Here is a 72089-nt window from a genome sequence, read left to right on the forward strand (position 1 = left end):
GTCCACTTCGTATTTGCTGCCTCCAAACTCTCTGGAACGAACCAAAGACCTCTGCAAGTCATCTCTCTTGCATCCTTGGTGTTTTCTTGACGGATCTTCGTCGAAACTCTTCTTTTTGCATCAAAAGGTATGTCTACTCTCTCTTCTTCTCCTCCATCTTTGTTTTTCTTTCCTTTTTGAGTTGAGACAGTAGAAGAGATGCTGCATTCTCTGTTGCAAACATCTCGAACATGTTCTCATGATCATCCTAAGGATTTGAGGCTAGAACAATGATCTTAACCATGATCATTGCAAGCTTTTGAAGGAATCATGATCAAACCATGATCTAATCTTTGTTAAACTTCTAATCTGAATTCTGATCTCTTTGGATCTTCTATGTTGATCATGTTAGTAGTTAATTCTTGTGTTTTCTTTCCATGATCCATAATCTATAGATTTCTAGTTGTTCTCTTCTACCATACTATGTGTTCTTCATGATGCATGGTAGTTACATATATGGTAGGTTTTATTTCCTTATTTAGATTTATGCTTCTAAGCCTTATTCCATGAAGATCTAAGTATGTTTTCATGATACCATTACCTGAAGCAAAGATCTATCCTCCTATTGTTCTTGTCTTTGTTTTCTATTTCAAATTCATCAAGATCCATGGTTGATTTAATTATGGTAACTTTTTGTTTCCTAATTTGGATCTTGATATCTTGATTGGATTAGTGTTTTGAAGTCCCCTATATGTTAGAATACTACTGATGTAGTCTACCCCTTGATTAGTACCCTTTTGAACCACCAAATTCGGATTTCATATCTTAAAACTCTGTTTTTTTTAGGCTCTCTGTCTGCATTGGTCGATTGATTGGTCGTTGGACCGATCGACCAATCCACTCGACCAATGAGTACAAGCAACTCGAGAATTGGTCTATGTTGGATGTTTTGGTATCTTTTCTGTTAGGGATCTTTCCTAATATGTTGTATATACTTGTTTAGGACCTTCTTCTCAAGTTTGCCGAGATCTTACTTGATTTCTTAGGATTCCTTTGCGAGTTATAAAAGGTAAGGATGGTTATTTCCTTAATTACATAGATAGCATGAATCTAGTTTCTATATTTGAATATCATAGATATGATTCCTAAATTAGATTCTTACAATGATATACTACTGTTGCATAACTTTGATTACAGTAGCATTACTTATTCATATTAAATTGATTCATGTATGATTTACTTACCAATGTTATAAAAGTGATTGTAATTATTGATTTCTTTCCATATATGAAGTTACCATATATGTGATGATATGAATTGATGCATGTGTATGCTTAAGTATGGTTTGGAAAGGAGAGGTGTCCTTTTGACACTTCTGTCCTTGGACTACTACGGGAATATTATGGGATGTTTCCGGAGATGCCCTCTGGACACCTTCCTAAACTGTTGGATGACATATCTAGGATTGTCTAGTAGTGTTTGGCTAGGATGTCCTGTTATGTCAGACCCTAATCGGAGGGGTATTGAGACCGAATGACCCGTGGTAGCAATGGGGATTCATGGGCGCTCAAGACCGGTAACCAACCCGTGAGAGGACAGGAATCGCATTGTGGGGGCCATTTATTGGTAGGGTTGCATATGGTTAGACTTGGGCTCACGGGCGCTTAAGACCGGTAACCAACCCGTGAGAGGACGTGAGAGCTTCCCGTTTACCATATGTGGATGATCAATAGGGTTGGTGAGTCCGTAGTCAGGGACTATGAGGACTCTAGTGTGAAGGATACCGGAAAGGATCGTCGGGGACGAGGAATGGACGTATCTGGATCGACTTGATGTAACTAAGTAGAAGACTTGCATTTGGCTAGGTTTTACCACGACATGCGCCAGTACTTATACCAAATGGTTGTGAGAGAGTGTGTTGACTTAACCCCCCGCCAACGTTTGTCCCGAGGGATGAAGGACCCATTACCAATCGGCTGCTCAAGACCGGTGAAATGATCCGTGAGAGAATCCAAGATATCTTAAATGGTTGAGGATGTGAGTGGACTTTCCTAAAGAAGTACGGTGCTATGACTTAAAGCATGTACGCCAATAGAGACCAGCATACATAGAGTTAGATTCATTCATTCATTGCTTGTCTCATATCATATTGCATTTATGTTTGTTCGGAATCCTGCCATTTATGTTATTATGGATTTTTAATCGCCTTACTTGAGTTTCTTTGAAACTCATTCCTTTATTGTACAATGTTGTTAGACTATCCTGCAGTCGAGAGTACTATGACGGTCCCTATGAAGAAGCGCAAGGCGAAGAGGCATATCTCCGGGAAGGTGATTGCGGTTACCACAATTACTCGAAGATCCCGCGCAGTGGTTATGCTCCGTACGATGCTTAGTCCGACCATTGAGTGGAAGCGTCCTTGTGCCATTTATGAGATTTACACTTACAAGGATGTTGTCTATAAAGTGGAGAACAATTTAGTTACCCAATGTACTTGCTACTGGGATTAGGTTTTGTCTAGTTTATTCTTTAGAGCTACTTTTCCGCTGGTTGTAAAGTGGGATTTTTGCCTCACTTTACTTATCTGTTTGATACTCTGATTATATCTATTATTCTGATTCATTTATGATTCATTCTTTCTTTATTGGATCTATGATTTATCTTCTGCACTCTTGTTATGATTGTTCATGATTATGTTATTGTTTATGTGGGAGGTTGATCACTCGATACCTGATCTTCGGGCTGTGGATCACACTCTCGGGTATGCCAGATAGGGTACCGGCTGGGAGGGCGTGACAAGCTAGCTAGACTTTATGTGGACAATGTAGTTCGTCTACACGGAGTGCCAGAGAGTATTGTTTCGGACCGTGATCCTAGGTTCACCTCAAGGTTTTGGAATGGACTGCAGAAAGCCTTGGGAACCCAATTGAATCTGAGTACAGCTCATCACCCACAGTCTGATGGACAATCTGAGCGGACAATTCATATTCTTGAAGACATGCTTAGGTCTTGTGTGGTTGACATGGGTGGAAATTGGGATGAACACCTAGCCTTAGTCGAGTTTGCCTATAACAACAGTTATCAAGCAACAATAGGCATGGCTCCGTTTAAGGCTTTGTATGGTAACACTTGTAGAACGCCCTTGTATTGGACTGAGACTGGTGAAAGAAAAGTCTTAGGTCCAGAGATGATTGAAGCTACCAGTGATATGGTTGACATGATTCGGGAAAGGATCAAGTATGCTCAATCTAGACAGAAGTCGTATGCCGACAAGAGAAGAACCGACTTAGAATTTCCAATTGGAGAGAAAGTTTTCCTTAAAGTATCACCAATGAAAGGGGTGACGAGATTCAATGTGAAAGGAAAGCTTAGTCCCCGCTTCATTGGACCTTTTGAGATTTTGGAAAGGGTTGGACCTGTAGCATACCGCTTGGCCTTGCCTCCGTCACTTGCTGGAGTTCACAATGTGTTCCATGTTTCAATGCTTCGAAAATACCTAGAAAACCCGGAGCACAACTACAGCAAGCACTCGAAGGACTTAGTGCCGATCTTTCTTACGATGAAGGACCAGCCGAGATCCTAGATAGAAAGGACAAGAAGTTGCGGAATCGCACCATTCCTCTGGTGAAGATTCGATGGAAAAACCATACCCCTGAAGAAGCTTCATGGGAGAAGGAAGAAGACATGAAGGAGAAGTTTCCTCATATTTTTGGAAGCACAGGTACGCTTTCAATTTCGAGGACGAAATTCTTTTAAGGGGTGGAGAATGTAATATCCAGCCCTATTCTAACCTTGACCCTGACCCGAAGCGGTGGAAGAAGAGATTTGTGGACCATTCTGATTGATGATCATGATTCGGAGACCGAACCCATGGACATTGACAATGATACCCCTTGCTTAAATGCATTGTCAGTGTTTAAGGAAAGTCTGCGCATCGGAGAAGATTAATATAGTTGATGTACCAAATGACCTCCTGTGCACAATCCGAAGATATTCCCCGAAACTAGACCTCTTGATTGAATTGTGGAAGAAAACCTCACTCAATTTGACCTTGTGTAGCCTTTCAAATTCCTACTTGAAGTTGCTGTTCTAAACCGGAGTTTTCTGCTGAAAATATTTTTGGTCGATCCTTTTGGTCGATACCATCGACCAAGGACCATCGACCAAAATATCCCAGTCTGCCAAGTTAATGATTCCATGGAATATTCCTTTTCTATTTAATATGACCTCGAGCCTTGAGCCTTTTGCAATCATTTTTCTCACCTGGGAACGTGGGGAGAGCTTCCCAAAGCAGCCCCTTGGTTAGTGTGAAGGATATCTCATCAAAGACACTTAGTTTATCATTGATTCTTGTCTTCATTTTCCACACTAAGGTATGACTCCTCATTCCACTCTCCACCCTACCATTTTCTACTCTTTTCTATTGTCACCTTGCTGATGACATTTGGAATGGTGCTGCAACCTTGCAACCACCACTCCAAGTGCCTACTCATGCTCAATCCATGATTCCCTTAGCTATTCATTGATACTATGCTTATATCTCATGCCTAGCATATGTATTCCATGATTTACCTATTAACATCATACCATTTGATATCAAACTGAACTATAGAGTGTATTACGTTCATGTTTAACATTGCCATATGATTCCAATCGAATTTCTATTAGTTCCTCTAACTATTGCATGCTATTCCTCATCAATTCCAACTTATGCCATGATGTTTATCACTTGAACTTGATAGCTCAAATTGGGGCTTTTTAATTAGACCATTGGATTGGGTTAATTCCTTGATTTATAGTGTCCTATTACTGTTGTTAAGTATGCCTCCAAGTTTCATATTGATCCGAACACCGGAAGACTCATTTTGGACCAAAATCCCCAAAATCCACTATTCTGCCCCGAGGACAATTTTGGTCGATCCTTTTGGTCGATACCATCGACCAAGACCATCGACCAAAGTTGTTGCTGACAGCAACCTTGGTCGATTTTGACCCAAATGACATCCGACCTTCCCGACTTCTTTTCTAACTTATTATTGATGTTTGTTTAGGGCCTTAACAATTCTATTGGACTATTCTTGGTATTCTCAATTCATCATCAATTCATCCAAGGTAAGGATGGTTATATCCATAAACATATAAGTCATCAAATATTGAACTGTGCTTTATTTAAAGAATGAAATTCCAAAATTTCCTTTCAATCATTATGAGACTGTTACATATGTGTTAGAACAGTAGCATTTAAATCTTTATACTCTTGTTGTGTTACTTTATCATTTTGATTTGCTTATGTTTATAATGATTCATTTCAATATCATGATTTGATTACTATTATGAATATGCATTGGATGCATGAGAAATGATGAGATGGGATGTGTGATTGCTTACGTATGACTTGGGATTTGGGGGTGTCCTACTGACACTTCTGTCCTTGGGCATCGGAAGGGAATAGTATGGGATGTTCTCCGATGGTGCCTATCGACACTCTCCTGAGTTATTGGATGACATACATAGGATTGTCTAGTTGTGTGGCTAGGTTCATCATTGTCATGTCAGACCCGAATCGGAAGGGCATTGAGATAGAAACAACCTGTGGTAGTGTATGGTTGGATGGGCGCTCTAGGCCGGTAGCCAATCCGGTAGGGGACATAAACCATGCTACGGATACTTGAAAGGGGCCATTTATTGGTAGAGTTGCATATGGATAGCCTTGGACTCACAGGCGCTCAAGACCGGTAACCAATCCTTGAGAGGACGTGAGAGCTTCCCGTTTACTATATGTGGATGACCAATAGGGTTGATGAGTCCGAAATCCGGGATTTCGCTGACTCTAGTGTGAAGGATACCGGAAAGGATCGCCGGGGGCGAGGAATGGACGTATCTGAATCTGACTTGACCGACTGAGTAGATGACTTGCATCGGGCTAGGCTTTACTGTGACATGCGCCAGTACTTGACCAAATGGTGAAGTGAGAGAGTGGTGATCGATCCCCTTACCACGGCTTTTTGATGACTTTACCGATCTTCCCCGGGCATTCCCAAGATATGGAAATGGGAGAGTGACTGACGACCCAGAGAAGTACGGTGCTATGACTTAAAGCATGTCTACCCTAGAGACCAGCATTCATAGAGTTAGGCTCATATCTGCATCATATGTTCCATATCACATTGCATTATTATATGTTCTGAATGTGTATGATTTCTAATTATGGAATAACTTCCTTGCTGAGTTCTTCAAACTCATTCCTTTTTGTGCAAATGTTTTAGATTACATTCCAGGTACCGAAGATTACGATGGCACCTCCTATGAGGCGGACTATGATTCCACATACTACCCTCCGGGTAGTGGCGTCGGTGAGGATCCGTATATTGGAGCCGAGGAGGATTACTATCCGCACCAGGGTTAGCCCCACAGTTGTGCGGGAGCGGCAGCGTTGGGTTTACTTCATCCGTAGTGTTGAGGAGACCACCATTAGTATAGAAGAAACCCTAGCATAGTGCCCCATTCCCCTGGTGTATTTGTGGAACCTTGGATCCTGTAATTAACTTGTCTTTGAATTATTCTAGTGACACTTGGATATGTAACTAACTTGATTTACTTCTTTTCCGCTGCTCTGAGAGAGTGGCTACCAACTCTTCTCACCCTTTATGATTTTGATCACACTTTATTATTATCTATATTCCGCACTCTGATTTAATTAATCTTATCTTATTCATGATACTTAGTATTAGCTGTTTTTACCATTTATTATTACTGTTCATGATTGTGTTACCGTGTATGTGGGAGGCATGGACCTCAGATCATTAATCCTTGGACTGTGGATCACATCCCGGGTATTCCAAATGGGCTACCGGCTGGGTGGATGTGACAGATTGGTATCAGAGCCCAGGATCAAGTGGAACCCCGACCACAGAAACGGTGACGGAACATTCCGAGTCACAGATCCGAAAGTGACTCAAGTACTCCTATAAGTGAATAATAGATAACCTGGACTAGAAACCAAATTATTTAAACATAATTTGACTCATGAATAAGACACAATATTATAGACAAAACAACTGAACTTCATTGATTTCATAGGGAAATTTTTACAAATCTAAAAAAGAGAAATACATCCATGATGACATAAAAGAAAATTCCTAGTGCTGTCTATGTAGGTGAACGACTCCTGGGATCTGTCTGATCCCTCCTAGATTTGAACTCCTCCTCCAGTCGTGCAAACCTCTCACTGAGGGTGCTCATGTGTAACTCCATCCTCTCCTTACGAGCCTCGATCCTCTCAAGAATAGAGTAAATCGATGACTGATGAGAAGCCACATGTAGAGCCTCAGAAGTCGTGCGTGATGGGCCTCCGACCTCAATAAATTGTGGAGCGGGAACCTCCTCATGCCCCAGAGCCTCCTCATGACCCTGATCATCATCCTCATTATGCTCATCATCGTCACCACCATCATCATCATCAGTACTATCATCCTCCGAGTCGTCATCTCCGATGCATCATCGATATCATCATCATCCTCTGATTTGACTGCTTCCAGGAGCCTCATCTTCCTGATCAACCATGTACCAATGGGCTCACCTAAATCTCAACCCTGAATCGTAGGTGTATGCTCCAAGTCCACACCAAAGTACTCAAAGATACGAGTCAAGAGTCGACCGAAAGCCAAGTTCCTATCCCCAGGAAACTCGATCCGATCAATCATGACATTTTGCATGATGTATGCTCCTGTATATATTTTGTTTGGGACACATTGAGAAATTAACACTTGTCGTTGTGCAAGTGGGAGCAGTTGGAATTTATTAAATATAATTAATAATTAAATGCCCAAGGGAAAATCTGGAAACTCACTATTAGGGCGGTTACAAAATAGGGTTATATATTTTGTTAACCACTGCATAAGTGAGTGAGATTACATTAAGTAAGTTTTCCAGAAATGGTGGCTCTCATCTCTCTCTCCCTCTGTCCTAGAAACGCAGGAAAAATAAACTCATTGGTGGTTTCCTTCCTTTGCTTTAGATCACTCTTCCATCCTTTTTTCCACACGGCATTTGGGTCGTTGAAATTATTCCCTATCCTAGTGATTGTGGAATCACCCCGGTAGAGCTTTGGTGGTAGAACGAGAACGTTGATCTAGATTTACTTCCGCTGCGAATACTTCATAACAAGGGAAAGAGAATCCAGGTAAGAATCTTTCCCCTATCAATTAAATTGAATTGATATATATGGAGTATTACCAACACTGTGAAAGAGAGATTAATACTTGTCCTTGTGCAAGTGGGAGATGTTGGGATTTTATATTTATTAATTTAATTATATGCACAAGGGCAATATTGGAAATTCACTTTGGTAACCATCGCATAATTGAGTGTGATTGCATTATGTAAGTTTTCCAGAAAATAGACGGCTCCCATTTCTCTCTCCCTCTCTCTCCTAGAAACGCAGGAAATGAGTTCCTTGCTTTAGATCTCCTGACCATTCTTTCCACACGGCATTTGGGTTGTGGAATTTGTTCCCTTTTCTAGTGATTGTGGAATCACCCCAGTGGAGCTTTGGTGGAAGAACGAGGATGTGGATCCAATTTACTTCCACTGCAAATACTCCATAATTTATAAAAGCGAATCTAGGTAAAGATTTTTTCCATCAATTAATCGAATTGAGATATATGAAGTATTTTCAACACTATTTTATGAAAGTCTTTTGTCATAGTTGAAGAAATTGTCCTAGTGCTTGATCCACTAGTCTATAAAACAATTACCTTCCAAAGGAAATGAGAGGCTACCTAAGAACCGAACGAATCTACACAAGAGAATGCACAGTTAATGAAAATATGTTCTACAAGCTCCATTTTATATCCACACCTTTTGTAGCTCCAATCGAATTGGATATGGGAATGAACAACAAAACCTACTACAATTCCATTTGAGAGAAATATTTTCAAGGAAATAATTTAATCTTAGGTTAGATTGTTTTGCATTCCAAATTTTTTTTCCAATGCTTATCTTTGGTCTAGCTAGTTCCTTGGATCATGCATGCCAGCATGTCTCGAATTCTTGCCTATTATTCAAAATATAGTATATAGATTTGACTAAAACTCCTAATTTATTTATTTATTTATTTTTTGGTTAAAAACTCCTGATTTATTTCTACCACATACAAACCGATCATTTTGATTTACCATACTAATTAAGCAAGATTTGCTTAACTCTTATTACCAAAAAAAAAGATTTGCTTTACTCTTTCCTTGTCAATAGGCAATAGAATCTTCTAGCAATTTTCAATTAATAGGACCTATTAGACTCGAAGCATTCTCAAAATATAATTTGGTCGTTTTGGAATTAAGATTTTTAAAGTTAGGGATGTAGGGATCCAATTTTCATCCCAAATGCAGATGCTCTCTCCATCGCCAACTATCCATATCATTTCTTTCTTGCGCGCATTCCTTCCTTTTAAAAGACTAAGCCACCCCTAAGAAGGATTGTTTCCTTTTCTTGGCCTGTAACAAATTTGAATTATGAAAATATACACTATTCATAACCTTGCCCCTAGATTCTTGATTGATCAGAATCCGTCAGGCATTTCTTACTACCATGTCAAGACTTTTAAGTGTGGGTCCCCAAATCCTAATCTTCCTTTTTGTTCGAACTTTTACATTTTCCTTCACGAAATTCAATGCTATTTGTGTTTATCTATTGATTTATCCCAAAAGAAATTTGAAATGTCTTTCTTAAATCCTCATCCACAAGTTTAGGGTTTTAAATTGATCATGCATTGTTAATTATAGGAAGAGTGCCAACTGTTGACCAAAAAAAAAGAAGAGTGCCAACTTAATAAGCCGAATAATACAATTTATTCTCCTAATCTGTGGTTTCGATTTTTTACTTTAAGCATGTTTAGGGTTAATTTTTCTTCATACAAAAGGATTGAAGCACATTCTTTTTAAGTAGGAGAGTTTTATATGTAGGTAGGGGTGTCAATTTTCAACCCGAACCGTTCAAACCGGACCGAACCGGCATGTTATAGCCCGAACCGGCCCGAACCAATCTTTAATGGGCCGTAATTGGGCTGAGGGTCCTCGCCCGAACTTGTTTTCAGCTGGCCCGGCCCAGCCCATGTGCAGCCCGTCAGCCCATTAGGCTTTTACATAAATAAAATTAAAATATTAAATGTAATTAAATTATTTTTTTTGTATTGTTTAAATGTAATTAATGATCCATGAATTTCAGTGTTTGAGACGTTGAGACTCGAGTTTGAGTAGTTGAGAGTTGAGTGTTAACATGTTTAACAGTTTAAGTTTTAAGTTTTAACTTTTTAATTTTCAAATTTCATTTAGTTTTATTATTTTAAAATATAAAAGTCTTAATTGATAACTCTTGACTCTTAAGTCTTAATCTTAATCGTTAACTTTTTAATTTTCAAATTTCATTTAGTTTTATTATTTTAAAATTTAAAAGTATTAATTGATAGTTCTTAACTCTTAAGGCTTAATCTTAATCTTAATCTTAATCGTTAACTTTTTTATTTTCAAATTTCATTTAGTTTTATTATTTTAAAATTTAAAAGTCTTAACTGATAACTCTTAACTCTTAAGTCTTTACCAAAAAAAAAAAAATTCTTAAATGGTTTGCCATCACTTATCATTGGATCTACTTGGAGTCTTCATCCTCTATCTTTTGTAGTTTTGTGTGTGAGAAATTAAGATTTGGAGTTGAGGAAAAAATAAAAATAAATTTCAATATTGATTTTTAATTTATTCCAAATCATTAGCCAAACCGAATCCAAACTATTAGGTCAAACCGTTAGTCAACCCGAACCCAAACCGCACCAAACCGAAACCGCACCGAAACCGTTATCTTTTAAATGGGCTGGTTTGGGCTGGGGGTTTTTCAGCCCGAAACCGTTAGGCCCGGTCCGAAACCGGTCCAAACCGCACCGTTGACACCCCTATATGTAGGGGATGAGGGTATTACATATGCCATCCGCAAGGATCAAACCCATAACCTCTTTACTAAGAAATATAAGTCTTTACCACTATACCAACCCTACATTGACTGATCTAAGCATACTCATGGGCGTCACATCTCTTTGTAGCTTAGATTGCGACCTTTTGTTTGACATCACAGATAATAAAGCTCCAACTTTTCTATTATTCTTCGATACTTCCTTCTAAAAATGATTTTGCACATTCCTCTTCAATTCTTCTTCTACCAATTGGTTGAGATTCTCAACTTGAGATGAGTTCTTTATTTGTTCACCAATTTTTTGAACCTTTAAAATCCAAAACCCTCATTTTCCTTTTAATAATTAATCTCTCTTGGGTGTATATGTTGCATTTAGATCTCAATAAACTATTGAGCAATGAATGCGTTTGTTTAATACACAATTGTCTTTTGGCTCTTTTTATAATTAGTTTCTCCTTGAATTAATTTCTTTAATAGTATACAAAAACCCATGTATATTGGCTTCTCTGTCATCTCTGCGATTCTACTGCTACATACTTGAGTTTCCTTAATATTTGTTCGACATAATCATTTGAATTTTTTACCTAATTCTTTTATTAGCCAATGAATAATTCTCAAATCTGAATTTGAATCCAAATTTTGATTTATCCACTTTTTTTGACCACTTTTTTGATTAAATTGATAACTTAATTCATCGAATGTTGAATAATTCTCCATCCAAATAAACCCTGAATCCAAAATAAATAACTATACCTATGAAGCTTAACCCAAGATTGTATCCTTCACATTACTAAAAAGTTTCTTACTTGATAATCCAAAATCTATAGGAAGGCCCAAATATTTAAAACTTCCTTCCCCACCGGTAACTTTAGAGTGCAAAAACACCTCTTTTACCGTGAATCCTTATGTTGATGCCTTGAGTATCTCCTCTATCAATTGTCTTATCAATAATTTTAAACAACACCTGGACACAAAGAATAAGTAAAGTAGGCGACAAGGGGTTACCTTGTCGGGTCCCACGAGAAGGGATGATGGTTCTACTTCTACCCCCATTAAATAAAATGTTATATGAGATTATTCTAATGCAGCTCTTCACCATTTTGACCCATCGAGTCTCAAACCAAGCTTGAACGTAAGTTTCAAAAAAATTCAATTAATTCGATCATATGCTTTTCATATATCGAGTTTAATTGCCATAAAATGGTCATGGCTTTTCTTTTTTCCTTCCTTTTCCTAATAAAATGAAATAATTCATGGACAAAAACAATATTATCCAAAATAAACCTACCCAAAATGAACACGGATTAGAGTGATTATTGATATGGTCCATGAGTTTCGTGACCCTTTGAGAAAGCATCCTTGAGAAAATATTGGCCAAAACCGAGCGCAAGCTTATTGGTCAAAAGTTATGTTAAGAAGATTTTGTGTAGTTGTATTACTTCTTCATATGTATATATATATAATACAATCAAGCAAACAAAAAAATAAATGTGGCATACTGTACGTAAGGCAATAAATTATTTGCAACGGTCATATTATCCAAGATCTCCAACGATCATATTATCTCAAACAGTCATATTCTCCAAAGATTTCCAACAGTCATATTATCTTCAACGGTCATATTCTCCAAAGATCTCCAACGATCATATTATGGCTAATACTCCCCCTCAAGTTAAAGAGTGAATATCAAGAACTCCCAACTTGTCCTTGAGGAATAGAAAATAATCTTTGTCAAGGGATTTGATGAAAATATCAACAATTTAGGTAGAACTAGAAGTATGGATGGTACGGATGAGGCCAGAGCATATCTTAACCCGGATGACATGATAATCAATTTCAATATGTTTAGTGCGCTCGTGAAACACAAGATTAGCGGCAATGTGGATGGTCACTTGATTGTTACAAAAAAGAGGGATTGGTTGCTTCAAATGAACACCAAAATCTTGAAGGAGTGAAGTTAACAAAATTAGCTCGTATGTGGCCATTGCCATGGCTTGATATTTTGCCTCGGCAGAGGATCGAGAAACTGTATATTGTTTATTGGTCTTCCAAGAGATAGGGCTAGAACCAAGAAAAACACAATAACCGGTGGTGGAGCGGCGAGTCATGGGACAATTGGCCCAATCAGAGTCACAAAAAGCACGAAGTGATAAGGTGCTATTAGCTGGAAGTAAAATACCCTAGCCAAGTGAGCTATGAAGATATCGGAGAAGGTGAGTTGCAACGTCCATATGTGGTTTGCGAGGTTGGTGCATAAACTAGCTAAGATGTTGACAATGTGCACAATATCCAGACAAGTGATGGTGAGATAAATCAATCGTCCAATCAAATGACGATAAGATACAGGTTCAGAAAGGATATCACCATCGGAGTCTGTAAGCTTGATATTTTGTTCCATTGGAAATGAAGTTGGGTGAGCACCGGTGAGGCCGACATCCGATAATATATCCAAAGTGTATTTTCGTTGATTGAGGAAAATACCTTTTTGAGAGCGAGCCAATTCAAGACCAAGAAAATATTTCATGGGCCCAAGATCTTTGATACGAAATTGTTGGTGAAGGAAACCCTTTATGGTGGAAATCGCCAAAGCATCAGAACTAACAATAAGGATGTCATCCACATATACTAAGACAAAGATGGTTGAATTCCCATGCCCCTTAGAGAAAAGGGAATAATCTGCAGTCGATTGAATGGAGCCCATACTCATTAAGGCAGTAGAAAATTTGGCGAACCAATTACGAGAAGCCTGCTTTAAACCATAGAGAGATTTGTGGAGGCGAGAAAAAACATTCTCCCCCTTACGATGATAATCAGGAGATAGAATCATATATACTTCTTCGTCAAGATGCCATGTAAGAAGGCATTATTAACGTCAAGTTGGTGAAGAGACCAATTTTTAATTGAGGTAAGAGCAAGCAAGACTCGTATAGTAACTAGATTGGCCACAGGAGCAAAAGTCTCATGAAAATCAACACCTTCAGTTTGGGTGTACCCCTTGGCCACCCAACGTGCATTGTACCGTTCAATAGAACCATCAAAGTGTTGTTTAATTTTGTAGACCCATTTACAACCAATGGCTTTCTTTTGAGGTGGCAAAAGAACAAGTGACCAAGTGTTATTGGTTTCAAGAGCCTCAATCTATGACTGCATGACATCTTTCCAGTCAGGTGACAAAATTGCTTTGGAAAAGCTAGTGGGCTCTTCAGAAGAGGAAAGAGACTTGATAAACTTAAGATGAGAAGGTGAGACATTTTTATAAGATATAGAAGAATCAAGAGGAAGAAGTTTATCGGCATCCGAAGAAGATGATGTGGTGTGACTAGTTGAGCATATGTAGTCATTCAAATGGGAGGGGGGGATGATGCGACCGGGTGGAATGACGTGGCAACAACACAACTGGAGGTGGGGAAGGGTTGTGTGGTGGGGTTGGCTGGTCCAGTGGTGGAGATGGGAAAACTGGGTTGGTTGGGATGGAGGAGGATTCAAAATCAAGAAGTGGAACAGGGAGGGTAGGGTTAATAGATGAAAGGGAAGTCTTTAGGTGGTAAGGAAAAATATGTTCAATAAAAACAACATCTCAACTTGTGTAAACCTTGTGAGAAGTGAGATCAACAATTTTATAACTTTTTGAGCAAAAAAGTACCCAATGAAAATTCCTGGAGAAGCACGGGGTCAAATTTGTGCTTAATGGTGGAATGGTTGTGTCCATAGCACAAACAACCAAAAGTACAAAGATGAGCATATGTGGGGGTTTTATTAAAAAGAAGTTCAAAAGGAGTTTTCTATTTTAATAGTTTGCTAGGCAACCTATTAATATGTGTAAGGCCGTAAGAATGCAATCACCCCAAAAATCTAGTGGAAGTTTAGCCCTGAAATAAAAGGGTCGACCAACATTGAGTAGGTGCCGGTGTTTGCGTTCAACAACACCATTTTGTTGTGGGGTGTCAACACAATTATGTTTATGGATAACTCCATGGTTGGAAAAAAATGAGGTGGTTGAGTGAATAAAATATTCACGTGCATTATCAGTGCGATTTTTTTTTATTTGAAAATTGAATTGAGTTTTGACCATTGCAAAAAAATCATGCAAATAAGACCAAGCGTCAGATTTGAAGTTCATTAGAAAAACACAAGTATAACGAGAATAGTCATCCACAATAGTCAAAAAATATTTAGCACCTCATATAGAAGGAATATAATAAGGACCTCAAACATCGCAATGTATTAAATCAAAAGAAGATGAAGTGGATATGGAGCTAGATGGGAACGGTAGTCGGGTTTGTTTTGCCAAAGGGCTAGAAACTAAAATGCAAGAATTAAAACGTGATAAAGAATTAGTAATGTTGCGAGATGGGTGGCCTAAGCATCAATGCCACACATCAAAGGAATGGAAATGAGTGGATGAGGTTGCAATAATGGAGGGAAGCAACTCCAAATAATATAAGCCATTATGCTCTTTATCGAATCATCATCTTCGTTGGTAAATCCTGAAAGACACAATGATGAGGAAAAAATGTTACTGAACAATTAAGAGCTTTAAGGGGCGTTTGGTTCCGCAATTCTGTGGAATCGGGGTTCAGAATCATGTTTCTAGGGAATCATGAGTCTGTGGAATTAGGTTCTGTAAAATCATATTCCTAAAAAGAACTGTTTGGTTACCCTGATTCTGGCAATTGAATCTATCAGAATCAGCATTTGGTTACCCTAATTCTGAAAGTGAATCTTTCTGAAAACCTGTTTGGTTACCCGATTCTGAAAGTGAATCTGCTTTGTTATTTTATTTGATTAACCAAAGAGCATAACAATAATTTACAAAATTCAATACATCAACCATGAAATTATTGAGACACATTTATTGGTCAAGATTAAATATCACTAATTAAACATGAAATTATTACAACCTAGTTATAGCCTTATAGGTTCCAACTTCCAACTCAGTACAATTGTTAACAAGTTCATCCTAAGCTTTTTGAACCCATCGTTGTTAGTAAGTTTTGGTGAAAGTGATGTCACTAGGGTTTTAAGGTATTTGATCCTCTGGCATTAAAATGGTTTTTTTCTTGGGTTTTAATTATCAATCACTTATAAATAATCTATAATAATTCTTATTCTAGGTAAGCTTCTTGAAGGGCTTCCAGAGCAAGAGAAGGGAAATCAACCACATCACTCAATTTGGGACAATCACAAGTGTAAGAAGCTCACACACCCATGAAGAGGTTAGCTTTATCTGGACAATAAACAATCTATACCAAATATTTAAATGTTCAATAATTTCAAGTTTTCAATTTAAAATTGTACATGATTCAGAGAGTGAAGGTATCCATCTATCCAGGAGTGCTATCTTTCTGAACCAATGCAGTTCTCCTTAAAATCATTGAGGAAGCAATATTTGGAAGTACCTTACAATTTATCAACATAATCCACAAACTTAAGCAAGTAATTCAATCCAATCCATCAATCTCATTAACTTATAATAACCTAATCCATCAACCTTATTAACTTATAATAACCTAATCCATCAACTTAAGCAAGTAATTCCTTCCAACTTGCACTAACAATTTGTCTGATTGTGTGTGTGAGCGCTGCTAAAAGGGGGAAAAATCATTTAAGACAATGATAAGCCAGAGAGATTGCCTCCTCCAACCAGACATAGGTTACACCATTCCTAAGGCACAAAGAAACAACCCAAATAGTGAGAACCACCCACACACAGAGACTATACTTAATAAAATTCTCATTCTCCCTCTCTCTCTCTCTCTCTCTCTCTCTCTCTCTCTCTCTCTCTTATCTCCATTTGTATCTGAGCATAGTTGACTCCATTGAATGCAATTAGCATTAAAAAGCTATCTCAGTCAGAATGAGGGTTACTTTAAAAACTACAATAAACTGGAAAGCCTCAATCACCAGTCAAATAAAAAGTTGTGAATGGTGAGGTCATTTACATTGAATTCTTCATCCATACATTTAGTACTTATCTTCCCTTCCCACTCAATTCTTGGGATATGGAAGCCTATTAAATCATGTCTGGTCCCCCACGACCCAATACAGTAGAAAAAGGAGATTAAACTTTGTAATCACTATTGACCATTCATTTCAGATATTGCATACTTTGTGTGAAACCTAGCCTTAATCTTGACCCGGAAACCCTATTGTTTGTAGGTCCGATGACCCGGAGTAAAGGAAGAAGTCAACTGTGGGCCATCTCAGTGGAAGATATGAAGTTTGACCCTGAACCCATGGATATTGATGTTGGTGTTCCAATTATGGAAACTTGCTCTGAACTAGAAAGGAAAGTGCACCTAACTCAAGATGAGATTAGTTGAAAGACTTGGAGTATTATCTGACTTGGTTTGAAGGCATTTCTACACCCTACGTATGTCACATCCACCCAGCCGGTACCCTATCTGGCATACCCGGGATGTGATCCACAGCCCCGAAGATCCTTAGTTCAGGGACCACATTATCCACATCGACAATAACATAATTATGAACAATCAATATTAAACTAGCAATTGATAATAATAGAATTCAGAAAAGAGATACCAAGGATAATCAGAGTACGGAAGTAAATATCATATCAGATAAATTAAGAAGGCAGTGGGCAGAATCCACTCCTTCAGATAAGCGGAAGTGAGGTCAAAATTTATATAAGTACAAGTCTCAAGTTACGAAAATAAGTCAAAGTTATTACAATTCTTCCAAGTTTAATTGTCACAAAAAAAAAAGGGGCAGCTACATATAAGTCTCCTCCACAATAAATAAATCTTCTTCAAAAGTGAAGACCATGGAGATCCAACATGGCTGTTCCCATACTACTCATGGCTAACCCTAATACGCCGGAGGATCTGCTTCGGTACCATCACCGAAGTCTTCATTGTAGCTAGCCTCCGGATAGTAGTATGAGGCATCCGGGTCCGCCTCAGGGAACGTACCATGAGAGTAATCACCTGCAGAGTAGCCTAGCAAAATATTGCAACAGAAAAGGAATGAGTTCAAAAGAACTCAGCAAGGTAGTTATTCCACAACACATAAGCCACAAGATAATCATAAAATGATGCGAATGATATGAGACATATAATGCAATATGATTCTACTCTAAGTATGCTGGTCATCTATGGTAGACATGCTTTAAGTCATAGCACCATACTTCTTTAGGTAGTCTCAGCCACTCATCACCGGGGGAATTGGGTCCTGCATCCCTCTCAGACAAATCCATGGTTGGGGGTTTCGGTCACCGCTCTCTCACATCACCATTTGGTCTAAGTATTGGCGCATGTCAAGGTAAAGCCTAGCCCAATGCAAGTCAACTACTTAATCATATCATGTCAGTTCCAGATACGCCCACTCCTCCCCTCTCGGGATCCTTTCCGGTATCCTTTGTGAAACCCAGCCCTGACCCTAATCCGGAAACTCTGTTTATTGTAGGTCCAGTGACCCGAAGTAAGGCAAGAAGTCATCTTTGGGCCATTTCTGTTGAAGACTTGATGGCTGGATTGGAATCCATGAGTGTTGATGCTAGTGTCCCAATGGTGGAAACTGCACCCGGATGAAGATTGGATTAGTTGATGGTCTTGGAGTGGTCTCTATATTGATTCAAAGGCATTTCTAACTCCTAGGTATGTCACTCTAGAGGTGTGCAAAACCCCTTGATGTTTGGACTTGATCTGAGCCTTCAATTCCCTGTTTTGAAGTTGTTCTCTTGATTGGTCGACGCATTGGTCGATTGATCCAATCGACCAATCAATCGACCAATTGATTCTGTTTTTGAAATTTGAATCCTGTCTCTTCTATTTAAGTCTAATCTCGGGAATACTCCGCCTCCTCTGCCTCCTAAGCCTCTGGAACGAGTTAGAACCCTAATCTAACCCATTCCCTTGCATTCTTTGGTGATCTCTTACAAAGACTTGAAGAATTCTTCATCTTTCTACGGCAAAGGTATGATCTCACTCACTCTCTCTTCTATCTCTGATTTTCTTTCTTTTATTCTGTTTTTTTCATTGAGATCAGAAAGATGATGAAGCATTCTTGTAATCATCAATTCTCTGATCTCACCATATTCTTTAAGACTCATGATCATCATCATGTTCTTAAACCCTACCTATTGAATTCTTGAAAACCTAACCCTAATCCTTTGAAAACCCTAACCTGTGTGATTTTCTGGAGAACTTTTGGTAACCTACCTTGTGAAAGGGAAATCCTTTTTGGGTGACCTTGTGTTAACCTAAAACTTAATCATCTATATTTTCCTGTTTTGATTTGTCTTTGTTCATTCAGATCTCACAATTATTTGTCCAGGGAGCAAAAGGGTGAAACCCTAATTCTCTTGGATTAAACCCAGGAATCCCCTAGTTGATCATGTTAACCCAATTATTATGTTTTCTTTACTAGATCTGAATTCTTTCATATCCTAGTTCATTATCTTTAAATTTTCTATTTTTCCCTCCTAACCTATGTTCAACCTAATTAGGTTAACCTTGTGATTTCTAGGTTGTAACTTGAGAACTTGTTTTGAGTTATGATTTGATATCCTCTATACCCTAGAATACTACCATGATAATTCCCCTCTTAATTGTACCCTTTTGAACCATCGAATTCGGTTTTGGATTCTCAAAATTCGGATTCTTGCAGGCCACTGTCTGCATTGGTCGACTCATTGGTTGACTAGTCCAACAGACCAATCAATCGACCAATGAGTACAACAACCTCAATCTTGGTCTGTTTCGATTGATTTATGATCTTTTCCTTTATGCATCTTTCCTAACATGTTGTGTGCACTTGTTTAGGACTGTCTTCTCAGGTTTAGTCAAGATCATACTTGATTCTTTAAGATTCCATTCAAGTTAGAAGGTAAGGACAGTTGATTCCTTAACTACATAGATTGCTTGTTCTCTGGTTTCTACTTTGTGAAACTATGAGATTACTTACTGTTATTATAATTTAATTCTGATCTCCTACTGTGGGAACAGTAGCACTTGTTTATATCATTTTTTCATTATTTATGTTATATGAATTACTTATTACTGCTTAATCCGATGTTGCTTTTACATTCTCTTTTATATGATGAACTACTGGTTGTGTATGTCATGACTGATCTGAGAATGTGTTTGCTTAAGTTTGGTTTGGGATTGGGAAGTGTCCTTTTGACACTTCTGTCCTTGGACATTATCGGAAATAGTATGGGATGTTTCCGGGGTTGCCCATCGACGCTTTCCCGAATCAATGATTGTCATACCTAGGGTTGTCTAGTGGTGTTTGGCTAGGATACACCGCTGTTATATCAGACCCGATTCGGAAGGGTATTGAGATCGAACGACCCGTGGTAGCAATGGGGATTCATGGACGCTTAAGACCGGTGAAATGATCCGTGAGAGGACGGGAATCACATTGTGGGGGCCATTTATTGGAGGGTTGCATATGGCTAGACTTGGGCTCATGGGCGCTCAAGACCGGTGAAATGATCCGTGAGGGGACATGAGAGCTTCCCGTTTACCATATGTGGATAACCAATAGGGTTGATGAGTCCTGTGAGTAATATTCGTGACTCTAGTGGAAAGGATACCAGAAAGGATCACCCGGGGCGCGGAATGGAAGTATCTGGACCTGAGTTGATATAATTGAGTAGATGACTTGCATTGGGCTAGGCTTTTCCTTGACATGCGCCAGTACTTATGCCAAATGGTTGTGAGAGAGTGTGTTGACTTAACCCCCTGCCATGGTTTGTCCTGAGGGATAAAGGACCCATTACCAACCGGCTGCCCAAGATACCTTAAATGGGTGAGGGAACCCAAGATATCTTTTATGGTTGAGGCTGTGAGCGGACCTTCCCAAAGAAGTACGGTGCTATGACTTAAAGCATGTCTGCCATAGAGACCAGCATACATAGAGTTAGATGCATACATACATTACTTGTTTCATACTGCATTGCATCATGTTATGTTTTGCCACATGTTATCTATGATGTTATGGATTAACTACCTTACTGAGTTTCTTCGAAACTCATTCCTGTTGTATATTTCTGTTTGTTAGATTATCCTGCAGGTACATAATATTATGACGAGCAGGACAACGAAGCACAAGCTGATGAAGCGTATTACACGCAAAGTGCTGGCAACGATCAAGATTACTTTGATGATCCCCCGGCGGATCAAGCTGCGTACTACTTTTGAGAATGGCATAGAGTTAGAACGGATTCATTGGATTGATGAAGTCCATACTTATGAAGACGTTATCTATAAACTTGAAGACGCTTGATCTTAGTTTATTTCTTAGTACATTTGTTTTAGTTGTAATCCCTTTTGATTTTCATACTACGTTCCGCTAGTTTGGTAAAGTGAGTTTCCGCCTCACTTCACTCCTTTTTGATATCATTGGATATCTGGTATCTTTCCGCACTCGATTATACCTGATTGTTCATTTCTTGTTTTGAACCTTGTTTATAATATTAAACCTTGATTTATTTCTGTTTATGATTATGTTATTGTATATGTGGGAGGATGATTTCCTCGATACTTGATCTTCGGGGCTGTGGATCACACTCTCGGGTATGCCAGTTAGGGTACCGGCTGGGAGGATGTGACATCCTTCACACTAGAGTCACGGATATTACCCACCGGACTCATCAACCCTATTGGTCATCCACAAATGGTAGATGGGAAGCTCTCACGTCCCTCTCATGAATCATTTCATTGGTCTTGAGTGCCCGTGAGCCCAAGTCTAGCCATTTGCAACCCTACCAATAAATGGCCCCTTTTGGGTAACCGTAATGCAATTTATGTCCTCTCACGGAGTGGATACCGGTCTTGAGCACCCACAAATCCACACTACTACCACGGGTTGTTCGGTCTCAATGCCCTTCCGAATCGGGTCTGATATGATAGGGACATCCTAGCCATACATCTAGACAAGTCCTATGTATGTCATCCAATAACCCGGGAAAGCGTTGATGGACACCTTCGGAGAACATCCCATACTATTCCCTCCGATGTCCAAGGACAGAAGCACCAGTAGGGTACTCCTCAATCCCAAGTTATACTTAAGCAATCACATGCCCAAGTCCATCATATCAATTCATAAAATACAACCATCATAGTAAACATTTGATTCATGACATTGACATAATTCATCATATATTGGAATTGATAAATATGATAAGACATTGAGATAAAATTTATGTAAACACAGAGCTACTGTTGAAAGACATATGTAGCAAGTCTAACATGATAAGAATATGAAATAGAAACCATGTTCACCAGGTTAGGAATACCAAGTCAAAATTTCATGTCCTATGTAATTATACCGATAACTATCCTTACCTTGAATTGGAGAAGAGAATGGTCCAAGGTCACAAGCAAGTGGCCCAAATAGTCTTAAAACCCTAAACAAGCATATATGAAAGGTTAGAGAAGAATTCAAAACAATCGGAGATCAAACGAATCAGAACTAGGCAAAAGTTGATGACAGCAACTCTGTTGGTCGATACATTTGGTCGATAGTATCGACCAACAAGCATCGACCAAGAAGGTTTCAGGACAAGCTGGCTTTTTGGGTTTTGGGCCAGATCTGGTCTTCCGAGTCTTGGATCAATATGAAACTTGGGGGATAGTCTAAGCATAACATAGAGACACTAATTATCAAGAATTTAACATAATCCGATGGTCCATTTAGAAACCCCCAAATTGATTCATCAAGGTCAAGAGTTGTTAAACATGACATTAGCTATATCTTAATGCAAATTGGGGGAAAAACATAGGGGATTAGATAGGGAATCACTTAGAAGCAACATTGAACTCATATGCAAGGTGTAGATTAGGTTAATCATAGGCTTCATCTCAGTTTTGCTAAATAAAGCAAGTTAGTGAGCAATAAATCATAGAAGTGTGTAGCTTATGATCATGAGGTGAATAAATCATAGTCATATCGGTGAAAGCATCAATATATGAGGTATAGAAGGCTCATGGCAAGGTGTTTGCAAGGTTGCAGCACCTTGGCCATGGTCCCAACAGTTAAATAGAGAAAAGAGGAGTGAGAAAGTGATTAGGAGAGAGAGTCATACCTTGAGAGTGGAACAAGAAAGTGAGAATGAGTGGTTGGCAATGATTAATGGAGAAGATGCTTCACCATTACCAAGGAGAAGTTCTTGAGAGGCTCTCCCACGTTCTCAGATGTTGAAAACGTTAGAATAGGGCTCCAGTCTCGAGGAATAAATAAATAGAAAAGAATATTCTAGAGACTCTTTAAACTTGGGTTCAGCAACCTGTTGGTCGATACATTTGGTCGATAGTATCGACCAAAACATGTTTCTGCAGAATTTTACAGAATAGTTCAGCAACTTTAGGTGTGGACTTGAAGGGCTATACAAGGTCAAATTGCATGGGGTTTTCTCCTACAGTTCACTCAAGAGGTCTAGTTTTAGGGGGTACCTTCGAATTATGCACAAGAGTCTGTTTGATATCTCAACTGTCTCACTCTTCAACAGTGCGCAGATTGTAACTTAACACTGATAATGTGCTCAAGGAAGGAGCAGCATCATCAATGTCCATGTACTGGAGTTCAGACACCATGTCCTCAACCAGCAGGGCCCACAAGTCCCTCCTACCACCACTTCGGGTCTTCAGACCTACAAACACAACAATGACCGGGTCGGGTCAAGGTTAGGTAAAAGCCGGATTTTACAACGTATGTCACTTGATGTGTGTGTAAAAGCTCTTTAGGTTTGGTGTTCATTTGATCCTCCAAATCCCAACCTTGGCCTTGTTGTCCTGTTTGGTCGACTGATTGGTCAATTGGGCCAATCAATCGGCCAATCAATCGACCAATGAAATCATATTTTTCTATTTAGGTCATGGCTGCTCTATTTAAGTACAATCCCGTGATTATTCCATCTACTCTGCCTCCTAAACCTCTGGAACAAGTCAGAGCTCCATTCCAATCAGTTTCTTTGCACTTTAGGTTGGATTCTTGCAAGAACTCTCTCATTTCTCTTCTTCTTGCATCGAAATGTATGTCTACACTCTCTTCTTCTTCCCCATCTCTGTTTCTTTTCTTTTTGGACTGAGATAGTAGAGTAGATGCTGCATCCTCTATTGCAAACATATCTCCACTCATCTCTCATGGTTTCCTAAAGATTAATGGCTATTATAGTGATCTTGATCATGATCATTGCAAGATTTTGAAGGAACCATGATCTTCTTCTTTGATTCATCTTTTGATTTGAATTCTTATAATCTTAAATTTATTTCTTGATTAGTTCAGTGTTCAATCTCTATGTTTCTCATACTAGATTAGTAATCTACCAATCTCTGATTTTTCCTTTTCATGGTCGTAACATGTTTTCTTCAAAAACCCTGACTGTTACTTTTATGGTAAGTTTTGTTTCCTTATTTGTATCTTTAGGTTTTGGTCAATGATAGTGTTGGACTTGTTCTTTAGTACTAGTACACAGTCATTGCAATCCCCTTCTTGTATGGTAGTGTTTCGGATCGCAAAATTATTTTTTTCGGATCGAAACTCTGTTTTTGTATGCTACTGACTCAGTTGGTCGACTGATTGATCGACTGGGTCAGTAGACCAATCAATCAACCAGTGAAATAGTAGCTTCTTTTCTTGGTCTGTTTTGGTTCATTTGATCTCCTGCCTTTTGACTTCTTTCCTAATAAGGTACGTATACTTCTCCTTGATTCTTGGGATTCGCTTCAAGTTATGTAAGGTAAGGAGGGTTATTTCTATAATTACATAGATTGTGTGATTTTAACTTCTATATTAGAATCATTTGGATTTATTACCATAAATGGATTCTTTTATGGATACACTACTGATGTACTTACTTTAATTACAGTAGCATTACTTACTTGTATTCTTTAGTTATGAATGCCTTTTATTTGTCAATCGTATATGAGATGGATCGTGTTATTGTATACTTTATGTATGAAGTCTTACTAGAATGGTGCATGATATGAATGACTGATGATTGTGACTGATTAGGTATGGTTCGGGATGGAGTGGTGTCCTTTTGACACTTCTGTCCTTGGACATCAAGGGGAATATTATGGGATGTTTTCGGGGGTGCCCATTGACACCTTCTTGAATTGTTGGTTGTCATACCTAGGACTGTTTAGCAGTCTTTGACTAGGATGTCCCCGTTATATCAAACCCTAGTCGGAAGGGTATTGAGACCGAACAACCTGTGGTAGCAATGGGGATTCATGGGCGCTCAAGATCGGTAACCAGCCCGTGAGAGGACAGGAATCACATTATGGGGGCCATTCATTGGGAGGGTTGCATATAGATAGACTTGGGCTCATGGGCACTCAAGACCGGTAACCAACCCGTGAGGGGACATGAGAGCTTCCCCGTTTACCATATGTCGATAACCCATAGGGTTGATGAGTCTGTAGTTAGGGACTATGAGGACTCTAGTGTGAAGGATACCGGAAAGGATCGCTAGGGGTGAGGAATTGACGCATCTGGAACTGAGTTGATATGACTAAGCAGAAGACTTGCATTTGGCTAGGCTTAACCTTGACATGCAACAATACTTAGACCAATGGTGATGTGAGAGAGCGGCGACCTATACCCCAGCCATGGATTTTCCCGAGGGATGAAGGACCCATTACCAATTGGAGCCGAGTGATTGAGACTTACCCAAAGAAGTATGGTGCTATGGCTTAAAGCATGTCTGCCAATAGAGATGCATCCTTAGAGTTAGATTCATACATATATTGTCTGTTTCATATCATATTGCATTATGCTTTGCTTTGTAATCCTGCCATTTATGTTATTATGGATTTAACCTGCCTTACTGGGTTTCTTTCGAGACTCACTCCTTTTGTACCCTATCTTTTGTTAGACTTCTCTACCGGTTCGGATTACTATGACAATATGTACGAGGAAGCACAGGGTGAAGAGGCATATTTCCCGCAGGGTGATAGCTGTTACAGTGATTACTGTGAAGATCCCTCGGGTGGTCATGCTTCGTACCATGATTAGTCCATCTATGGAGTGGAAGCGTCCTTGCCTTATCTCTGAAGTCTACACATACAAGGACATACTTTACAATTTGAAAACAATTTAGTTACTTCTGTTACTTCATTTTGGTATTAGTTGTAATCTATTTTCTTTCCTTTTTGAGATACTTTTCCGCTGCTTGGTAGAGTGAGTTTCCACCTCACTTTACTATTTGATTTGACATTATCCATTATCTTTTCGCACTATGATGATTATATAATATTTTCCTTCTTTATTTGGATCTCTCCTTTATATTGGTACAGTGATTATTTATGTTCATAATTATGTTATTGCTTATGTGGGAGGATGATTTCCTCGATACTTGTTCTTTGGAACTGTGGATCACACACTCGGGTATGCCAGTTAGGGTACCGACTGGGGGGATGTGACAAAGTGGTATCAAGAGCACAAGGTTCAAGGAAATCCTAACCATAGAAAACAATAACGGAATATTCCTGAGTCATAGATCCAAAATGACTTATCTACTCTTAGAAGTGAATAATAAAACACTTGGGTTAGAAACTTACTTAATGAAGCATAACTGAATTTTTGAATAATACCCAATAATTATATTTTAACAAATGTCATAAAATGCAATAAAAGAAAAGTGCATAATACACAATAATAAGGAGAAACAAAATGAACTACATTAATTTTAAGAAAAGTTTACAACGATTACATCTGATAAAGCATAAGGGAAATCCTAAGTACAATCTATCTAGGTGATCTCCTCTGATCTCTGAATGCTCTAAAGTCCTCGGCCATCTGAGTAATCTGAGATTCTATATGCTCCTTCTGTGACTCCATAGCACTATACATTTGCTCCTGTCTAACCTCCATCCTCTCTAGCATGGAAGTCATTGATCTCATCTGCGCACCAAAATTTGAAGTCTTTGGGACTGAGTGTGAAGGGCCTCCAGTCTCAAAATGTGGTGATCTGGGAACCTCCTGATACTCTAGATCAGCCTCATGCATCTTTGTATCCTCCGTTGCCTGATCATCAGAATCTGGACCAGCATCACCCTCATCTGCTGGAACCTCATCCTCATCCTCCTCGGTATCATCATCCTCCTCACCCTCTGGACCTTGAGATCCCACAGTCTGGGTAAGCCACATCTGTCTGATAGTCCTCGTCCCAATAATGTACCCCAGTGCTCCAGTGACTGCATCTGCTCCCTCTAGATCCACCCCGAAGTGCTGGAAGACTAATGTCAGTAATCTCCTAAAGGAAAGGTTCCTCATACTTGGACGCACCTCCAGGTCTATCATGACGTTCTGTATGATGTAGGACAAGTCGATCTGAAATCCCATGTAGATATGGTAGATGACTATGGCCTCCATCACTATAACCCTATGATGATGTCCGGCCTTCGACATGATGTTTCGGCCCACAATGCAACCGATAATCCGAGCTGAATCTGTCATCTGCCCGCTGTTTCGTGGAAGATAGCACTCTGAGCTATCCCAAAGCGTGGCACATATCTCATGCAGCAAGTAACGCTCCACCTCATCCCCTGAGGGTATCCATAGGCACTGATGTGAATAGTAAGGCACCTGAAGAATCTGTGCTAGTGTCCTAGTAGAGAACCGGATCTGTGTCTCCATGACCCTGCTCTCAAGAATCAATCTGAAAGGACGACCTTGTCCTTTGGCCTCCTCGATAGACGTGGGGTTATTGAAGAACAACCTCACTAGCTCTGGGTAGACGGGCAAGTCTGCCGTGAAGAGATGAGTCCACCCTATGGTGTTGAATCTCTATCGGATCCTAAACACCCTCAGCTCTCGTAAATGAAGCATCCGCTCGTACTCAATGTGGTAGTACTCAAAGAACGCCTCATACAAGAACTCTGCTTGCGGCGTGTCAAATCTATTGAGCCGAAGTACCTCTGCTCTCGGCTGAGCTGGAACTTGACCTCTGCCTCTCCTAGCACCAACTATTCGGCCTCAACCGCGTCCTCTTCTCTGCATGATGAATGTCTGTGAAAAAGACAAAGGACTTTGCTTGTTAGTGTTGTTTTGAAAATTCAGCCAAAGGGGCATTTTCGTAATTTTCATCAAAACTGGAAATTTGGGAAAATTGCAAATTGAACATACTAGCATGTGTGCAATACTTGGAATTGCATGATTATGAAGTTTATTTGAAGAAAATCGATCGAAACCTGGTTTAAAGTAAAAAATTCAGCAAGAAGAATTTAGGGATTTTGCATTTTAGGTCAAAATTGGATTTTTGAAAATTCTGAAATTGGTGGAATCAAACTACATGTACACATCCACAATATCATTTTAAGCATGTAGCATTTGATTTCGTGTGAAAACTCTAAGCGGTTTGTGAGAAATCAAAGTTTTTCTAAAGATAGGCGATTTCGGTTGCGTTAGCGTTGTGAAAATGCAAGTTTGTGTTAGAACTTGTTGTCTAAGCATGGAATTATGCTAAAAACTCATGGAACATGTTTCTAAGTGTTCTTAAACATGATTTCTAGCAATAGACACAAGTAAAACATGGATTTTAATGAAATGCTAATATGAGAAGATGCATTTGAGAGAGAATATGATGGTTTACCTTGCATGATGATGAGTGAGTGTTGTAGAGTTGTTGTTGAAGCACCAATCTACTCTTGAAACACTTAGAAATGCTCGATAACTTCTTCCCTAGAGCTCCCTCTCAAGTTTGCAAGGTTTGGAACGAGTTTGAATAAGGTTTTGTGACTTAAAACCTTGATTTTCGCGTGCTGTGAGCATTGGTCGACTGGGTCAATTGACCAATCAATCGACCAATGGACCCAGTAGCTCCAATTTCTATTGAATTTTGGAAAAATAATGGTTACGTTAAGAAGTGGGCGTGGTGAATCCAGTGGTCACAGAAGTGGCGAGATACCAATCGGTGGTCATGATCAGCAGACCAACACTGGTGACCAAGGTACCCATGATGTACCCGGTGCCTCGAGCATCAAAAGTTTCCGCAATATTGCCAACATTATGGGCAATATGATGCAGCAACAAGCAGCCCAGTTCAATCAGATGTTGGTAGGTTTCATGACTCTACACAATGAGACTCATGCCGGTGCCAACGGAAATCCTCATGCCACAATTCTGAATGCAGAAAGGTTAGCTGGAACTCCTCATACCCATTTGATGGAGAGTTTCCTGAAGTTGCAAGTGTCCAACTTCACTGGAGTGTCCAAGATGCCTTGTTTCCTAACAAGTGGTTGTGTGAGTTGGAGAAAGCTTTCCGACACCTACAATGTACTGAGGCCTAGAAATTCTATTTGTTGAGCAGAAGCTGCAACATGAAGCTGATGCTTGGTGGACTTCCACCCAGCTTATTTTGGAAGGTTTTGTAAAATCCAGCCCTATCCTAACCCTAACCCTGACTCAGATCCACTGTTGTTTATAGATCCGAAGACCCGAAGCGGTGGTAGAAGAGACTTGTGGACCCTTTTGATTGATAGTTATGTGTCGGAGTCCGAGCCCATGGACATTGATGATGATACCCCTTACTTGAGTACATTGTTGGTGTTTAGTGAAAATCTGCGCATCGAAGAAAAGTGAATTAGTTGAAGTACCTTTTGGACTCCCGTGCACAATCTGAAGGTATTTCCTGAAACTAGACTTCTTGATTGAATTGTAGAAGAAAACCCCATTCAATTTGACCCTGTATAGCCCTCCAAATCCCTTCCTGAAGTTGCTGAACTAAACCTGATTCTGTTGAATTCTGTTTTGGTCGATCCTCTTTGGTCAATGCCATCGATCAAAGACCATCGACCAAAGTTTCCCAGACTCGGAGTTAATGATTCTTTGGAATATTCCCTATTCTATTTATACTAGCCTCATGTTTTGAGCCCTATTTCAATCATTATCACTTATGAGAAAATGGGGAGAGCTTCCCAAAGCACCTCCTAGGCATTTGTGAAGAAGATTCCACCCAAATCATTGCTAATCATTGTTCCTTGCCTCCATCAGCAACTACAAGGTATGATTCATCACTCCCACTCTCTTATTTTATTCCTTTCTACTCTTTTCTATTCCTGTTATTGTTGTTGAGACCTTGGAGATGGTGCTGCAACCTTGCAACCATCACTCCAAGTGTCCACTCTTGCTTAACCTATGATTCTCTCCCTTGCCTATTGATGCAATGCTCTCATTTCAAACCTTGCATATGCATTCCTTGATTTTCATCTTAACTTCATGCCTTCTTGTACAAAACTGAGGTATATAGTGTGTTATGTACATGTGTATCACTAGCATATGATCCTAATAAAATTCCTATAAGTTCCCTTAGCTAATGCATGCCTTTCCAATGCAAATGCAATTGATTTCAATCCATGCTATGATACTTGTCTCTTGAACTTAGTAACTCAATTTGGGGCTTTCTACTTAGGCCATCAGATTATGTTAATTCCTTGATTTGTAGTGTCCTCATATTGTTCTTAAGCATTCCCCCCAAGTTCCGGATCGATCCAAACCCCGGAAGACCAATTTCGAACCAAAATCCCCAAAACCCATTATGCAGCCCCGAAGACATTTTGGTTGATCCTCTTTGGTCGATGCCATCGACCAAGACCGTCGACCAAACTTGCTGCTGACAGCAACCTCAACCAGATTTGACTCGTTCAACATCTGATCTTCCCAATTTCTTCTCTAACCTCTTATTTATGTTTGTTTAGGGTCTTAAAACTACTTTTGGATCATTCCCTTGGTAATTCTTGATTCGTCATCAACTCAACCTCAGGTAAGCATGGTTATCTCCATAAACACATAGGCTATGAACTTATGTTTTGGTGCTTATACTTAGTGAACATAATCTCTTAATTGCTTTTGAATATTATAGGACTTCTATACATGTTTTAGAACAGTAGTATTATGATTTCATATACTCTTGTCATAATGATTTATTATTCTTGTTACTTGTATTCATGATGGATCAGTTCGATGTTATAATTTAACTTTTATCATGATGATGTATCAAATGTATGAGATATGATGGACTTGGGTATGTGATTGCCTAGGTATAACTTGATATTGGGGAGTGTCCTACTGACGCTTCTGTCCTTGGGCATCAGAGGGAATATATTGTATGGGATGTTCTCTGAAGGTGCCTATCGACACTTTCCTGGGTTATTGGATGACATACATAGGATTGTATAGTTGTGTGGCTAGGATTGCCGTTGTCGTGTCAGACACGAATCGGAAGGGTATTGAGACCGAACGACCCGTGGTAGTGTATGGTTTGATGGGCGCTCAAGATCGGTAACCAACCCGGGGGAGGACATAAACCATGCTATGGATACCCGAAAGGGGCCATTTATTGGTAGGGTTGCAAATAGCTAGACTTGGGCTCATGGGAGCTCAAGACCGGTAACAAACCCGTGAGAGGACGTGAGAGCTTCCCGTTTACTATTTGTGGATGACCAATAGGGTTGATGAGTCCATAATCCGAGATTACGCTGACTCTAGTGTGAAGGATACCGGAAAGGATAGCCCGGGGCAAGGAATGGACGTATCTGGATCTGAGTTGATACGACTGAGTAGATGACTTGCATTGGGCTAGGCTGTACCTTGACGTGCACCAATACTTATACCAAATGGTGATGTGAGAGAGTGGTGACCGAATCCCCTACCATGGTTTGAGAGGATTTTACCCAACTACTACGGCAGTCCCAAGATACGGAATTGGTTGAGGGAGAGTGACTGGCGACCCAAAGAAGTATTGTGCTATGGCTTAAAGCATGTTTACCATAGAGACTAGCATTCATAGAGTTAGAATCATATTCGCACCATATGTTTCATATCACATTGCATTATGTTATGATTTGTATTTACTTGATTATGAATTATGGAATAATTGCCTTGCTGAGTTCTTTTGAACTCATTCCCTTTTGTGCAAATGTTGTTAGATTTTCCCGTAGGTATTGAAGACTCTGATGGCACATTCTACGAGACGGACTTTGATCCCTCATACTACCCTCAGGGTGGTAGCTACGGTGAAGATCAGAGTTATGGTGCCGAAGAGGATTACTCTACATACCAGGGTTAGCCCCACTATGGTGAGGGAGAGGCCGTGCTGGGCTTTCTTCGTCCACACTTATGAGAAGACAATCATTAGGATAGAAGAAACCCTTGCTTAGTGCCCCATTTCCCTAGATTATTGTTTAACATTTGGGATATGTAATTAACTTTCTTTGAGTTACTCTATAAATATGGGATTGTAACTTAACTTGATTTTACTACTTTTCCGCTGCCTTGAGAGAGTGACTTTCACTCATTTTCTCATTCTTATGATTACACTTATACACTTGGTATCATTTACTTCTGCACTCTGATTATATGATCTTATCTTATTCATGATATCTATTATTTATTGCTTTTACCTTGATTGTTCATGATTGTGTTATCGCGTATGTGGGAGGCATGGTCCCTCGATGCTTGATCCTTGGACTGTGGATCACATTCCCGGGTATGCAAGATAGGGTACTGGCTGGGTGGATGTGACAGGTTTGCATGCGGGCGTTGTGTCGTGGGATTTGTTCAAGGAAGCTTTCTGCAAAAACTATTTACCGGAAGCAGTGAAGGATGCGAAGGAGGCTGAATTTATGGCTCTTACCCAAGGATATCTGTCTGTGTTGGAGTACCAACAAAAGTTTGAGGAGCTTTACTTCTTTGCTCCTGACTCATTGATGCTTGACATTGCCAAAGCGAAGAAATTCTTCAAGGGATTGTGACCTGCAATCAGGGCATATCTCACTGTTCAGCCTATTGAAAGTTATGCCCAGGTTGTGCAGAATGCCAAGAAGCTGGAAGAAACTGAGAAGGAGAATGCTAGAGTGCAGAGACCTTGGCAGTTAAGGAATCCTGGATTTGCGGACCGTACTGATCGGTGCTTTGTGAGACCTACACCATACCCTACTCCTGCTTTTTAGCCTAGGAGTGTAGGTCAGAGTTCTGGATTTCAGCAGCCAGGCCAGTATAGTCAGTATGGCAGGAATCGACCACCGATGAATGTGAATGCTAGGCCTATGAATGCTATTCCTAGGCCTTTGGTCTAGAAGCCTCCAGTTGTGTCTATTCCTGTTGAACCTAGTAACCCTGTTTGCTTCTATTGTAAGCAGACTAGTCACTTTGCTTGTGCCTGTCCTATATTTCCGATGGTGCCCTTTGAAGCTTTCCCAGATATTGGTTGTCATACCTAGGACTTGTCTAGTAGTGTTTGGCTAAGATTCCCTGTTATATCATACCCGATTCGGAAGTGTATTGAGACCGAGTAACCTGTGGTAGCAATGGGGGTTTATGGGCGCTCAAGACCGGTAAACAATCAGTGAGAGGACATAAATCACATTGTGGATACTCGTGAGAGGCCATTCATTGGTAGGGTCACATTTAGTAGACTTGGGCACATGGGCGTTCAAGACCGGTAGCCAACCCGTGAGAGGACATGAGAGCTTCCTATCTATTATTTGAGGATGACCAATAGGGTTAATGAATCCGTAGTCCGAGTTGGTTGTAGCCATAGGATACGCTAACTTTAGTGTGAAGGATACTTGAAAGGATCGCCTGGGGCAAGGAATAGACGTATCTGGATCTGAGTTGATATAACCAAGTAGATGACTCGCATTTGGCTAGGCTTTACCTTGACATGCGCCAATACTTAGACTAATGGTGATGTGAGAGAGGATGACCTAAACCCCAGCCATGGAATGTCCAAGAGGGATGCAAGACCCAACTACCACTGGCAGAACCCAAGATACCAAGATGGTTGAGGGAAAGTGAATGACCTTCCCAAGAAGTATGGTGCTATGACTTAAAGCATGTCTGCTTATAGAGACTAGCATACATAGAGTTAGACTCATACATGCATTGTTTGTCTCATATCATATTGCATCATGCTATGTTTCAGTTATCATGTTATTTATGTTGTTATGGAATAACTTGCATTGCTGAGTTCTCTTGAATTCACTCCTTTTGTACAAATATCTTTTGTTAGATTATCCTAAAAGTATAGAAGACTATGAAGGCTAATATGAGGAAGCGCAAGCTGAAGAAGCGTACTACACGCAAGGTGTTGGCAGTTATGAAGATCTCGGTGATGATCCCTCGAGTGATCATGTTACGTACCATGATTAGCCCTACCATGGAGTGGGAGCGTCCGAACTTGATTTCCGACGTCTGTGTTTATGAAGACGTTCTTTATAAAGTAGAATAGACTCTAGCTTCGTTTGATTATTATTACTTTCTTTCCTTTGGAATTGGTTGTAATCATCCTTTGACTCTCGAACTACATTTTTGCTGTATTCATGGAGTGAGATTCCGCCTCACTCTACATTTTGATTATACATATATATTGGTATCATTTCTGCACTCTGATGTTATTTTGTTACTTTGCTTTGATCAATTAATTAATATTGTTAACATTGATTCAGTCTTGTTCTTGATTATATTATTGTGAATGTGGGAGGTTGATTTCCTCGATCTTGATCTTCAGGACTGTGGATCACACACTCGGGTATGCCAGGTAGGGTACCGGCTGGGTGGATGTGACAGAGTGGTATTAGAGCCCACAGTTCAAGGAAAATCCTAACCACATAAACAATGATAGAACATTCTTGAGTCATAAATCCAGAAGTGATTCAAGTATTCTTAGAAGTGAATAATAGAACACTTGAATTAGAAACTTAATAAGTGAAGCATAATGTATCTTTGAATAATACACAATAAATATGATTTAACAAACATCACATAATACTATAAAAGAAAATGCATAATACACAATAAGATGGTGAAACAACAGTGAACTTCATTTATTCTAGGAAAGTTCTACAAGGAGTTACATTTGATGAACATAAAAGGAAATCCTAGTACAATCTATCTAGACTACTGTCTCTGCTCTCTCAGTGCTCTAACATCCTCTACCACCTGTGTCAACTGTGACTCCATCCTCTGCTGCCTCGACTCTATCCTTTCTAGGATGGACACCATAAAGCTCATATGTGCACACAGCTCCGCAGTTCTCGGAACTGTGAGTGATGGACCTCCGATCTCAAAATGTGATGATGTGGGAATCTCATGATGGCCGGGATTTGCCTCATGCATCTCAATATCATCTCTTGCCTGGTCATTTGTTTCCGGACCAGCACCTTAGTCACCACCATTTGACTCATCATCCTCCTCATTTGAGTCAGCGTCATCCTCACCCTCTGACCTCTCAGCCTAGCTAAGCTGCATATGATGGACAGTCCTCGTCCCGATGTCATAGCCTAGATCTCGTGTCTGCATCTCGATATCCTCTAGTATCACTTTGAAATTCCGGAAGATAAGTATGAGAAGACATCCGAAGCAAAGGTTTTGTACTCCAGAATGCTCCATAACCTCCAGCATGACGTTCTAGATGATAAAGGATAGGTCAATCTCGAAACCCAGGTATATGCTGTAGATAACTAGAGCCTCCATCACTGATACTCTCGTGATGCCCCACCTACGAGATGATGTTACGGCCCACAATGCGACCGATGACCCTAGCTGAATTTGTCATCTGTGCACTAGTTCGTGGAGTGTAGCACCGATCATCTCTCTAAAGTGTGATGCAAATCTCCTGCAGCTCATGAGGTAGAAGGAAGGCATCTATCTCTGCTCTTGTAGGTATCCATACTCGCTTGTGAGGGTAGTAAGGTACTCGGAAGATCTCTGTCAATGTGCTAGTAGAAAATTGAATCCACGTCTCTCAAACTCAACTCTTTAGGATCAGCTTGAATGGACCTCATCCCTAACCCTCCTCGATGGATGTAAGGTTGTTGAAGAACAACCTCACTAAGTCCGGGTAGATCGGAAGATCCTCGGTGAAAAGGTGCATCCACCGCATCGTATCGAATCACTGACAGATCCATAAAGTACTAAGCTGGCATAGTCGAAGTACTCGGCCGTACTCAATGCTACATCACTCGAAGAAGACCTCATAAAGAAACTCCGCTCGTGGTGTACTGAATCGGTCTCCTCATATAATCACATCACGTGGCTCCAAGAGTGGAACCTGGCCTCTGCCTCTGCCTATGCCTCTCCTACCACCCATCTGACAACCGTGAGGTAGCATAGTGTATGTGTAGCTGTTTTAAGAAGATAAAAAGGACTTGATGTTAGATGTCTTTGAATACTTCCCAAGACACAACACCTGTGTGCAGCTCTTCCAAGATAGGCCGAGTGGAGGTCCACCAGGCATCAGCTTCATGTTGCAACTTCTGTTCGGCAAACAGAATCTTTTGCGCTTCAGAACATTGTAGATGTTGGAAAGCTTCTCTAACTCATGCAGCCACTTGTTAGGAAACAAGGCATCTTTGGACACACTGGTGAAAGTGGGTACTTGTAGCTTCAAGAAACTCTTCATCAAACGTGTATGAGGAGTTCCAGCCAACCTTTCCACATTCAGGACTGCGGCATGAGGATTTTCGTTAGCACCAATACGAGTCTCATTGTGCAGAGTCATGAAACCCGCCAGCATCTGATTAAACTAGTTCGCTTGTTGCTTGTTGCTGCATCATATTGCCCATAATATTGGCAATATCATGGAAATTTCCGATGTTCGGGGTACCAGGTATGTCACGAGTACCTTGGTCACAGGTGTGGGTCTGCTGATCAGAACCATCAAAGGGTATCTCAGAACTGCCAAGAGGTATCTCACCATTCCCGTGGCTACTGGATCCACCATGACCACTTCTCAACAGAACCATTCTGCAAAACCTAAAACATCAAAAACATCAAATTTCGAAGTTTCAACATAATCCACAAGTCCAAATGATTAAAAATCTTAAATCACGCTCAAATATATCCATTTAATCATCAAATAGTTAATCATAGGACAAAAATCACATTTTTCAAAAATTCATTAGAAATTGGAGCTACAGGGTCCTTTGGTCGATTGGCTCAGTCGACCAAGGCTCACAGCACACGAAAATTCGCATTGTAAGTCACAAATCCTCATTCAAACTCAGTCCAAACCTTGCAAACTTGAGAGGGAGCTCTGGGGAAGAAGTTCTAGGGTTATTTAAGTGTTCTAAGAGTGGATTGGTGCTTCAACAACAACTCTACAATACTCGTACATCATCCAACAAGGTAAACCTTTCTTTTCTCTCTCAAATGCATCTTCACATTCTAGCATTTCATCAAAAACCATGTGTTGCTTATGTCTATTGCTAGAAATCATGTTTAGGAACACCTAGAAACATGTTTCATGAGTTTTTAACACAATTCCATGCTTAGACAACAAGTTCTAACACAATCTTGCATTTTTACATCGCTTTCGCAACCGAAATCGCCAAACTTTAGAAAAATTTCGATTTCTCACAATCCGCTTGGAGTTTTAGCATGAAATTAATTGCTACATGCTTAAAATGATGTTGTGGATGTGTACATGTAGTTTGATTCAACCAATTTCAGAATTTTTAAAAATCCAATTTTGACCTAAATTGCAAAATCCCCAAATTTCTTCTTGCTGAATTTTTTTATTTTAGACCAAGATTTCGATCAATTTTCTTAAAATAAACTTCATAATCATGCTATTCCAACTATTTTGCACATGATAGTATGTTCAATTTGCATTTTTCCCAAATTTGAAAATTTCCGAATAATTACAAAAATGCCCTTCTAGCTAAATTTTTTGAAATAATTCTAACAAGCAATGTCTTTTGTCTTTTTTCACAGACATTCACACCATGCAGAGAGGAAGACGAGGTCGAGGCCGTCTAGTTGGAGCTCAGAGAGGTAGAGGTTGAGTTCCTGCTCAGCCGAGAGCGAAGGTTCTAGGACTTGACCGTTTTGATACGCCGTAGGCAGAGTTCCTATATGAGGCGTTCTTCGAGTACTATCGCATCGAGTACAGGCGACTACTTCACTTACGACAGTTGAGGGGGTTTAGGATCCGACAGAGGTTCAACACCTTAGAGTGGACCCATCTATTCACGGCGGACTTGCCCGTCTACCTAGAGCTGGTGAGGTTGTTCTTCAATAACCTCACGTCTGTTGAGGAGGCCAGAGGACAGGGCCGTCCTTTCAGAGTGAACATCGAGAGCAGGGTCATGGAGACAAAGATTCGGTTCTCCATGAGGACATTAGCACAGATTCTCCAGGTGCCTTACTATCCACATCAGTGCATATGGATACCCTCAGGAGATGGGTGGATTGATACTTGTTACCTTATGAGCTTCATAAGATATGTGCCACTCTCTGGAGCGACTTAGAGTGTTACTTTCCACAAAAAAGTGGCCAGATGATGGATTCGGCTCAGATTATCGGTCGCATTGTGGGCCAAAACATCATGCCAAAGGCCGGACATCATCATAGGGTCAAAGTGATGGAGGCCTTAGTCATACACCGTATCTACTAGGGATTCCAGATCGACTTGTCCTACATCATCCAGAACGTCATGATAGATTTGGTGGTGCATCCGAGTATGAGGAACCTTTGTTTTGGGAGATTACTGACATTACTCTTCTAGCACTTCGGGGAGAGTCTAGAGGGCGCAGATGTAGTCATGGGAGCATTGGGGTATACGATCGAGACGAGGATCATTAGACAGATTCAGCTTACTTAGACTGTGAGATCTCTAGGTCCAGAGTGTGAGGATGATGATGATACTAAGGAGGATGATGATGAGGATGAGGTTACAGCAGATGAGGGTTCAGATTCTAATGATCAGGCCGAGGATGACACTGAGATGCATGAGGCTGATCCAGAGCATCATGAGATTCCCAGATCATCGCATTTTGAGACTGGAGGTCCTTCACACACAGTTCCAGAGACTTTGGATCTAGGTGCACAGATGAGATCGATGGCTTCCATGAAAGAGAGGATGGAGGTCAAACAGTAGCAGATGTATAGTACTATGGAGTCATGGCAAGAGCGTATAGAGTCTCAGCTTACTCAGATGGCCGAGGACTTCAGAGCATTCAGAGATCAGAGTAGAACACCTAGATAGATTGTATTTAGGGTTTTCCATTATGCTTTATCAGATGTAATTGTTGTAGACTTTTCTTAAAATTAATGTAGTTCATTTTGTTTCTCTTTATTATTGTGTATTATGCACTTTCCTTTTATGGCATTATACGACATTTGTTAAAATATAATTATTGTGTATTATTCAAAAGATTCAGTTATGCTTCATTAAGTAAGTTTCTAATCCAAGTGTTCTATTATTCACTTCTAAGAGTAGATAAGTCATTTTGGATCTATGACTCAGGAATGTTCCGTTATTGTTTTCTGTGGTTAGGATTTCCTTGAACCTTGTGCTCTTTATACCACTCTGTCACATCCCCCCAGTCGGTACCCTAACTGGCATACTCGAGTGCGTGATCCACAGTCCCAAAGAACAAGTATCGAGGAAATCATCCTACTACATAAGCAATAACATTATCATGAACATAAATAATCAATGTACCAATATAAAGGAGAGATCCAAATAAAGAAGGAAAATATTCTATAATCATCAGAGTGCGAAAAGATAATGGATAAGTATCTAATCAAAAGAAGTAGAGTGAGGCAGAATCTCACTCCACAAGTGTAGCGGAAAGTAGCTCAAAAGAAAGAAAAGAAAGTACAACTGTTCTCAAAAAGAAAGTAAACTAAACAAAACTAAACTAAAGAGTTTTCAACTTTATAAAGAATGTCTTTATAAGTGTAGACTTCTGAAATCAAGCACGGACGCTTCCACTCCATGGTCGGGCTAATCATAGTACGAAGCATGATCACACGAGGGATCTTCACCATAATCGTTGTAACTGCTATTACCTTGTGTGAAGTATACCTCTTCACGTTGCGCTTCCTCATATGGACCGTCATAGTATTCAGAACCTGTAGAGAAGTATAAGAAAAGATAATGTACAAAAGGAGTGAGTTTCAAAGAAACTCAGTAAGGCAAGTTAAATCCACAACAACATAAATAGCATGATTACAAAGCAAGCATGATGCAATATGATATGGAACAAACGATGTATGTATGGTTCTAACTCTATGTATGCTGGTCTCTATTGGTAGACATGCTTTAAGTCATAGCGCCGTACTTCTTTAGGAGGGTCTCATCACACAACGCCGGTTGGTAGTGGGTCCTTCATCCCTCGGGACAATCCATGGCTGGGGGTGTAAAACCTAGCCCTATCCTAACCCTGACCCTGACTCGGATCCGTTGTTGTTTATAGGTCCGAAGACCCAAAGTGGTGGTAGAAGATACTTGTGGACCCTTTTAATTGATAATTTTTGAGTCAGGGTCCGAGCCCATGGACATTGACGATGATACCCCTTACTTGAGTACATTGTCGGTGTTTACTGAGAATCTGCGCATTGGAGAAGAATGAATTAGTTGAAGTACTAATGGACTCCTGTGCACAATCCGAAGGTATTTCCCGAAACTAGACTTCTCGATTGACTTGTAGAAAAAAACCCCACTCAATTTGACTTTGTATAGCTCTCCAAATCCCTGACCGAAGTTGTTGAACTATTTATGAAATTTTCTGCTGAACTGTCTTGGTCGATCCTCCTTGGTCGATGGCAAGAGCATCGACCAAAGTCTCCCAGACTCGAAGTTAATGGTTCTTTAGAATATTCCCTATCCTATTTATGCTAGCCTCATGTTTTGATCCCTATTCTAATCATTACCACTACTGAGAATGTGGAGAAGGTTCCCCAAAGCTCCTCCTTGGCATTGGTGAAGAAGATTCCACCCAAATCATTGTCAATCATTGTGCTTTGTCTCCATCACCAACTACAAGGTATGATTCATCACTCTCACTCTCACTCTCTATTCTATTCTTTTCTATTTCTTTTCTTACTATTGAAACCTTGGAGTTGGTGCTGCAACCTTGCAACCATCACTCCAAGTGTTCACTCTTGCTTAACCTATGATCCTCTCCCATATCCATTGATGCTATGCTCTCATTTCAAGCCTTGCATATGCATTCTTTGATTTCCTTCTTAACTTTGTACATTATTATCCTAAACTGAGGTATATAGTGTGCTATGTCTATATTTAATGCTAGCATATGATCCTAACCCAATTCCTATAAGTTCCCCTAGCTAATTCATGCCTTTCCAATGCAAATGCAATTGATTTCAATCCATACAATGATTCTTGTCTATAGAACTTAGTAGTCCAATTTGGGGCTTTCTATTTAGACCTTTAGATTGTGTTAATTCCTTGATTAGTAGTGTTCTTATACTGTTCTTAAGCATCCCTCCAAGTTCTGGATCGATCCGAGCCCCGGAAGACCGATTTTGGACCAAAATCCAATATGTAGCCCCGAGACTGTCTTGGTCGATCCTCCTTGGTCGATGCCATCGACCAGGACCATCGACCAAACATGTTGCTGAATGCAACTTCACTCAGTTTTGACCCGTTCGACCTCCGATTTTCCCGATTTCTTCTCTAATCTTTTATTTATGTTTATTTAGGGTCTTAGCACTATTATTGGATCATTCCTTTGTGACTCTTGGATCGTCATCAACTCAACTTAAGGTAAGGATGGTTATCGCCATAATTACATAGGCTATGTGCTTATGTCTTGATGTTCATAACTTAGTGAATACCATAGGACTGCTATACATGTTTTAGAACAGTAGTATTGTGCTTTCGTATATTCTTGTTATAATGATCAGTCATTCTTGTTACTTATATATATGATGAATCATTTCGATGTTATGATTTAACTTATATCATGATGATGTATCAAATGTATGCGATATGATGGACTTGAGTATGTGATTGCTTAGGTATAACTTGGGATTGGGGAGTGTCCTATTGACGCTTCTGTCCTTGGGCATTAGAGGGAATAGTATGGGATGTTCTCCCAAGGTGCCTATTGACACTTTCCCGGGTTATTGGATGACATACATAGGATTGTCTAGTTGTGTGGCTAGGATGTCCTTGTCATGTTAGACCCGAATCGGAAGGGCATTGAGACTGAACGACCCGTGGTAGTGTATGGTTTGATGGGCGCTCAAGACCGGTAACCAACCCGTGAGAGGACATAAACCATGCTACGGATACCCGAAAGGGGCCATTTATTGGTAGGGTTGCAAATAGCTAGACTTGGGCTCACAGGCACTCGAGACCGGTGAGTCATACCCGTGAGAGGACGTGAGAGCTTCCCGTCTACTATTTGTGAATGACCAATAGAGTTGGTGAGTCTAGTGGGTAATATCCGTGACTCTAGTGTGAAGGATACTGGAAAGGATTCCAAAATGGGAGGAATGGAAGTATCTGGATCTGACTTGATACGACTGAGTAGACGACTTGCATTGGGCTAGGCTTTACCTTGACATGCACCAATACTTCGACCAAATGGCGAAGTGAGAGAGTGGTGACTGAAACCCCAGCCATGGATTGTCCGAGAGGGATGCAGGACCCAATTCCCCCCCGGTATTGAGTGACTGAGACTTACCTAAAGAAGTATGGTGCTATGACTTAAAGCATGTCTACCATAAAGGCTAGCATACATAGAGTTAGAATCATAATTGCATCACGTGTTTCATATCATATTGCATCATGCTATGCTTTTTATCATGTATCTATGTTATTATGGAATAATTGCCTTGCTGAGTTCTTTTGAACTCATTCCTTTTGTGCAAATGTTTGTTAGACTATCCTCAGGTGTTGAAGACTCCGATGGTGCAACCTACAAGACAGACTATGATTCCACATAACACCCTCCGGGTGGTAGCTACTATGAAGATCATGGTTATGGTGCCGAGGAGGATTACACTGTGTACCAGGGTTAGAGTAGAGGAAACCCTCGCTTAGTTCCCCACCCCCTGGATTTGTAGACACTGGGATATGTAATTAACTTTCACTGATTAACTCTTTAGATGTTGGATTGTAACTTAACTTGATTTTGTGTTACTTTTCCGCTGCCACTGAGAGAGTGACTTCCGCTCATTCTCTTTCTTATAATCATACTTATACACTTGGTATCATTTATTTCTGCACTTTGATTATCAGTTCGTATCTTATTCATGATATCTGTTATTTATTTCTTTTACCTTTATTATCATTGTTCATGATTGTGTTATTGCGTATGTGGGAGGCATGGTCCCTCAATGCTTGATCCTTGGACTGTGGATCACATACCCGGGTATGCTAGGTAGGGTATCGGCTGGGTGGATGTGAAAGATTGGTATCAGAGCCCAAGATCAAGTGGAACCCCGACCACAGAAACAATAACGGAACATTTCGAATCACAAATCCAAAGTGACTCAAGTGCTCTTAGAGGTGAATAATAGATAACTTGGACTAGCAACCTAATTAATGAAGCATAAATTGATTGTTGGATAAGACACAATAATTTAAACAAAACAACTGAACTTCATTAATCATATAAGAGATTTTTACAAGTCTGATAGGAAATACATTTGGGAAAGCAGAAAAGGAAACTCCTAGTAGTATCTATCTAGGTGATCGACTCCGACGATCTGTCTGATCCCTGCTAGATCTGAACTCCTCCTCCAATCGTGCAAACCGCTCACCTAGGGTGCACATGTATGACTCTATCCTCCTCTATCCAGCCCCTATAGCCTCCTGACGAGCCTCGATCCTCTCAAGTATGGAATGAATCGATGATTGATGAGAAGCCACACCTAGAACCTCAGAAGACGTGTGAGGTGGACCTCCAACCTCAAAAAATCACAGAGTGGGAATCTCCTCGTGTCTCGGAACCTCATCCTGAGTTCGATCCTCATCTCCCTGATCATGAATGTCATCCTCACCCTGAGCTGGAACTCCATCATGATCATCATCATCTCTATGCTCATCACCATCATCATCATCATCATCGGTATCCTCATCCTCTGAGTCATCATCCCCAGATGCCTCAACGATGTCACCCTCATCCTCTGATCTGGCTGTATTGCGGAGCCCCATCTTCCTGATCAACCATGAACCGATGTCCTCACCTATATCTTGGCCCTAAATCACTGGTGCATCCTCAAAGTCGACATCGAAGTGCTCAAAAATGCGTGTCAAGAGTCAACCAAAAGACAAGTTCCTAGTCCCAGGAAGCTCCACTCGATCTATCATGACGTTCTGCATGATGTAGGCTAAGTCTATCTGCACTCTAGTGTACATGTTGTAGATGACCAATGCCTCCATCGTTGACACCTTTCTGTGGTGCCTTGCCTTCGGGATAATGTTTCGCCCGATGATGCGAACGATAACCCGAGCTGAAGGACGCATCGCAATGCCACTCCGGGACATATAACAGTCAATGTCTTCCCATAAAGTCATGCATACCTCATGAGACTTGTGTGGAAGAAGAGCCTCAGTAATGTCTGTGCCAGTGGGAATCCGGTACGTTTGGGACATCCAAGATGCGAGACAGTGTCTTAGTAGTGAAATTGATCTCTGTACCCCCAACAATAGATTCCATGGAGATCCTAGAACCATTTCGTGAGTCATCCTCGAAGCGGTTTGTCAGGTTACTATAGAAGTACCTGACGAGATCTGGGTAGAACGGGTACGCCGTAGTGTGCAAGTGTAGCCAATCCATAGCCTCCAACCTCTCTCGTATGCGGAATGCCTCTAAATCATCCAAGACAACTATCCGTCCATGCTCGATCGGTATGTCGTGGAAGTAGTACTCATATAGAAACTCGGCCATAGGAGTGGTGAAATGATCCTTGTCTGCAACCTCCGGCCGTGGAACATGTCCTCAACCCCTATCAGCTCACCGCCCTCCTCTAGGCATAGTGAATCTGTTGAAACAAAGAGGAAATTGCATTTGGATTAGTCCCTGTCATTTTCGTAAATTTTTGGAAAATTTTGATTTTAGCAAAATTGCGATCGAATATACTAGCATGTGCATAAGACTTGGATAAACATGCCAGGATGCTTCGTTTGGTGAAAATCAATCAATTTGGTATTATGAAAGTGAAAATTCAGCAAGTAGGAAAGAGAAAATCCTCTTTGGGCTTACATTTGTGAATTTTTGAAAATTGGAATTTGACCGAACGGAGAGTGGGAACACCTTTCCCATAGTAAATCAGTCATGTAGAAATTTGTTTCGTGTCAAAATTCAATTTGGTTTGAACATAGGACAAGTATTTGCAAAGTTGGAATTTGGCGAGATGAATAGTAATTTTGGAACCAAAGTGTATGCAATCTTGTGATTTAACTTGGATTTGTTTGAAACTAATGGGAACATGTTTCTAAACATCCCTAAGCATGATTCTAACCATTAGCAACAAGCATTATTCAGTTTTGAAGAAAATCCTCACAATGGTATTTGATTTTTGAAAGAAAAGAGAAGAAGAAAGAGGACTTACTTGTGTAGATGATCAAAGAAGATTTGCAAGTGTTGTTGGAGCCTTGAATCAAGCTTGGAAACCCTTAGAAACCCTAGAAAGTCATTTTCCCCAGAGCTAAACTCAAAATGGAAGTGTATGAAATGAGGAAGTGGGCCCTTAATCTGATTTTTCGCGCAGGAAATGTTTGGTCGATGCCATCGACCAAGGAGCATCGACCAAGATGGGTCATTTTGCTGCCTTGGGCTGATTTTGAAGCTTTTTGGTTTGTGGTAGGATTTCTTTGGATTTTGACCAATGTTTGATTATTTTCTTGCTATATTGATAGTTTTAACCATGATTTGAGTATCCTAATCATTTATCAAGTTGTTATTGACTGATTCGAATTTTGGTGCCCTTATCTTTGATTTTGCAGATGGTCCTTCTTAGGAATCATTTTGTTGGTTTTGGTAGTGCCGAGAATGAAGAAGCACCTGCTGGGGGCTCCGACCAGCAAACTCAAGAGGATAGCCATGCTACAAATGGCATTCCTAATGCCCCCGAGATCGGAAGTTTCAAAGATATTGCTAGCGTCATGACCAATATTGTAAAACCCAGCCCTAACCTTGACCCGGAAACCTTGTTATTTGTTGGTCCGATGACCCGAAGTAAAGTAAGAAGTCAGCTTTGGGCCATCCCAGTAGAAGACTTGGTGTCTGGCTTTGAATCCATGAAAGTTGATGATGAGGTTCTATTTATGGAAACTGAATCCTGATGAAGATCTAATTAGTTGAGGGACTTGGAGTGCTCTCTATCTTGGTTTGAAGGCATTTCTACCTATTAGGTAAGTCACTTGACTTGTGTGCAAAACCCCTTTAAGATTGGATTTGATCTGGACCTTCAATTCCCTGTTTTGGTCTTGCTGTCAACATTGGTCGACTGATTGGTCGACTGGGCCAGTCGACCAATCCACTCGACCAATGAGTGCTGTCTTTGGCAATTAGGGTGTTCTTGCTCTATTTAAGTCCAATCTCGAGTCCACTTCGTATTTGCTGCCTCCAAACCCTCTGGAATGAACCAAAGACCTCTGCAAGTCATCTCTCTTGCATCCTTGGTGTTTTCTTGACGGATCTTCGTCGAAACTCTTCTTTTTGCATCAAAAGGTATGTCTACTCTCTCTTCTTCTCCTCCATCTTTGTTTTTCTTTCCTTTTTGAGTTGAGACAGTAGAAGAGATGCTGCATTCTCTGTTGCAAACATCTCTGAACATGTTCTCATGATCATCCTAAGGATTTGAGGCTAGAACAATGATCTTAACCATGATCATTGCAAGCTTTTGAAGGAATCATGATCAAACCATGATCTAATCTTTGATTAAACTTCTAATCTGAATTCTGATCTCTTTGCATCTTCTATGTTGATCATGTTAGTAGTGAATTACCTGTGTTTTCTTTCCATGATCCATAATCTATAGATTCCTAGTTGTTCTCTTCTACCATACTATGTGTTCTTCATGATGCATGGTAGTTACATATATGGTAGGTTTTATTTCCTTATTTAGATTTATGCTTCTAAGCCTTATTCCATGAAGATCTATGTATGTTTTCATGATACCATTACCGAAAGCAATGATCCATCCTCCTATTGTTCTTGTCTTTGTTTTCTATTTCAAATTCATCAAGATCCATGATTGATTTAATTATGGTAACTTTTTGTTTCCTAATTTGGATCTTGATACCTTGATTGGATTAGTGTTTTGAGGTCCCCTATTTGTTAGAATACTACTGATGTAGTCTACCCCTTGATTAGTACCCTTTTGAACCACCAAATTCGGATTTCATATCTTAAAACTCGATTTTATAGGCTATTGTATCGCATTGGTCGACTGATTGGTCGATCTGGGTCACTCGACCAATCCACTCGACCAATGAGTACAAGCAACTCCGGATTTGGTCCGTTTCGGATGTTTTGATATCTTTTCTGTTAGGTATCTTTCCTAATATGTTGTATATACTTGTTTAGGACCTTCTTCTCAAGTTTTCCAAGATCTTACTTGATTTCTTAGGATTCCTTTGCGAGTTATAAAAGGTAAGGATGGTTATTTCCTTAATTACATAGATAGCATGAATCTAGTTTCTATATTTGAATATCATAGATATGATTCCTAAATTAGATTCTTACAATGATATACTACTGTTGCATAACTTTGATTACAGTAGCATTACTTATTCATATTAAATTGATTCATGTATGATTTACTTACCAATGTTATACAAATGATTGTAATTATTATTTTCTTTCCATATATGAAGTTACCATATATGTGATGATATGAATTGATGCATGTGTATGCTTACGTATGGTTTGGAAAGGAGAGGTGTCCTTTTGACACTTCTGTCCTTGGACTACTACGGGAATATTATGGGATGTTTCCGGAGATGCCCTCTGGACACCTTCCTAAACTGTTGGATGACATATCTAGGATTGTCTAGTAGTGTTTGGCTAGGATGTCCTGTTATGTCGGACCCTAATCGGAGGGGTATTGAGACCGAACGACCCGTGGTAGCAATGGGGATTCATGGGCGCTCAAGACCGGTAACCAACCCGTGAGAGGACAGGAATCACATTGTGGGGGCCATTTATTGGTAGGGTTGCATATGATTAGACTTGGGCTCACGGGCGCTTAAGACCGGTAACCAACCCGTGAGAGGACGTGAGAGCTTCCCGTTTACCATATGTGGATAACCAATAGGGTTGATGAGTCCGTAGTCCGAGTTGGTCGGTGCCATAGGATACGCCGACTCTAGTGTGAAGGATACCGGAAAGGATCGTCGGGGACGAGGAATGGAAGTATCTCGGATCGACTTGATGTAACTAAGTAGAAGACTTGCATTTGGCTAGGTTTTACCCCGACATGCGCCAAGTACTTATACCAAATGGTTGTGAGAGAGTGTGTTGACTTAACCCCCGCCAAGGTTTGTCCCGAGGGATGAAGGACCCATTACCAATCGGCTGCTCGAGACCGGTGAAATGATCCGTGAGAGAATCCAAGATATCTTAAATGGTTGAGGATGTGAGTGGACTTTCCTAAAGAAGTACGGTGTTATGACTTAAAGCATGTCCGCCAATAGAGACCAGCATACATAGAGTTAGATTCATTCATTCATTGTTTGTCTCATATCATATTGCATTTATGTTTGTTCGGAATTCTCGCCATTTATGTTATTATGGATTTTTAATCGCCTTACCGAGTTTCTTTGAAACTCATTCCTTTATTGTACAATGTTGTTAGACTATCCCGTGCAGTCTTGAGTACTATGACGGTCCCTATGAAGAAGCGCAAGGCGAAGAGGCATATCTCCAGGAAGGTGATTGTGGTTACCACAATTACTCTGAAGATTCCGCGGGTGGTTATGCTCCGTACGATGCTTAGTCCGACCATCGAGTGGAAGCGTCCTTGTGCTATTTATGAGATTTACACTTACAAGGATGTGGTCTATAAAGTGGAGAACAATTTAGTTACCCAATGTACTTGTTACTGGGATTAGGTTTTGTCTAGTTTATTCTTTTAGAGCTACTTTTCCACTGGTTGTAAAGTGGGATTTTTGCCTCGCTTTACTTATCTGTTTGATACTCTGATTATATTTAGTATTCTGATTCATTTATGATTCATTCTTTCTTTATTGGATCCATGATTTATCTTCCGCACTCTTGTTATGATTGTTCATGATTATGTTATTGTTTATGGGGGAGGTTGATCACTCGATACCTGATCTTCGGGCTGTGGATCACACTCTCGGGTATGCCAGATAGGGTACCGGCTGGGAGGGCGTGACAAATATGATGCAGCAACAGCAGGCCCATTTTAATCAGATGATGACTGGCTTCATGACCCTCTGTGAAGAGAACCTAGTTGGCGCCAAGGGAATCCGGGTGTTGCAGCCCCGTATGTGGAGAGGTTCACTGGAACCCCGCATACCAGGCAGCTGGAGAGCTTCCTAAAATTACAAGTACCGTCATTCACCGGCATGACTAAAGATGCTCTTTTCCCTAATAAGTGGCTGAGGGAGTTAGAAAAGGCCTTCAGGCACTTACAGTGTTCAGACACCCAAAAGGTCTTTTTTGCCAAGCACAAGCTTCAGCACGAGGCTGATGCATGGTGGACCTCCACCAGGCCCATTCTTGAAAATCTCAATGCCGGCGTTGTCTCCCGGGAAAGGTTTAAGGAAGCTTTTTGCAAGAATTATTTTCCTGAGGCTGTAAAAGATGCCAAAGAGGCCGAGTTTATGGCATTAGTGCAAGGTTCTTTGTCAGTGCTAGAGTACCAGCAGAGGTTTGAATAACTTTTCTTCTTTGCCCCCGAATCCATCAAGTCTTACGATGCAAAGGTGAAAAAGTTTTTCAAGGGACTGCGGCCTTCTATCAAGGCGTACCTCACAATCTTACCCCTGGAAGGTTATGCTAAAGTTGTTCAAAACTCGAAGAAGCTCGAAAAGAATGAGAAGGAAAATGCTCGAGTGCAGAGACCCTGGCAGCCTAGGCACCCTAGCTATGTGGACCGCACTGATCGGCACTTTGCTAGACCTGCTCCTTACCCTGCTCCTGCCTTCCAGCCAAGGAGTTTTGGCCACAGTTCCAATTCTGTTCATGTGGGCCAGCATGGTCAGTCCAGTGGAGTTAGACCTTCGGGAGTTGTGCATCCACCTCGGCCTGGGATGGTGAATCCTAGACCTGCATTCCAGAGACATCCCACTGTTGCAACTTCTGTTGGACAGAAAGATTCTACTTGCTTCTTTTACAAGTAGACATGCTATTTTGCTCGCTTTTGCCCGAAGAAACTTGCCCAACCTTATGCTCCAGTCATGACAAGTGCTCCTGTTCCTGCCCCTACCCCTCACTCTAGCAAAGTATTCAGCATATCTAGTGTTGAACAGGATCCCTGCCATGATGTTGTTACAGGTACATTGTTAGTTGCTTCATTTCTAGCATTCGTTTTGTTTGATACGGGTGCATCTCATTCGTTCATCTCATCTACTTTTGCTATGAAGACTAACCTAACACCCTAGTGTGTATCTAGTTGTTTGTTAATTAGTACTCCTGTTGGGTCTGCTGTTAAACTAGATAAAGTGTTAGAAGAATGTCCTGTGTTAATTTGTGGAAAGAACTTGAAGGCAAATATAGTGTTGTTTGATATGAAGGATTTTGATGTAATCTTTGGAATTGATTGGTTGACATCCTACAATGCTGTAATCTTGTGCTCTTTGAAGAAGATTCAATTTCGAAAGGAAGGAAATTCAGTTTTCGAGTTCCAAGGCGAAAAGGGAAGAGTTAGCAAGAAAACTTTGACCGCTTTAATGCAAGTCCACGCTTTGGTGGAAAGTGCTTTACCTGGAAGCAAGGTCAAAGAAGGAAAGAGACTTGAAGAAGTCAAGGTCCCTTGTGAATTTGATGATGTGTTTCCAGATGATCTGTCAGGATTGCCCCCTGATAGAGAAGTTGAGTTTTCCATAGACTTAACTCCTGGAGCGGCTCCGGTATCTAAAGCTCTATATAGAATGGCACCTACCGAGTTAGAAGAGTTGCAAACACAATTGATTGAGCTCTTAGAGAGAGGTTTTGTGCAGCCAAGTGTGTCACCTTGGGGAGCTCCAGTTTTGTTTGTGAAGAAGAAGAACGGTAGCATGCGTCTATGCATTGATTACCGGGAGTTGAACAAGTTGACCGTCAAGAATAGATACCCGCTACCCTGGATTGATGATCTTTTCGATCAGTTGAAAGGCGTGGCTGTGTTCTTGAAGATTGATTTGAGATATAGGTATCATCAGTTGAAAGTGAAGTCAAGTGATATCTTTAAGACAGCATTTAGAACATGGTATGGACATTATGAATTTAGAGTTATGCCTTTTGGTTTAACTAATGCTCTTGCCGTGTTCATGGATCTTATGAACCAAGTATTTCATGATGTGCTCGATAAGTTTGTAATCGTTTTCATTGATGACATCTTGATCTACTCGAAGAATAAAGAAGAGCATATGCAACGCCTAAATTTTACATTGCAAAGGTTGAGAGAAAAAGAAGCTCTATGCTAAGTTTAGCAAGTGTGACTTTTGGCTCTCAAGGGTAGTATTTCTCGGCCATGTTGTTTCAGCTGAAGGTATTCGTGTGGATCCTGAAAAGGTGCAAACAGTTGCTGATTGGGAAAGACCGAAGACCGTGACTGAGATAAGAAGTTTCCTTGGATTGGTGGGATACTATATAAGGTTTATTGAGAACTTTTCTAGGTTGGTTGCTCCTATGACTAAGCTAATTAGAAAAGAAGAGAAGTTTGTGTTGACCGAAGCTTGCGAGAAGAATTTTGAAGAGCTAAAAGTTAGATTGACAAGTGCTCCGGTTTTGATTATACCTGATAGTTCCGGTGGGTTGACAGTCTACACTGATTGTGAAATCCAGCTCTGACCTTGACCCGAAAACCCTGTTGTTTATAGGTCCGACGACCAGAAGTAAAGGAAGAAGTCAACTATGGGCCATCTCAATGGAAGACTTGGTGTTTGGCTTAGAATCCATGGAAGTTGATGGCAGCGTTCCATTTATGGAAACTTGTTCAGGACTGGAAAAGGAAACTGCACCCGATGAAGATGGGATTAATTGATGGACTTGGGGTATTATTTGACTTGGTTCGAAGGCATTTCTACATGTTAGGTAAGCCACTTGGTGTGTGTATAAAAGCCCTTTAAGTTTGGATTTGATCTAGACCTTCAATTCCCTACCTTGGCCTTGCTATCCCTGATTGGTCGATGGGCCAATCAACCAACAAATCGACCAATGAGATCTGTTTTGCTGAATTAGGTTTTGGCTGCTCTATTTAAGTCCAATCTCGAGTCTAATTCGTCTTTCTGGAACGAACCAGAGCTCCAAACTTTCTGGAACGAACCAGAGCTCTCCCCAAGTCATCTCCTTTACACCTTTGGTGGTTTTCTTGCTGGATCTTCATCATTTCTCTTGCTCTTGCATCACAAGGTATGTGATCACCCTCTCTTCTCCATCTTTAGTTTTCTTTGGTTTTTCTTTTCTTTTCTGATTGAGAATAATGGGTCTGATGGTGCATTTCTGTTGCAACCATCACTCCACTCATTTCTCTGTTTTTCCTAAGGATTTAAGGCTTGATGGATGATTTTAATCAAGAACATCACTTGCTTTTGAAGGAAACCATGTCTTTATCTTCTTTCTCATTTTTTATTTCAAAGTTCTTCAATCTTAGATCTGTTTTTCTAGAAGGTGTACATGTTTTCCATGATTTCTCTATTAGATTATTAATCTATCATTCTTTAGTTTCCCCTCCATGAATTTGCCATGATTTCTCCAAGAACCCTGACTGACCTATTTATGGTAAGTTTTATTTTCTATTCTGTGACTTTAGGACTTGATGTTGTTAGGGTTTTGAATTTCTCTTTAGACCAATACACTGTCTTAGTAATCCCCTGTTTAGTGGTGTTTCGGATCACAAATATCCATTTTTCTGATAAGAAACACCCTTACTATCTTTCACTGTCACTGTTCGTCGACTGATTGGTCGATTGGACCAATCAACCAATCAAAGTCAGTAGCCTCTGTTTTGGTTTATTTTTGGTTGATTTGATTCCTACCTTCTAGAGTTCTTTCCTAATAAGGTATATATATTGTATAGGATCCTCTTTCCAACATTAGGAAAGATCTTCCTTGATTCTGGGGATTCCTTGCGAATTATTTAAGGTAAGGATAGTTATTTCTTTAATTACATAGGTTGCATGATTTAGTTTCCATATTTGAATCTTTCTGATTTATTTCCATAAATAGATTCTTATATTGATGTACTATTGATGCAACTACTCTAATTACAGTAGCATTACTTGTTTACATTATTTAGTTATGTATGACTTTACTTGCCAATTATATATGAGTTGGATCATGTTCTTGATTACTTTCCATATGGGGAGTTACTATACTTGTGATATGATTGATTGATGATTGTGACTGATTAGGTATGGTTTGGAAAGGAGAGGTGTCCTTTTGATACTTCTGTCCTTGGACGTCAACGGGAATATTACGGGATGTTTTCGGAGATGCCCTTTGACACCTTCCTGAACTGTTGGTTGTCATACCTAGGACTTTCTAGCAGTGTTTGGCTAGGATGTCCCCGTTATATCAGACCCTAGTCGGAGGGCTATTGAGACCGAATGACCCGTGGTAGCAATGGGGATTTGTGGCCGCTCAAGACCGGTAACCAATCCGTGAGGGGACATGGACCACATTGTGGATACTCGAAAGAGGCCATTTATTGGTAGGGTTGCATATGGATAGTCTTGGGCTCATGAGCACTCAAGACCGATAACCAACCCGTGAGAGGACATGAGAGCTTCCCATTTACTATATGTGGATGACCAATAGGGTGGAGGAGTCTGTAGTCCGGGACTATGAGGACTCTAGTGTGAAGGATACCGGAAAGGATCGCCCGAGGCGTGGAATGGACGTATCTGGATCTGAGTTGATGTAACTAAGTCGAAGACTTGCACTTGGCTAGGCTTTAACCCTGACATGCGCTAGTACTTAGACCAATGGTGATGTGAGAGAGCGGTGACCTATACCCCCAGCCATGGATTGTCCCAAGGGATGAAGGACCCACTACCAACCGACATTGTGAGATGAGACCATCCTAAAGAAGTATGGTGCTATGGCTTAAAGCATGTCTGCCAATAGAGACCAGCATACCTAGAGTTAGATTCATACATTCATTGTTTGTCTCATACCATATTGCATTCATGTTTTGCTTTGAAATCCTACCATTTATGTTATTATGGATTTAACTGCCTTACTGGGTTTCTTTTGAAACTCACTCCTTTTGTACTATCTTTGTTAGATTTCTCTACAGGCTCAGAGTATTAAGACTGCACATACGAAAAAGCACAGGGAGAGGAGACATATTTCCAAGAAGGTGATTGCGGTTACGACGATTACCTTGAAGATTCCTCGGGTGGTCATGCTGCGTACAATGTTTAGTCCGTTGATAGAATGGAAGCGTCCCTGTGCTATTTTTGAGCTTTACACTTATAGAGATGTTCTCTATAAGATTGAAAGCGATTTAATTACTGATGTTACATCTTTTTGGGATTAGTTGTAATCGCTTCCCCTTCCCCTTTTTGCAACTTTCTTCCGCTATTTTGGTATTGTGAGTTTCTGCCTCACTTTACTGTTTACTTGACATTTTCTTCTATTTGTTCGCACTCTGATATGATTTAATCTATTTCCTTCCTTATTTGGATATCTCATTTATACTTTGCACATTGATTATTTATGTTCTTGATTATATTATTGCTTATGTGGGAGGATGATTTCCTCAATACTTGATCTTCAGGGCTGTGGATCACACACTCGGGTATGCCAGGTAGGGTACCGGCTGGGTGGATGTGACACTGATGCTTCCAAGATAGGTTTGGGCTGCGTGTTGATGCAACATGGTAAGGTAGTGGCATATGCTTCTAGGCAATTGAAGAATTATGAGTGGAACTACCCCACTTATGATTTAGAGCTTGCCGCCGTTGTCTTTGCTTTGAAGATTTGGAGACATTCACTGTACGGTGAGAAGATCGCTATCTTCACAGATCATAAGAGTTTGAAATACTTCTTTACCCAGAAGGAGCTGAACATGAGACAAAGAAGATGGTAAGAATTGGTCTCTGACTATGATTGTGACATCCAGTACCACCCAGGTAAAGCAAATGTAGTTGCGGGTGCTCTTAGTAGGAAAAGTCAAAGGAAGGAATTGAACTTGAATGCTTTGAGTCAGCCTTTGTTGTCATCAATGGAAAGGTTTGGTTTGGAAGTGGTCCCTGAGGGTTCGGATTGTGTTCTTTATGCCATGACGGCAAGATCCACCCTTAGAGACAGAATTGTTGCTTTGCAGAGTTCTGATCAAGTGTTGAAAGAGAAGATTGAGAACATTGCTTTGAATCCCGAAATGGACCTTGATTTTAGTACGTCTATGGATGGTACTTTATTGTTTAGAGGTAGACTTTGTGTGCCAGCGGTTGAAGGAATCAAGAAGGAAATAGTGAAAGAAGCACACCAGTCAGTCTTTACAGTACACCCTGAAAGTACCAAAATGTACAAGGACTTAAGGGAACATTTTTGGTGGAATGGTTTGAAAGCTGATGTTGAAGATTTTGTTGCCAAGTGTGAGAGTTGTCAACGTGTGAAAGCCGTTCGTCAACCTTCGTCTAGATTGCTTCAGCCCCTTCCTATTCCTAGTTGGATGTGGGAAGATATCTCCATGGACTTTGTGACTAGCTTGCCTCGGACAAGTAAAGGAAATGACACTGTGTGGGTGATTGTCGATAGATTGACCAAATCAGCCCATTTTATCCCTATGAAGATCACTTACACTCTGGATAGCTAGCTAGGCTTTATGTGGACAATGTGGTTCGTCTGCACGAAGTGCCTGTGAGTATTGTTTCTGATCGTGATCCTAGGTTCACCTCAAGGTTTTGGAATGGTTTGCAGAAAGCCTTGGGAACCCAATTGAATCTGAGTACAACTCATCATCCACAGTCCGATGGACAATCTGAGCGGACAATTCAAATATTGGAAGATATGCTTAGATCTTGTGTGGTGGATACAGGTGGAAATTGGGATGAACACTTAGCTTTGGTTGAGTTTTCCTATAACAACAATTATCAAGCAACAATAGGCATCGCTCCATTTAAAGCTTTGTATGGTAACACTTGTAGGACGCCTTTGTATTGGACTGAGACCGGTGAAAGAAGGGTCTTAGGTCCAGAAATGATTGAAGCTACAAGTGCGATGGTTGACATGATTAGAGAAAGGATCAAGTCTGCCCAGTCTAGACATAAATCTTATGTCGACAAGAGAAGAACCGATTTGGAATTTCCGATTGGAGAGAAAGTTTTCCTCAAAGTATCATATATGAAAGGGGTGACAAGATTCAATGTGAAAGGAAAGCTTAGCCCTCGTTTCATTGGACCTTATGAGATTTTGGAAAAGGTTGGACCTGTAACATACCGCTTGGACTTGCCCCCATCTCTTGCTGGAGTTCATAACGTGTTTCATGTTTCGATGCTTCGAAAGTACATAGAGAACCCATAACACATACTACAGCAAGCACCCGAAGGACTTAGTGTCGATCTTTCTTATGATGAAGGACCAATCGAGATCCTAGACAAAAAGGACAAGCAGTTACATAATCGCACCATCCCTTTGGTGAAGATTCGGAGGAAAAATCACACCTAGGAAGAAGCTTTATGGGAGAAAGAAGAAGACATAAAGGAGAAGTTTCCTCATCTTTTTGGAAGCACAGGTACTCTTTCAATTTCGAGGACGAAATTTATTTTGGGGGGGGGGAGAATGTAAAATCCAGCCCTATCCTAACCCTGACCTTGACCCGGATCCATTGTTGTTTATAGGTCAAAGACCGAAGCGGTGGAAGAAGAGACTTGTGGACCCTTTTGATTAATAATTTTGAGTCGGAGTGCGAACCCATGGACATTGACAATGATACCCCTTACTTGAGTACATTGTCAGTGTTTAGTGAGAATCTGCGCATCGGAGAAGAATGAATTAGTTGAAGTACCTAATGGACTCCCGTGCACAATCCAAAGGTATTTCCTGAAACTAGACTTCTTGATTGATTTGTAGAAGAAAACCCCACTCAATTTAACCCTGTATAGCCCTCCAAATCCCTGTCCGAAGTTCCTGAACTATTTCTGAAATTTTCTGCTGAACTATCTTCGTTGATCCTCCTTGGTCAATGCCATCGACCAAGAGCGTCGACCAAAGTTTCCTAGACTCGAAGTTAATGATTCTTTGGAATATTACCTATTCTATTTATGCTAGCCTCGTGTTTTGAACCCTATTCTAAACATTACCACTCCTGAGAACGTGGAGAAGGTTCCCCAAAGCTCCTCCTTGGCATTGGTGAAGAAGATTACACCCAAATCATTGTCAATCATTGTACTTTGTCTCCATCACCAACTACAAGGTATGATTCATCACTCTCACTCTCTATTCTATTATTTTCTATTCTTTTCTATTCCTTTTCTTGCTGTTGAAACCTTGGAGTTGGTGCTACAACCTTGCAACCATCACTCCAAGTGTTCACTCTTGCTTAACCTATGTTCCTCTCCCATATCCATTGATGCTATGCTCTCATTTCGAGCCTTGCATATGCATTCTTTGATTTCCTTCTTAACTTTGTACATTCTTGTCCTAAACTGAGGTATATAGTGTGCTATGTCTATATTTAATGCTAGCATATGATCCTAACCCAATTCCTATAAGTTCCCCTAGCTAATTCATGCCTTTCCAATGCAAATGCAATTGATTTCAATCCATGCTATGATTCTTGTCTATAGAACTTAGTAGTCCAATTTGGGGCTTTCTATTTAGACCTTTAGATTGTGTTAATTCCTTGATTAATAGTGTTCTTATACTATTCTTAAGCATCCCTCCAAGTTCCAGATCGACCGAGCCCCGGAAGACCGATTTCGGACCAAAATACCCAAAATCCAATATGCAGCCCCAAGACTGTCTTGGTCGATCCTCCTTGGTTGATGCCATTGACCAAACATGTTACTGACTGCAACTTCACCAAGTTTTGACCCGTTCGACCTCTAATTTTCCGGATTTCTTCTCTAATCATTTATTTATGTTTGTTTAGGGTCTTAGTACTATTATTGGATAATTCCTTTGTGACTCTTGGATCATCATCAACTCAACATAAGGTAAGGATGGTTATCACCATAAACACATAAGCTATGTACTTATGTGTTGGTATACTTAGTGAACATAGCCTCTTAATTGCTTTTGAATATCATAGGACTGCTATACATGTTTTAGAACAATAGTATTGTGATTTCCTATACTCTTGTTAATGATTTATTATTCTTGCTACTTGTATTTATGATGGATCATTTCGATGTTATGATTTAACTTTTATCATGATGATGTATCAGATGTATGAGATATGATGGACTTGAGTATGTGATTGCTTAAGTATAACTTGGGATTGGGAAGTGTCCTATTGACGCTTATGTCCTTGGGCATCGGAGCGAATAGTATGGGATGTTCTCCGAAGGTGCCTATTGACACTTTCCCGGGTTATTGGATGACATACATAGGATTGTCTAGTTGTGTGGCTATGATGTCCTTGTCGTGTCAGACCCGAATCGGAAGGGCATTGAGACCAAACGACCCCTGGTAGTGTATGGTTTGATGGGCGCTCAAGACTGGTAACCAACCCGTGAGAGGACATAAACCATGCTACGGATACCTGAAAGGGGCCATTTATTGGTAGGGTTGCAAATAGCTAGACTTGGGCTCACAGGCACTCGAGACCGGTGAGTCATATCCGTGAGAGGACGTGAGAGCTTGCCGTCTACTATTTGTGGATGACCAATAGGGTTGGTGAGTCCAGTGAGTAATATCCATGACTCTAGTGTGAAGGATACCGGAAAGGATCCTGGGATGGGAGGAATTGAAGTATCCTGACTTGGCTTGATACGACTAAGTAGACGATTTGCATTGGGCTAGGCTTTACCTTGACATTCGCCAATACTTAGACCAAATGGTGATGTGAGAGTGTGGTGACCGAAACCCCAGCCATGGATTATTCGAGAAGGATGCAGGACCCAATTCCCCCCCGGTATTGAGTGGCTGAGACTTACCTAAAGAAGTATGGTGCTATGACTTAAAGCATGTCTATCATAGAGACTAGCATACATAGAGTTAGAATCATAATTGCATCATGTGTTTCATATCATATTGCATCATGCTATGCTTTGTATCATGTATCTATGTTATTATGGAATAACTGCCTTGTTGAGTTCTTTTGAACTCATTCCTTTTGTGCAAATGTTTGTTAGACTATCCCGCAGGTGTTGAAGACTCCGATGGCCCAACCTACGAGACAGACTATGATTCCACATACTACCCTCCGGGTGGTAGCTACTGTGAAGATTAGGGTTATGGTGCCGAGGAGGATTACACTGTGTACCAGGGTTAGCCCCACAGTGGTGAGGGAGCGGTCGTGTTGGGCTTTCTTCATCCACACTTATGAGGATGTGCTTATTAGAGTAGAGGAAACCCTTGCTTAGGTTCCCACCCCCTGGATTTTGTAGACACTGGGATATGTAATTAACTTTCACTGAGTTACTCTTTAGATGTTGGATTGTAACTTAACTTGATTTTGTGCTACATTTCCACTACCACTGAGAGAGTGACATCCACTCATTCTCTCTTTCTTATAATCATACTTATACACTTAGTATCATTTATTTTCGCACTCTGATTATTTGTTCGTATCTTATTCATGATATCTGTTATTTATTGCTCTTACCTTGATTATCATTGTTCATGATTGTGTTATTGCGTATGTGGGAGGCATGGTCCCTCGATGCTTGATCCTTGGATTGTGGATCACATACTCGGGTATGCCAGGTAGGGTACCAGCTGGGATGTGACAGGGGGTATAGGTCACCGCTCTCTCACGTCACCATTGGTCTATGTACTGGCACATGTCAAGGTTAAACCTAGCCAAATGCAAGTCTTCTACTTAGTTACATCAAGTCAGATCCAGATACGTCCATTCCTCGCCCTTGGTGATCCTTTTCGGTATCCTTCACACTAGAGTCCTCATAGTCCCTGACTACAGAACTCATCAACCCTATTGGTCATCCACAAGTGGTAAACGGGAAGCTCTCACGTCCTCTCATGGATTGGTTACCGGTCTTGAGCACCCGTGAGCCCAAGTTTATCCATTTGCAACCCTACCAATAAATGGCCCCCACAATGTGATTCATGTCCTCTCATGAGTTGGTTACTGGTCTTGAGCCCCCATGAATCCCCATTGTTACCACGGGTTGTTCAGTCTCAATATCCTTCCGATTAGGGTCTGATGATATGGGGACATCCTAGCCAAACATTGCTAGACAGCCCTAGGTATGACAACCAATAGTTCAGGAAGGTGTTAATGGGCACCCCCGGAAACATCCCATACTATTTCCATTGATGTCCAAGGACGGAGTGTCAAAAGGACACCTCTCAATCCCAAACCATACCTAATCAGTCACATTATCAAATCAGTCATATCGTTCACACTTCCAGTAACTCATCATATAGAAAATATACAATGACATGATCAATCTCATATACAACTAACAACAAAAGATATTCATAACCAAAAGAATACATATGTGTAATGCTATTGTAGTTGAAGTACTTACACCAGTAGAATAATAACAAGAGAATACATTTATGGTAGTGAGTCCAAATGAATCCAAATATAGAAACTAGATTCACGCAATCTATGTAGTTATAGAAGTAACTGTCCTTACCTTATATAGTTTTGAAGGATATCCCAAGAATCAAGGAGAATGGTCCAAACTTAGTAAGAGATCCTAAACAATCATAGATACCTCATTAGGAAAGAGATCTAAAAGATAGAAGACCAAACCATTCAAAATAGACCAAACACAGAGCTACTGACTTGCTTGGTCGATTGGTTGGTCTACTGACCCAGTCGACCAAGCAGTCGACCAACTGAGTTAGTAAGAGACAGAATTGATGTTTCTGATCCGAAACTTGATTTTCATGATCCGAAACATCACCAAACTTGGAGGAGATTACTATAATAGTATTCTAACACTAAAGAGTAAGTCTAAACACAAACATTGATCAAAACACAAAGATACAAATTTGGAAACAAAATCTTCCATAATAGTAATAGTCAGGGTTTTTGATGAAAACATAGTATGATCATGAAGGGAAAACTAGAGATGAAAGGATTCTCATTCTATTAAAGAATAATCAGAGAACATACACTAATCTATCATGAAAAACATATCAAAATATGATAAGAATCAAATCAAAGAATGGATCAAAGGATGGACATTGTTTCATGAAGATTCCACAATGATCATGGCGAAGATCAATATGAAATCATGAAACAAAAGAACACAAGGAGATTTTAGAAGGAATGGTTGCAATAATGCAGCATCCACTTCATAATCCCTAACAATAAGAGATGAAAACAGTAGATTACAAGAGGGACTATAACCTTAGATGGAGGAATAGGAGATGGAGTGCTTGAGTTCTCGCAAGATCTTCCCCAAAATGCAAAGGAGAGGCTTGGAAATGAGTCTTCACACATCTCAGAGGGCTTAGGAGGTAGAGGAGATGAAGAAAAATTCGTAGACAATAATATATAGAGCAACCAAGACCTAAATAGCAAAACAGATCTGGTTGGTCGATTGGCCCAATCGACCAAGCAATCAACCAAGCAGGACAGCAAGGCCAATACAGGGATTTGAAGGACCAAACCCAAACCAAACTTAAAGAGCTTCTCCACACACATCATATGACTTACCTAGTATGTAGAAATGCCTTCGAACCAAGTCAAATAATACTCCAAGTCCATCAACTAATCTCATCTTCAACTAGGTGCAATTTCCTTTTCAGTTCCAAACAAGTTTCCATATATGAAACACCATCATCAACTTCCATGGGTTTTGGGTCAAACACCATGTCTTCCACTGAGATGGCCCATAGATGACTTCTTACTCTGCTTCGGGTTATCGGACCTACAAACAACAGGGTTTCCGTGTGAAGGTCAGGGTTAGGATAGGGCTGGATTTCACAATTACAACAAGTAAATCATAGTATTTGAAGAATGCATGATAGATTTGAAGTTGTTAAGAAAAGAAGAAGAAGGTTTACCTTAGTTTGATGTTGCAAGAATGTATGAGAGTTGTTTTTGATGCTAAAATGGTTAAGAATGACTCTTGAAGACCTTAGGATACCTTGCCCTAGAGCTCTCCCACGAAGTCTTGTGTTATGAAAATGAGTTTGATATGAGAAATGGGCATTTTAAGTGATTTTTCACGTAATGGTTTACGTGGTCGACTGGGTCAGTCTACCCAGCAAATCGACCCAAGGAGTAAAAAATTTCAGATTTTGGTGAATTTTGGGGATTTTGAAATATGATTCATGAATGACTATTTGATGATTATATTGATGATTTTAAGCCTTATTTGGATATGCTAAGACTAACGTTGAGTGATTGTTGATGATATATTTGAATTTCGGTGTTTGATTTGTTCCGATTTTGCAAAATGGTTGTACTAAGGAATCGCAATATTGGTTCTCATACTACTGGAAATGAGGAGATACTTCATGGAGATACCCCTAATGGTAGTACTGGTGAGCGACCCCATGTGAATGGTGAGCGTACGATTGGTATACATGATGCTCCGGAAGTGAATAATTTTCGTGATATTGCCAACATCATGGGCAACATCATGCAGCAGCAATCAAACCAGTTCAATCAAATGATGATGGGTTTAATGACTCTTCATAATAAGACTCGTACTGGTGCAAATGGAAATCCTCATACCATAGTCCCTAATGCGAAAAGGCTAGTTGGAACTCCTTACACTCGTTTGATGGAAAGTTTTCTGAAGATGCAAGTGCCTACTTTCACCGGTGTTACTGTCACATCCTCCCAGCGGGTACCCTAACTGGCATACCCAAGAGTGTGATCCACAGCCCAAAAGATCAAGTTTAGGAACGATCATATCCATTTCGCACAATAACATAATCAAAATGCAAGAACAAATCATAATGTTCAAGTAATTTATAATAAAAGCCAAAGAAAGTATCTCAGAAGGATCACTATAGAATATCAGAGTGCGGAATAACAAGATACCAAATCAAAAGACAACTGTAGAGTATAGCGGAAATATACCCTACAAATACATGCGAAAGGTAGATCGAAATCTAAATAAAGCTCTAAGCTAATACAAGTAGAGTAAAAGATAAGTCTAGAAGAAACAAAGGAAATCTAATCTACATCTTCAGTCAGCTCTTCTTGTTCTTCAGTCTTCATCTTCTTCACCTTGCGCTTCCTCATACGGGCCGTCAAAGAAATCCAAACCTGTAGAGAAGTCTAACAACAGATTGTACAAAAAAAGGAATGAGTTTCGAAAGAAACCCAGTAAGGCAAGTTAATCCATAACAACATAAATAACATGGAAGCAAACCATAACAAGATGCAATGCAATATGAAACAAGTAATGTATGTATGCATCTAACTCTATGTATGCTGGTCTCTATGGCAGACATGCTTTAAGTCAAAACACCGTACTTCTTTGGGAAGGTCCGCTCACATCCTCAACCATTTAAGATATCTTGGATTCTCTCACGGATCATTTCACCGGTCTTGAGCAGCCGATTGGTAATGGGTCCGGGCATCCCTCTCGGACAAACCATGGTAGGGGTTAAGTCAACACACTCTCTCACAACCATTTGGCATAAGTACCGGCGCATGTCAGGGAAAAGCCTAGCCCAATGCAAGTCATCTAGTCAGTTACATCAAGTCAGTTCCAGATACTTCCATTCCTCCCCTCTCGGGATCCTTTCCGGTATCCTTCACACTAGAGTCACGGATATTACTCACCGGACTCATCAACCCTATTGGTTATCCACATATGGTAAACGGGAAGCTCTCATGTCCCCTCACGGATATAACTCACCAGTCTCGAGCGCCCATGAGCCCAAGTCTAGCCATATGCAACCCTCCAATAAATGGTCCCCACAATGTTATTCCCGTCCTCTCACGGATATAACTCACCGGTCTTGAGTGCCCGTGAATCCCCATTGCTACCACGGGTCGTTCGGTCTCAATACCCTTCCGAATCGGGTCTGATATAACAGGGGTGTGTCTTAGCCAAACACTACTAGACATCCCTAGGTATGACAACCATTGATTCGGGAAAGCGTCGATGGGCAACCCCGGAAACATCCCATACTATTTTCGATAATGTCCAAGGACAGAAGTGTCAAAAGGACACTTCCCAATCCCAAACCAAACTTAAGCAAACACATTCTCAGATCAGTCATGACATACACAACCAGTAGTTCATCATATAAAAGAGAATGTAAAAGCAACATCAGATTAAGCAGTAATAAGTAATTCATATAACATAAACAATGAAAAGATGATATAAATAAGTGCTACTGTTCCCACAGTAGGAGATCAGAATTAAAATACAATAACAGTAGGTAATCTCATAGTTTCATAAAGTAGAAACCAGAGAACAAGCAATCTATGTAGTTAAGGAATTAACTATCCTTACCTTGATTATCGCCGAAGATAATCCAAAGATCAATGAGAGATACACCAAACATGGCAAATAAACCCCTAACAAGCATAGATACAACATTAGGAAAGATACCTAAAAGATCAGAGAGCAAACGAATCAAACTGAGCGAAAATTCAAGCTACTGACTTCATTGGTCGATTGATTGGTCTATTGACCCAGTCGACCAATCAGTCGACCAATCGAGTCAGTACGGGATAGTGAAAACTGTTTTGGCCATAACTTCTTCGTTTGAAGTCGGATTGATCCGAAATTCGAAGGGGAACTTCCTAGGATGTATTAGAATCATATATGAAGATAAAATCATCAAGTCATGGTAAAAAGATGGGTTCTTGATTTAACCCAAGAAACTAGGGTTTCAACCTTTATGGCTCTCATGAAAAGGTTATGATCACAGGAAGAAAGGGAATGGTTGCAATCAAAAACATAATAAGAAAATCTTGATTAGGTTAATAGAAACATTATGGGAAGATAATCATGGTCAAAAGATGGGTTCTTGATCTAACCCAAGAAATTAGGGTTTTACCCTTATGGTTCCCATAAAAGGTTAAGATCATAGGAGGGAGGGAATTGATGATTGGCCAATTACGACAAGAAGAATTAAAGAATATTGAATTTAGATCAACCTCCACATTATCCATGAGGTTTCCTTCACATTGGAGGTTACCAAAGGTTCTCCGGATGATCACACAAGGTTAGGGTTTCAAGAAATCAACTGGCTGGGGTTGAGATCATGATGATGAGATCATGATGATGATCATAGATCTCAAGGAACAAGATGAGATCATGGAGTGGATGGTTGCAAGAGTGCATCATCTTCTTCCTGATCTCAGCCAAGAACAGATTAAAGAAAGAAAATCAGAGATGGAGAAGAAAGAAAAGAGAGTAGACATACCTTTGATGCGAGAGGAAGAAGATTACTTCAAGTCTTGTGAGAGATCACCAAGGAATGCAAGGGAATTGATTAGATTAGGATTCTAACTCGTTCCAGAGGCTTAAGAGGCATAGGAGGCAGAGTAATCCCGATATTTGACTTAAATAGAAGAAACAGGACCAAATTGGTAAATTCAGACACCATTGGTCGATTGATTGGTCTGTTGGTCCAATCGACCAATGAATCTACCAATCAGAATAGCAAGGTTCAAACAGGGATTCGGAGGGCTATACAGAGTCAAATTGAGTGAGGTTTTCTTCTACGAGTCAATCAAGAAGTCTAGTTTCCAGAAATACCTTAGGATCAAGAATTGGAGTTCATTAGGTCCACCAACTAGGCTCATCTTCTTCGATGCGCAAGCAGGATTTGACAGACATAGTTCAGCAACTTCGGACAGGGATTTCGAGGGCTATATGGGGTCAAATTGAGTGGGGTTTTCTCTTGGAAGTCCATTAAGAAGTCTAGTTTCGGAAAATATAATCGGATTGAGAACAGGAGTTCATTAGGTCCACCAACTAATTCACCCCTCTTCGGTGCGCAGATTCAGAACAAAACTGATGGCTCTCATGGCAAGGCTAGGGGTAATCAAGATTCACCCTAGGGAAAGAGAAACAAAGAATGCACAATCTGAAAAGGTGTTGGAGGTTTCCAACAGATAAAAGAACATTAGGGTCTCAGATATGGTTACCTCTCATAAGAGTTGGTTACCTCCCATTAGAGTTACCCATAATAAACTCTCAAAAAAAAAAAACAACTCAAGAGAGATAAAGGAACATCTCATTAATATTTCAAAATCAAGAATAGAAATAGGAAGGGTGTACTAATGAGAGAAAAGAATGTAAATAAATTCAAAGGAAAGAAATCCTAATATCTCATGGGAAGACTAGGGAGAATAAGGATTCACCCTAGGGAATAAAGATAAAGAATTCATAATAAAGAAAGTCTTGGGGCGGATTCAATGAATTAATAGAAAATAGAAGGGTTGCCAATTGGTTACCCTCTCATGAGAGTTACCCAAGAATTTCCCCTCAAAATCTCACCCTTTTGGTTCCAATGGTCCAAGGAATAACAAGGATCAACTCCTCAATCATGAGGACACAAGGGAAGGTCATGGTAATTGTATGAGACCTTCCCCACAATCATAAAGATAGGTAGAAAATTCAGGGAAAGTATCTTCAAGATTTTGGTGGAGTCAAATTCAAGAATCATCGCCATATGGCTTCAAGAATATAGAGTGAATTGGGGAATTCACTCTAGGGCTAAAAGAATTAGAGAAGAGGTCATTACAGCAGTGTAATACGCTTCTCATAATCAGAATATCAGAAGTAGAGAAGAAAGAATGAATTAAAGAAGAAGCGAATTGAATATTAACCTTTTAGAAGAGAAACCGATGAAGAAATCTGAACAGATGTTTGAGGGTCTTTCTTGGGTTCGAAGGAGAGGATCTAGGGCTCTTCCCACGTTCTCCAAAGGTTTAGAACAGATTGGGATTGAAAAACATGGAGTTTGCCCTTTTTAAATAGCACAGAGTCCAAGAATTACTAGGATTTCACCAAACTGACCAAATTGACCCTGCTGATTGATTGGTTGCCAAAAAGGAAGATCTAAGGTCCTTTCCACGTTCCATAGAGAGTTAGAAACCTAGTGGGAATGTTTACCACGAAATTAAAAGAAATAAAGCTTTTAAAAACCTTAAAAACACAAAATTACCAAAATGCCACTGCCTGGACAACTTGTTCAAAAATAGGTATTTAATGGGCCTAACTTCAATATTTTTGGATGGGATTCTTTCAACGCATCATACTACTTACCTAGTATGGAGGGATGTCTTCAAACCAGGTCCAACTAAGCTTTAGGTCCATCAGCCAAGTTCTTCTTCACTAGTGAGTAGTTCAACACCAAATCAATTAAAGTTTCCATAAGGGAACACCATCATCAATTTCCATGGGTTTTGGGTCAAACACCATATCTTCTACTGAGATGGCCCACAAAGACATCATCCCTCATTTTGGGACATTGGATCAACCCTAAGAGAATGGTCTAACATGGCTTCCTAAGATTTTCAAAGATAGTAAAGCTGAAATTACGGTCAAACTTCAAATCAACATTTAAACAAAACTGAAAACACGGTCCAACTTCAAAGTCAACATTTAAACAAACCCTTCTTTACCCAAAACAGATAGGGTGCCCTGGCTAGGTTTGGGCTGGATTTCACATTCTCCCCCCCTTAAAATAATTTCGTCCTCGAAATTGGGAGAGAACTAGGTTTCAAAAAGGCAGGGGTAATTTCCTATTATCTTGGCTTCCTTCTCCCAAAGTCCACGGAAAACAAATAACAATAAGTCTTATGTAAGTAAACAAGGAATATATCTGACATGCTTTGAAATCAAATCGAAAGTATGATCATGGCTTCATGAAGATTTCACATGGATCATGGAGAAGATTAATATGAAAATCATAAAACTTTAAGAATGAAAGGAGATTGTAGAAGAGATGGTTGCAAGGATCAATATGTTGCAAGGATGCAACATCTACTTCATAATCTCAATCTCAAAGAATAAATCATAGCAAGAGTAGATCAATACAACACAAGAGAGATTACAATTCTTTGATTGAAGAATAGGAGATGAAAAGCTTGAAGTCTTGAAACAATTAGAAGGAATAACAAATCATGAAGATCACACTTGATTTCTCTTCGAAATCATCATGTGGAGAATTCACAAGGTTATTGAGTTTATGGAGATCCACTCTAGAACAGCAGGGATAGAAGGATCAGTCATGGGAATGATTTAAGATCATCCTCCTATCAAAGGGAATGTAAGGCATAAGAAGAAATCGTGGAGAGAATGGATCAGCTTTGGGGTAAACTTCTACCAAACGAAACTAGGCAATTCGTACAGCAGAGAATAAATCGAACAATGCATATGGTATATATGTATTTAGTACAACAACAAGGTTAGGAATAGGTGGGATCTCACATTCTCCCCCCCCCCCCTTAAAATAATTTCGTCCTCGAAATTGAAAGCATACTTGGGCTTTCAATAAGATGAGGAATTTTCTTCAAGGGTGTGATTTTTCCACCGAATTTTCACAGGGGATGGAAGGTACAACGAAAAATAGATCTAATAGGTAAAGAACTTGGGAGTCTTGGCTGACTTCTCAAACAACTAAGAGGAATTCAAAGCAATAATGACAAGCACTTTTAATCATGACTAGTCAAACTCATATGGTAAGAATAAATTAAAACAATGCATATGGCCTATATGCAATGCATCAGTAAGGATTAAATCAAGCAACGCATATGATATGTATGTAATGCACAAGTAAAGGATAAATCAGGGCAATGCATGTGGTATTCATACAATGCGCAAGCAAAGATAAATCAGAGTAGTGCATATGGTATTTATACAATGCATAAGTAAAGAATAGATCAATAGCAGAAGTTAAAGGCTAAAAGCAACGTACTGATTGCGACATTGAATCTTTGATCGGGAAGATGGGGCTCGAGATGCAGTTAGATCAGAGGATGAGAGTGCTGATGACGGTGATGATGATGATGGGCATGGAGACAATGATTCTCATTGTCACATCCTCCCAGCCGGTACCCTAACTGGCATACCCGAGAGTGTGATCCACAGCCCAAAAGATCAAGTTTAGGAACGATCATATCCATTTCGCAGAATAACATAATCAAAAGCAAGAACAAATCATAATGTTCAAGTAATTTATAATAAAAGCCAAGAAAGGATCTCAGAAGGATCACTATAGAATATCAGAGTGCGGAATAACAAGATACCAAATAAAAAGGCAACTGTAGAGTATAGCGGAAATATACTCCACAAACATATGCGGAAGGTAGATCGAATCTAAGTAAAGCTCTAAGCTAATACAAGTAAAGTAAAAGATAAGTCTAGAAGAAACAAGAGAAATCTAATCCACGTCTTCAGTCGGCTCTTCTTCATCTTCAGTCTTCGTCTTCTTCACTTTGCGCTTCCTTATATGGACCTTCATCATATTCCAAACCCGCAAAGAAGTCTAACAAAAGATATGGTACAAAAGGAGTGAGTTTCGAAAGAAACCCAGTAAGGCAGTTAAATCCACAATAACATAAATGGCAGGATTACAAAGCAAACATAAATGCAATATGGTATGAGACAAACAATGAATGTATGAATCTAACTCTATGTATGCTGGTCTCTATTGGCAGACAAGCTTTAAGTCATAGCACCATACTTCTTTGGGAAGGTCTCATCACACAACGCCTTTTGGTAGTGGGTCCGGCATCCCTCGGGACATTCCATGGCTGGGGGTATAGGTCACCACTCTCTCACATCACCATTGGTCTAAGTACTGGCGCATGTCAGGGTAAAGCCTAGCCAAATGCAAGTCTTCTACTTAGTTATATCAAGTCAGATCCAGATACGTCCATTCCTCGCCCCTGGCGATCCTTTCCGGTATCCTTCACACTAAAGTCCTCATAGTCCCTGACTACGGACTCATCAACCCTATTGGTCATCCACATATGGTAAACGGGAAGCTCTCACGTCCTCTCACGGGTTGGTTACCGGTCTTGAGCGCCCGTGAGCCCAAGTCTATCCATATGCAACCCTACCAATAAATGGCCCCCACAATGTGATTCCTGTCCTCTCACGGGTTGGTTACCGGTCTTGAGCGCCCATGAATCCCCATTGCTACCACGCGTCGTTCGGTCTCAATACCCCTCCGATTAGGGTCTGACATAATGGGACATCCTAGCCAAACACTACTAGACAGTCCTAAATATGTCATCCAACAGTTTAGGAAGGTGTCCAGAGGGCATCTCCGGAAACATCCCATAATATTCCCGTAGTAGTCCTAGGACAGAAGTGTCAAAAGGACACCTCTCCTTTCCAAACCATACTTAAGCATACACAAGCATCAATTCATAACATCCCATATATGGTAACTTCATATATGGAAAGAAATCAATAATTACAATCAACTTGTATATAACTGGTAAGTAAATCATACATGAGTCAATTTAATATAAACAAGTAATGCTATTGATATCAAGACAGTACCACAGTAGTATAACATTATAAGAATCTAATTAAAGAAATAAATTAACAAGATTCAAATATAGAAACTAAGATATGCAATTTATGTTGTTAAAGAAGTATCCATCCTTACCTTATATAACTTGAAGAGAATCTCCAAGGATCAAGGAGAATCTTCCCAAACTTGGCAAGAAGGTCCAAAGCAAGTATATATATATCATATTAGGAAAGAAACCCAGAAGGAGAGATATCAAAACATCCAAAACAGACCAAATCTGGAGTTGCTGTACTCATTGGTCGATTGGATTGGTCTACTGGCCCAGTCGACCAATCAGTCAACCAACAGAGACAGTGGCCTACAAAATCAGAGTTTTAAGAATAAAGAACCGAATTTGGTGGTTCAAAAGGGTACCAAACAAGGGGAAAACTACTATGACAGTATCCTAGTATATAGAGGACTTCAAGACACTAATCAAATCAAGTCTTCAAGTTACAAATTAGGAAACAAAAGTTACCATAATTAGATCAATCATGGTTCTTGAAGAATTCAAAATAGAAATCATAGACAAGAACAATAGGAAAATGAATCATTGATTCTGATAAAAATATCATGGAAGGCATACTTAGATCTTCAAGAAAATAGACCTAAGAGCATAAATCTAAATAAGGAAACAAAACCTACCATAGATGTAACTGTCATGATTCTTGAAGAAAGCATGGTATGGTAGAAGAGAAACAACTAGAGATTGATAGATCATGGATCATGTAAAGAAAACACAGCGATTGACTACTAACATGATCAATATAGTAGATCTAAGAAGATCAGAATTTAAATCAAAAGATGAACAAAGACAAGATCATGATTTGATCATGATTCCTTCAAAAGCTTGCTTGATCATGGTTAAGATCATCGCATTAGCCATTAATCCTTAGGAAGATCATGAGAGACAAGTTCAGAGATGTTTGCAACAGAGAATGCAGCATCTCCTCTACTGTCTCAACTCAAAAAGGAAAGAAAACAAGGATAAAGAAGAAGAAGAGAGTGTAAACATACCTTTTTGTGTAAGAACAAGAGTTTTGACGAAGATCCGTCAAGATAAACACCAAGGACGCAAGGGAGATGACTTGCAGAGGTCTTTGGTTCGTTCCAAAGAGTTTGGAGGCAGAAAATACGAAGTAGACTCGAGATTGGACTTAAATAGAGCAAGCAAGACCTAATTACCAAAGACAGAACCCATTGGTCGAGTGGATTGGTCGACTGGTCTAGTCGACCAATGAGTCAACCAATCAGTTCAGCAACTTCTAAACAGGGAATTGAAGGCCCATATCAAATCCAACCCTAAAGGGGTTTTGCACACATACCAAGTGACTTACCTAATAGGTAGAAATGCCTTCAAACGATGATAGAGAGCACTACAAGTCCATCAACTAATCCGATCTTCATCAAGATTCAGTTTCCATAAATAGAACCTCATCATCAACACTCATGGATTCAAAGCCAGACACCAAGTCCTCCACTGGGATGGCCCAAAGCTGACTTCTTACTTTACTTCGGGTCACTGGACCTACAAATAACAAAGTTTCCGGGTCAAGGTTAGGGCTGGGTTTCACACTCATGATGGGGTTCCAGTTTAGGATGATGATGCTATTGATGATCAAGGAGATGAGGATCAGGATCAGGGTGAGATTCCGAGACACGAGGAGATTCCTATACCATGCTTCCGTGAGATTAGAG

Source organism: Hakea prostrata, chromosome 3, assembly GCF_041222555.1.
Source record: "Hakea prostrata isolate BN-2017 chromosome 3, UWA_Hpros_2, whole genome shotgun sequence".
In the NCBI taxonomy this organism is placed as follows: domain Eukaryota; kingdom Viridiplantae; phylum Streptophyta; class Magnoliopsida; order Proteales; family Proteaceae; genus Hakea; species Hakea prostrata.